Genomic DNA, 72089 nt, shown 5'->3' with positions numbered 1-72089 from the left:
GCAGCCATGGGCCATTTTTGATAACACTCTCTGCCTCTTCTTCCCACCCTGCTCGCTGAACAGCCAATACCCTCAATCTGACTGACATGAAATGGTTTTCAACTCAGTGGCAGCATGACGGGCAAAATAGGGGTACTCACCCTTATTTTGCCCATCATGCTGCCACTGAGAGGCTTTGGCGTAGTAGAAGTGCTTCTCCATGTTTCTGAAATTCTCTCATCAACAGGCCTGATTAACAATTTTACCACTCTCAATAAAATATTAAGTGATCTCGCCTATGGCAGCTCAAAGTCCAGTGTGTGGGAAACATTTTTTTCATGTGTCTGTATTAGAGGTCCTCATGAGTTGTTTATGCCCTCCCAGTGGTATACTGTAGTAAGAAGCAGCCTGCCTCATTTGCATTCTGATACTACCCTGTCAGTCCCACAGCTGTGGTCCAGGAGAAATGAGAAACACTACAGCACAGTAGAAAGGACTGAAGGAGCTCAGTTTGAATTACTGTTATTTTCACACAGATGGAAATACCACCATCTCTCAGAGTTAGTCACGTCACAACTGCAAGACAGAAAGCAGTGCCAAGACACACTGAACTTCCTCAAGGACTTCTCATGTAGGTTCACTCAGGCACAAGCATTCTCTGTCACAATAACCTAAATATTATGTATATCTCTCCAAAATTAGCTTTCTAGAAATTTGGCCAGCACTATTTTTACAGCTCCTGATGTCAATGAAGGACACAATTTTCACTTCCCATATGGCAATTTTAACAAAGGAGAAATGAGTTTTGAGTTAATTCGTGGAAGCTGGGATTGCTTTCTCTTCAACTAACTCATTTAAAATAAAAATGAGGCCAAAAGGAAAATAATCATGTAATTGGCATTGCATGTTGTATCATAAGTTTTGGGATTACAGTTTTGACTCACAGATACTGACTGGACTGAAAGTAAATTGACCATAACCCTCATAATTAGCTGGTCATCCTCCCAAGAAAGACTGATGAATAATGAATAGCTTTCTCACCTGTAAATGGTCTTGAACAATGTTGAATCTGAATTGCTCATTTCTGTAAAATTGTCCCTCTGAGGCCTAACTGTAAGTTCAGTATTCATGTAGTTTCTGACTGGACAAGACAGAGGATAGTAGATAACACATTAGCTGAGAATGTCAATTATTCAAATATGCAACAAAAGCAAATAGAAACAATAGTTGCATGTAAAGATTTACCCCACTGCTGTACTATTGCTCTGAGACAAATTGCTTGGAAAATCTTCCCTTCAGCTTTCAGAAGGTGCAAATAACAAATTGTAGCTGAATAGGAAAACTCATTTATATTCATAGCCATAAACCTCAATGTTGCTCTTATAGTTAATGTTTTATATTTCGATTTAGGCACAGCCTTGAAAATAATCCGCTCCCATGACCTGTGGTAAAAATGTGTCATAAATAATGTAAACATCATGCAGGTATCTCAACTTGACATTAATATTAGGTTGTCTTACCATAGAATAACAGTGGTAAGGTGATCTTGATAGCGAGCTGAATGGTACAATGAGAATATTGCAGATTTTTTTTTTTTTTCAACAGCCCAAGGTGCAAAGAATTTCATATAATAATGCTTCATGCTTTATCCATGCGTGTTATCTATGTAAAATATGTTAACCTACTGCATACAAATGAAACAGAATGCAAAAGAAGTGGATTATCTAAGGACAAAATATTTTTGGCAGGTGCATTGTGAGTGGATTTGGAACTATAAATGCAATGGCTCATCTGAATATGGAGGGCACTCTTGAAACAAAACAGGGTACACTGAGGCTCTAGAGGTGGCAATTATACTGTACCCTGCTGTGGCTCTCCATTAGTCTGGTGCTCAAGTGTTTGTGTTTGAATGCTGGGTGAGAGTACCAATGCTGTCATAACAGTCTGTCCAACCATCATCAGAGCTAAAATTAACTGATAAACAGAGTCAAACATGTAACATGCATTATCTTAGAGTGGGGGATTGTACTGAGAATACATTACAATCTTAATGAAAAAAGAACATGCAGTAATGGTTGTAAACACTGGAGTAGCTCAATCTTAATAAGACTAGCAAGACTGAGCAGCTATACTAAGGATGCCATTAGTTTTTGTGATTTTAAGTTAGACCAAGTTCAAATAATCAGTAATCAGTTAGGCACTATAAAAGCTAACATGTGCACATCCTGATTAGGCATTCACCCAATAACCCCTAGAGGATGTTTAGTGGGAGTCCTGCCAAGAATTTATTCATAATATGTTGCAAATTTACAAATTGATAGTGCAAATGTGTTGCCATGGCAATTGAAAGTGGTTGATAGACGTCACTGACTCACTTGAAAAGGTATTGTTCAGCATGTAATTCTCATGGTAACGTTTATATTGTAGCCCTATCAATAATCAAATGTGATTGACTCAAAGGAGTAGAATGGATTATTTACTGAAAATCTAGCCAAGCTGAAGAAATTGATCTGGTTCTATATTCTTTGTGATGTGTTCTATTCTGACATAAATCTCATTCCCAACCTTCAACTCTCAAAATTCACTGCCGCCCACCTGTTGGGAACACTAGGCAGGGCAGGGTAAAAGGGCAAAACCTTAACTCTTATTGATTTTTTTTCTAATCCCCACCCCTGTGGTAATTTTGCAACTCTCCTAAATGAAAAAGTGACAGTAGCGATATTATCTTCTGACTCAATAAACAACAGTATGAACAGAAATGTACTTCTTTTGGATTGATTAGTAACGAACCCTAATCTCAGTGTGGGGCTTGGCTCCGTCTAGTGTTGACTAATGCAAACAAAAAGCGAACCGTCTCAAAAATACAATAAGCAGTTACAAAGATGTCTTGGTGGCTTCAAACAATCAGAAGACATTCAATAAAACTGTGACCTGAAGATGATTCCTTAGTGCAAAAACTTAAATAGTGTAATGAATCCTACAACTAATGGAATACCACTGCCAGAGACAACACCACCTGACCCTTCTCTGTGGAGGATGTACGCCGCCAGCTGAGTCGGTGTCAGCCGGGCAAAGCTGCAGGGCCCGACGGCATCCAGGCACGGGTGCTAAGGGACTGTGCTATGGAGCTCTCTCCTGTCCTCCACTCCCTCTTCTGGGAATCACTTAGGACTGCCACAGTACCTTCATTATGGAAAACATCTACCATCATACCGGTCCCCAAGAAACCCCGCCCCTCAGAACTCAATCACTTTCGGCCCGTTGCACTCACCTCAATAATAATGAAATGCCTAGAAAAACTGGTTCTCCACTCCATCCTCCCAGCTGTCAGACCACATCTGGACCCCTACCAGTTCGCCTACCGGACCAAGAGAGGGACTGAGGATGCTGTGACATGCCTCCTTCACTCCCTCCTCCAGCACCTGGAAGCACCATGCAACTTCATCCAGATCCTATTCATCGACTTCAGTTCTGCTTTCAATACCATCCAGCGCCACCAGATGATCAGGAAACTCCACCACCTCAACGTCTCTCCACTCCTCATCCACTGGGTTCACAGCTTCCTCACCAACAGACCACAAGCCGTCAGAGTGGGTACAGTAAGATCTTCCACCATCATCACCAACACCGGAGCCCCACAGGGCTGTGTGCTGAGCCTCTTCCTGTACACACTCTACACCAACGACTGCACCAGCCCCTCACCCATCACCACATACTTCAAATACTCTGATGACACAGCCATACTTGCACTCCTCAATGACAATAACTCAGTTACAGCCTACCAGCACTCCATATCCCACTTCACACAATGGTGCACAGAGAACTATCTTCAGCTATATGTTACCAAGACAAAAGAAGTGGTTATCACAAACCCCAGTTCACACCATACAGTCCATAACCCCACATGCATCAATAATGAAACTGTTGAACTGGTTAACTCCTTCAAATATCTCGGACTCACTCTGGACAATAAACTCAGTTTTGATCAGCACACCACTGACATCCATAAACGCAGCCAGCAAAGACTTTCTGCCATACGAAAACTAAGAGCACTTTCTGTCGCACCTCACCTTCTGTCACTACTCTACAAAAGCATCATCCAGCCCATCTTACTCTACTGCTCACCCTGTTTCTTCACCATGCTAACTGCCACAAACAAGAACAAACTCACCCGCATCACGCATAATGCCTCAAAAATCACTGGACTCCCCACCCAAAACCTCTCAGACCTCAACAACAGAGCCCTAACAAACAGAGCACTCACCATAGCGCACAACCCCACACACCCCCTCAATCCACTCTCACTCCTCCCATCAGGTCGCAGGTACAGGTCTCTGACCTGGAAACGGGCCCGTTTTAAAAAGAGCTTTGTCCCCTCTGCTATCGAGGCACTGAACAAACTGCCACGCTGAATGTTATGTGTGTTATATGTTTATATGTATTTATGTATTTATGCATTTATGTGAGGCCTGCAAAGCTGTGAAAACAAATTTCCCTTTGAGGGACAATAAAGTATTGTATTGTATTGTATTGTATTGAAGACAAACAGCATTAATACGTCAGGCTGTTTTTGAATGTGTGATGACCTGAATGACAGCCTGATTGCTATTTGCCTTAAACACTTGTAGTTCCCTATTGTTATCAATGTTAACAACAGGGAACCACAATCACAACCACACATGGTTCCCTAAACAATACAGAACCACACCTCTATTTCATTTTTTTTTTTTTTTTTTTTGCAGCCATATGGAGAGCCACCGCAGAGCACAGTATGATCACCGCCTCCATGCACCCTCTTTGCACACCGTGTTGTAAATAAAATGCCCTCCATATTCAAATTGAACCTGTATTTCATAATCCAATACAAATGTAACTATCAAAGTACTGCTTCCCTTTGTAGATAGCATACTTCCTTTGCACTCTGTTACATATTTTTGTAATTGAGTAACATATTTTTACATAGAAAAAACACTACAACTGTTGAAGATGCAGTGCAGAATTAATATGCTGGGCATGGACTATAATCTCCATTTAAACATAACAAAAACATACCCCATAACACCTATCCTATCACAGTTTACATAAATAATCTGAACTCATGGTTGGATGGCATCACAGCCCCACAGCCTGTTTGGCAGAGCTGCTTGCTAGAGGAAGGGTATTGGCATTTACCTTATGCTGCAGATCCACAAAAGCTCATTTAAATGCTACGGGCGTGCCTCATCATGACAGCCGTTTGACTTGTTAAATTTTTCATTGAAAAAGCTGCGCAGAATTATGGCCCGCTGGTTAATCCATGTACCACTGTACCCCACCCTCAAATCAAAATGTATTTAATAACTCTGATATTAAATATTCATTTTGATTTTATTTGCAATATTAATATATTGTAATAATTCTGAAAGCATAATAAGAAAACTCTGAATGTTATAATACGGGGCACTCCAGAACCCTTTGTAAATACTAGGCTGAAAGGAAAAAATAAACAACCGCCAACAGCAAGTTATGTCCTACATACTGTATATATTTTGGAAATTTGATTCTGTCTTACAGAAAAGTCGTTCAGATCCAATATGTGATAACATATAATCACAATTATTGGATCTTTTGTTGCAAAGATAGAGAAGGTCTTCCTAAATTTGTTACCTGGAGAATTTAATTTAGATTTCATACATCTGCTTCCAGCATGACCCATATAGATTGAGAGATTCATGGTAATTTTCTAGTGAGATGCTTTGGCTAGACTTTATTGCTGCCCCTTGCATTTGAATGGATTTCACCTCTAGTGTATAAATCACTTTTGGCTATTTTTGTTCTGGTGGACTGCATAGTTACAGTAACTATTGAAATGTTAAGGCACAGTATTGAGACTTGGAGGAAGTGAAATCCACATAATTTTTTACTGTGCCTCCAGTGTGCCTAAAATGCTTATGGAATATGTTAAAGTGAGGTTGTTACCTACAGTTTCCTCCCTAAAGGTCAATAGAAAAATAACCAGAGAAAATCTTTCCCAAAACAGTATCATATTTATCTTGTAGCATCAAGGCAGTATTAAAGCGATGGTTTCAGGCTGATGTTCTTCCTACGAATCTCAATGCTTTACTGTCTCAGCACTTAACAATGTTATTCACAATACACCAGACAATATAATAGAAAAAAACTTGATGATTCCAGAAAGATCCATTGGGTTCATTCAAATGAAAGACAGTGCAGTTGAGGCAGTAAAGAGCATTTTAAAGAAACAAACCATGAGTCTACTGAGGTAGATGACTTATATTTTAGATTATTAACTTTAATAAGTTTTGTAACAAATGGTTGTGATCATTCTGGCAATTATTTTCACAATAAAAGTTATCATCTATAAAAAGAATAAAACAAATGTGGAGCAAATGCGATAGATGTTAGAAAATACAAATTTTCAGAGCAAAGACAACAACTCATTACTTGTGTTATTTATTTCCTACAGCTTTCTTTTTTGTTTTGTTTTGTTTTTTTCAACTTCATCAAGTGTGCCAATAATTGCGGAGGACAGTGCAAATTACTTCAGTCATAAAATCTAAATTAAATACTGAGTACATACAGTACAAGGACAGGACGCAACACAACTGTCAACACTATGTCCTATAATGCTAAATGTATAAAATATAATGGCAGCACAATTCAATATACTGCTAATGCCACAACAGACTGGTTTTTTACACAGTGCTGTCTGCCAATTATCCTGAAGCTTCATGTCCAGAATTCAGTTTTAGCCAGGCTGAGGCATTCAGCAATCATGATGAATTTTCAAGAACTAAGATACTAGGAAGAAGCACTACAGCCTGTGGATCCTATTCAGAACAGGCTTTTTACAGTGTGTTAACTCAACACATGAGCTGCATGTTGGGTTAAAGGTGAGAAAAACAGAGATGGAGAGCAGGAGACAGACAGGCGCTATTGATCTGTGTGGGTCTGCAACACAATACATGTATGCAGGTCTATATATGTGAAGCATCCGTGGAGCTCATACATCACATCACAGCACAAAATACAGAAAGTAAAATCTTAAGTGGGATTTGTTGTTGGGCAGGAAAAAAACAGGCGTTTTCTTCATAATAGTTTTATACAACTAAGCAAGCATCTTGTGGTATTAAGAGCAGAACAACTTTACAGACCTGGTTCCTCCAATCACCTAGCCCAACAGCAAAAGAAGCCTCTCCTATTCAGACTGCTCTATGAGAAGGGAATACATGTGACACTTCTTCCCCTACCTTTCCCTCTCTCGCTGTCTCTCTCTCTGCCTGTCCCTAAAATGTCCCTGTTGGGGATTCTATCTCCTGGTTCCTTTTGAAGCAGTGGCCTCTCTTTGCCTCCATTATCTTGTAATTTGTGGGGGATTACGCTCTGGAGCACACACAGTCCACCCTGTCGCTTAAGAACTGTGACAGCTTACAATAATTGCCATGCTAATTAGCAGGAACTAGTGCAGTGCGCTTCTTTCCCTCGCCAGACCTGATTTGATGAATATGCTTTGATTAATGTCTGCAGTGGTGTTTCTATAACTTCTGAACCGTTGTAATTAACTATGACACTGATAATGATGACTGACTGATACATGTTAACAAATAAAATGCACTGCGCAGGCTACATATTCTGAATGACAAAGGAAACACCAACATCAAATCCTGCTACAGAGAAGGATTCTTGAGGTTCTGGTGTGGCGTAGGGAGCATTTACTGGAATGAAATCAATGCAATCATCCCCAGAGTGTGAAGCAAATTATGATCAGTACGAACATAATGACTTTGGAAGAACATCTTCATCCCATGATGCATTTCTCTCTTGATGGAAGAAGTTTTTCCCAGGGTGGCGATGCTTCTATCAACAAAGCAAGAGTTGTTTGAAGAGGATGGCAATAATATCAAGAGTATACCAATAACCAGATATAAACACTGATTTAGAGTTAATAGGAAACTCTGAAGTGGCATCTGGATAGCATATAGATCCATATGAGCACTGGCCTTGCCATCTAAAGAGGTGAGAGGACAGTGACAATATTATCAAAAAAAAAAAAAAGAAATCATTAAAATCAAGGCCAAATATGTCTGTTTTCATTGAAGACTGCTCACTGCAAAAGAGTTTTACGTTTCTTAGCTTGAAATAGCTCTATTTCAACCTTCCCTGTGATGAATGTTCCTGGACCAATACAGCCCATCTCTCTTTTCTCACAGGCTACTAAGTGACTTGGAAGTCGTGGGTTTCTCTGTCACTGCTCCTCCATTACAGGATGACCTCTCATCATCCTCTTTGGGAGAACTACACATATCTCAGGGGACCTAATTGCTTGTAGTACGCCGGCCCTTCAAAGCCACACACAGGATGATGCTACGTGCCAGACAGAGATGACCTTATTCTCCCAAAAAAGGCTGCAGCCACACTATTCTACACAGAATAATCGAGACCAAAACATGTCTAGGATGACTGACCTTTAAAACAGGAATGAGGTACAATTAAGGGTAGGGAGTTAAAATGTTCTGTTGTGAAAGGTGTGTTTGTGTGTGTTTTTGGTGGTGGTACAACCCAGAAAAATACTAATTTCCAACCAAACAGTGTCACTGTCAGTCCTGGCAGAAGCTTGGAAAATTCAAACAGTTGCTGCTCTAGCCTGTGCAGAGACAGCACTCAGCAGCTTGCAGCGAACACTTCCATCTAGTGTACAAGAGAGGAATTGGGCTACAGTGAGTTAGGTCAGGGGTTCACAAACCTCTCCTGGTGGAATAGACCAGTAGGGAAATCCAACTGGATAGTTGGCTCCGCATTATATTTCCAGTAGAAAATTCAGCTGGTTTGTAACTGGTATGGAACTGGTTTATTCCAGCTGTTTTTTTTTTTTTATAAGAAGATTGGAACATGTCTACTGGTGTTATGTGGCTACTGGTCTTAAAGGGTCATACTGGGTTAATGCCAGCGGAAACCGCTGAGAGTGAAATGGTTGCTCTATTGTGATCTGGTACTAACTGAATCCAGTTGAAACCGCTAGCACTCTACTGTAGAGAAACTGGACTGGACCAGGGAAATTAGAATGTAGTAGAATCCATTAGCTAGTAACCCATGATTACAGTAGAAACCAGAAAAATAGATAGGTGGACCCCTATTTCTCCTAAATTCTCCTAAGGAACCCCATCTGAGAGGATTTTTGTAGTTATCCATGGTTTAGCATAAATGTCTAAATAAATGTCTAAAACTATAAGTGGGGTGAAAACATTGATCAAAATGTTCATCCTCTATATATTCTGTATAATTACTAGGCCTATTCCTCATTTTACTGGGGCTCCCTCCTCAGGGACTTCAGAGCGACCTCCCGATTTAAAATGCAGTAAATGGTGAAGAAAGTATTGCCATATCTTGCAACAATTTCACAGTCGACAATTTGTTAATCAAATTTATCCAAGTGATAATATGTCTCAGTGGCACATGAACAGGATCGGTCCAACCCAAGGAGGTCAACTGTGTTATTGAAGGGAGCAGCGGACTGGTCACATGATTATCCAGCGGCTGCTAGCGGCTGTCAGCTGATTGAAATGATCAAATTTCACGTGTGGCGTCTGACTGTTGTGTCGTAACAACTCAACCAACACAACTTGTGAGTTTAAGTATTAGTTCAAAATGCCTACTGTAGTCCTATTCATTTGTGTTGACGAGATTATTAGCCCATTCTAGTAAAATGCATTCGCCTTTGAGTGTGTCATTGGATAATTCACTTTGGTCTAAATGGTAATGTAGCCTAATTTTGTTCCATGTGGCCTCGCGACTGCAGCGTTTCATTGTTCTCTGCTTTCCAAAGCCCCCCACTGCACTAAAGCAAAACAATAAGGTTAAAAATATAGTACAATTGACTTGCACGTACAAGGTAAAACACGAGATACATGATTTTGAATCTGCTGAAGAATTGTTTGCTTCTGTAATGTTAATATGATATTTAAATTTTGGGGTAAAACGGACGATTACTTCTAAGGATTATTTTCCATCTGCAAATTTTACTTGTCGAGCTGTGCAGTTTTTAAGACTTTTTAACGTCCATTTGACCCTTCATTAAAGGAGTTAAATGGCCGCACAGTAAGATAAGTGGTGATGGATCCAGGCAAACTTGAGGAGCAGCTACTCCTCCATGCAAAAGAAGGCAACTCTTCCCATATTCAGAGGCTGCTGCAGCATAGGATTTACCAAAGCAACTCTCTCAACATCAACTGCAGATGTAAGTGAAATTAACGAAATAATAACCAGTGCTATTACCTGGCTAGCATGACGTCAGCTAAAACGGGAGTGTTTTAGTTTCCCTGCTGTCACTGTAGCTAGGAGCAAAGCCAGTACAGGATGGACGCCCCTCCACCTGGCCTGTTATTTTGGACACAAGGATGTTGTGGAGGAATTACTCAAGGTGAGATGACAGAATTATACAAATGCATTTACTCTGTATTTAACTGGTACATGTGTTATGTGTTCTGTATGTTGTTTGCAGCCACTGAAATTCATGTTTTGTGAATGTATTTACAGGCTGGTGCACATGTGAATTTGCAGAATAACATGGGTGACACGCCTCTGCACAAAGCGGCCTCCACTGGACGAAAGGTGAAAAACTCCTGTTGTAAAATTTGCTTCCCTGTCAGCTTCTGTATTGTAATGAGAGGTGCTGTCTGCATTGTCACTTCTGATAAGCCTACTTATCAACCAATCGGATCGTTTTGAATCAGTCACAGACTCCATTACCTCTCTCTTCCTTATTCCCATTGAAGCTTGTGAGAGATGCCAAAATGCATAAGTGATGGACAGCTTTTCTCCTTTCAGTGAACAATCACTTATTGACATTGGACTCTATAGGAGGTAGTTCTGTTGCTGCTGCGGTACGATGCCTGCGCCAACATAATCAATGGAACGGCCCAAATCCCCAAAGATGTCACGGAGGATGACGAAATCATTACCATGCTGGAGGGTATGAAATGATGTGGGGGGGCTAAAAAAAGAAATGACTGATGGCCTCTCATTACTGTAGGTGAGCTGCCCTGGTTCTCAAAACAGTGCTTGGTTTGTGCAGCTGCAGAGAGAAGAGAGGAGCGGCGGCAGGAGGAGAAGCTCCTGGAAGCAGCCAGAGAGGGAGACTTCTCCATCCTGTCTAAGCTGGTTAGCATCTGACCCTCTGTTGAACCTTGGGGCAAAATATAGACACAGCCTTTCATTAAGATGGGAATATTCTCCATTGAGCACATACTGTACAGCATAACCTCAGCTCCCACTTCCCCCTGTTTCCCTGCTTGCTGAACTCATTACTCAAGATGTCACCTATTAGTTCAGTCATCTGAGGACACGCTCTCAATCAAAACGGTGTCCTGTTAAGGAAGACAGTTCGGATGTTTGCAGATGTGTTTCCTGTAGATGTGAAACATCAGTAAATGTCAAGCTCTTCTGCCTTGCCAAGTTGTCGTCTATGGCTCGTTCCAACTCTGATTTTCAATTGTTCAGCTCAGCAAAAACGAGGCTCCAGATATCCACTGCAGGGATTTGGTGGGGAATACGCCCTTACACTGTGCAGCCTACAGGGGGCAGAAGCAGTGCGTGCTGAAGCTGCTCAAGTCTGGAGCCAGTCCCAGTATCAAAAACATGAACGGTACACCCAGTGAACTTGTTTTCCAGCTTTTATCACATGTCATCCATCCACCTTTTGATTATTATGTCTAATGCGTTGTTTACATTAGTGCAGATAATGTGTAGGATAATTGTTTGTTTTCAAAGCAGTTATATGAACTTGCACGTGGTACATACTGTGTTATGTCAATTTATTTTTCTGGTTAGCGGCTAGAGGTGCCTGATGATTTATTGTGTGGCTGGTTCTGTTGCAGACCAGACAGCGTTTGACCTCGCCCGTAGTGATGAGCTGAGACAAATTCTGGCAGCCTATCGTGACAAGGTGAGGGGGGAGAGAGGAAAAAGTGCAGTTTAGTACTGTTTATTCTTCCATTCCCTTTGGGTATATACATTTTTTTTCCCCTTGATAGAACAACTTAGTTACAGGAATCGGTAGCATGATCTAGATTGAAGGACAATGAGTTTCATATGTGAGTTTGTTTTCACCCCTACAGGTGGAAGAAGTTGAGTGCACTTTGTTTATCATTTTATCCTGCACTTTTTAAATTAAACGATATAGTTTTATCATCAAATGTTCAAATGGACTGATTTTATTTGGTGCTTACTGTGCTATATTGAATAAAACGTTGTTTTGGGTTTGAAACTGCACATTTCATTGTAATTTTTGAGGGGAAAAAATGCTAAATCAAGCATTGTGAAATCATGGAGGGACTGTGTGTAAAGTGTTGGACAAGTCTGACAACTATTGTCTTCTTCCCCAAAGGACGGGAGCAATGGGGTGCGGAAGTTTGAAGGCCCTCTTTGGAAGGTATATGTGATATATAATAATGTAATACACTGGTTACAATATATTCAACTGACAGGTTTTTTACAAAGAAGTGTTGTTGGCTCCATCTTTCTCTGACAGAGCTCACGCTTTCTTGGATGGCGGTCCCACTGGGTGGTAATTGAGGATGGAAATCTATCCTGGTACCCCAGACAGTGAGATATCTTTACTTAAAGCAAAAAAAGTGTAAATGCTTAGTATGAGCATACACACCTACATTACATACACACTGTATATACAGTGGTAGTCACTGTAGAAGTTCTCCTTCATGTATCCCCCTGCATTATTGCTGTGCATAGCTCTTTCTTTAAGTAGTAACTTGGTCTCTCAACCAACTAACTACCAGACCATTCCTTGTAACCTTCAACAGCTGAAATAAAAGCAAATCTCAGTTTCTCCAAATAATTCTTCTTGGAGATAGAGCCACAGTGCAGCCGTAGTTCAACAAGCATGAGATAAAAAGTGTAACTTAAACAATGGCTACATCCGCAGGTAGATTACTGCAGTGTCTTGTTTTATACAGTATGTGCCTGGGGTCTGGTGTGATGTCAAAATGTCTGTCTGTATGCCTGCTTTTCCATCTGTTTTTCCAGAGCTGATGCGCTGGCTGGTGTCAGAAAGCAGGGCTGTAAGACTCTAACACAAGCCTACTGTTTGGTAGGTCGCAGACGTTGGCCTCGGTGAAGGCAATTGACCTTTTTACTACCATACAAGGATGTTCGGTCTTCAAATGTTGGGAGTTGTGATCACATTCTATAACATGATGGTTTTTGACATGTAGTGCAGTAGCCATAATGGCTGTCTATAAGTGATTTTGTCCGTGTACTTCCAGGTCAAACCATGGGATAATTGCTTCTTCACGCTCAGGTGCTTTGATGACACTGTTCATTATTTTAAGGTCTCCTCAAAGACGGATTCAGTGGCAACAAGAAAAGTGAGATGAGATTCACCTTATACCCGCTCCCCCTGTATAATTTGACTGATTTGTGTGGGTGTATCTGGGTGGGTGGACACAGATGTTCATGTGAGTGGTATCTGTCCATTTAGAGATGGCTGGATGCTTTGGAGGAGCATTCAGCCTATAGCACCCGCCACTGTACCCAGGAGCAGATTACGGATCATGAAGAGGGTGATGGGAGTATGGCAGTGGGGAACCTGACACAAGCCCTCCAGGTAAAACTGAGCTCCAAAGCTTAAAAAAAAAAGTATAGTACAATGAAGCAATGGAGTCACATTCAGTTCTCAAATTTCAGTTGTGTATGATTTTTTTTCCTATTTTATTTTAAGTAATTTCTGTGGTTTAATGGTCTGTTGAGCTGCTTTCCACTATACAAGTGTCTGCCTTACACTCTACTCTTCCAGGCAGCTGATGCCTGTCAGCAGAAATTGGAGAGTGAAGTGTCTATTTTTCTATCTATGGTGAAGAATGAGGAGAATTATGGTGAGTCTTGGACTTTGTAATCCATTCTCTCTCTTTTCACTTGTTTTCATTCATGATGAAAGTCATCATCCCTGTCCTAGGTAATTCACAATGTCCCAGAATTTTTGTTTTACCTTTTTTGGGTTGTTTCTTTTTTACTATTGCAAATCTTGTTAGTTGGATTTTTGTGGTAGTGTATATCTGCACTGACAACAGATTTTTGTCTTTTTCTTAGCATTGGCTGCCCCTCTTCTACTGAAAGCTAAGGAGACCAGTGAGCTCTCCAGTGAAACCTGTGCTGGCCTCCATCTCTGCCTTGGACTGCTGTCAAAACAAGAGGAGGTAGAGTAACATCTTCACACCTGTATCAGCATGCATTATAATCATCATCATACTGTTGTTCTTTTTTTGGCGTTTTTTTTGCCTTTTATTAGATAAATGTAAGCAAAGAGAGACAGGAAAGATTGGGAGAAAGAGGGATCACAAAGGCGACAAAGGTCCTTGGCCGGATTCGAATCCAAGACCTTGCGATTACATGTTAGGTGCCTTAGACCACTAATCCACCAGGGCGCCCAATCTTCATACCATTCTGCACACATAATTGCTTACAGTAGGAGCCAAGGAGACTTTGTTAAGCTTTTGTCTGATAGACGGTCATAGAACCTTTCCATCCCTGCACTTAATAATCCTTTTGGAAGAAAGATTTCTTTTCAGGTTAGTTGCAGCGCACTGACATGCATGAGTGAGCATGTACTGTATAAATCTTCATCCCATTAATTCATACACGCTCACCCACGTGCTGTTTTCCTATTGGCTGATTAATTTATATTGAATGGTTATAAAATCCTCTAGTCCCTCCCCCTTACGATAGCTCCTTTTTACCATACAACGGCTGTGGGGAAGCAGATGGGATGGAGCTTGTGTGTGCGTGTGTGTGTGGTGCAGAGGTGTGTGTGTAGCCCTGTCCACCTGTCCTAGTGGCTGTGCTGCGCCCTTGGGGGAGGAGTAGAACAGTGTGGTCATCACTGGCATGTCTGTAGGAAGGACACAGGCAAGATCCGCTTTTATGCTTAGGTCTGCACTCAGCTTGCAGATCAGCGCAGACACACACACACACACACATACACACACACTCCTGCTCTAGGGAAAGGCTGTGCATTGAGCAAGGCAACTCAAGCGCGTGCATATTCACAGGCTCAGCTGGAGATGCATGCGTTCAGTCTCACACATTAAAAATACACGCTCACAGGCATACTTCCACGAGCCAGCAGAGCATCCAAGCACAGGAGAAAGGAGAGAAGGTGACAGCACCCTCATCCAGCATCTGCACAGGTACAAATCAAACAGCTGTTCTTGTCTTCTATTCTCTGCTCTCTTCTCATCGCTTTTCATTGTCATTTGAACAACTGGCTGTGTTTGCAATGGGCTGGTCCCTGAAGGCATTGCTTAAGGTTTTTGTACTTGAGACTAGAGTGGATTTGCTCCAGTATTGTTATTTTGTTGTTGTCTGTTTAGAGTTGGTCTAAAGCATTAGCATGAGCTATTCATCAATATGCTGAGGTCATTCCTATAGTTTTAACAATCTCGATTTTAAGTGTGAAATTGAGCATGCATGAAGTGGTACTGAACCCTTCGGTCCTTAATGTATAATTTTATATAGCTTTTAATGTAATGGATTTTGTCAAAGTAAGAGCATGGAGGTACTGAATACTGTACATAGATTATACTACATGTTTTGAGATGGTGATAATTGAAGTTAAGAAAACTTCTCATAAGCTGTAGACACGGAATGTGTGTTTAACTTTTCTACAACACAGCAGTTCCTTTGTGTGGAACCTGAAATTAAGAATTGAAACAACATATATTGGTCACTCATACATATTTTTGTCTCATTACAAATTTATTTTAAAGTAAAAGTCTGTAAATTGCGGAAATTCTGCCCAGTGATTGCTTGTAATGAAGCCAGAACCATCAGATTAAAAACTATAATTTGATTAAGGCAGGGATTAGGATGGTCTTCATCTGGAGATGCAACTAAAATCGTCAATGTAAAAACAATTTATGGCCTTGCTTACTACACAAAATACACTGAATTCAGAGTACATCTGATACAGTTTAACCCTGTTTTGGAAGTCAGCTGGACTTAATTGTGCCCAACAATGCCCAAATGCTGGGGGAATTCTTAGCCTGTTTACACAGTGATGCGTGCATTGCTTCAAACCACAATATCCAAGTATAGATTGGCAACAGCTGTTGTTCTGTCATGAGGAATAACCTAGCGCTGACATCACCTAAGATGCACAGAAAATGTCATAAAAATGCACATGGAATTGGTTGCCAGCGCACCAGGTCATATGATAAGAAGGAAATGTCTTAACAAGCATGATACATTCACCAGTTTGATCTGGAGCCACTACACGTTATTAACTGGATTATATTCTCTACAGTGCTGAGATTTGCTCCACAGACAGTATTAACCCTAATCCTACCTTCCTATTGTCCTGGCAGATAGTAGCACAGATGCTTCTGCTTTGTTTCTGCTGCTTCAACATTTGTTTCCTACATTGCATAACACAGTCGCGTGCTGTTGTAATTGTACTAGGACGTCGGGGCAGATGTGTAATATGGAAGCATGACTCATAGCAGGGAGGGTTTTGCATCAATTACAGTCCTGGCCTTCAGCAGAGTAGATGTGGTGTGGCCCACTTCATTAGCAGCTGAGCTGAAGTATGCTAGCAAGGATGCCACATCTATACTGTGCATGAGAGGAGAGTGTGATTGCTTGTTGATTGCATTGCCTTTGAAGTGGAGATGTCTGTCCTCCTATCTTTCCCTCTTCACAAAAACAGGATGGGGGTTTGAGATTACCATGGAGATTGAGCTGCAAATAGGCCATGTTGGGCAGAAACCTCCTTGGGGGGTGTGACAGTTGCGTAAACACTCTTTCAATACACATGACACAGATTTGTATAAGCCTAACCTTTCTTGGTGTTTCTCAGCAGGCAGGCTCCCACACCTGTCAAGAGAAGAAATGGAGGCTTAGATCATGCAACCACTTAGTGGTGACATACAGATAAGCAGATCTGTCAGTTTGCATTGCTCTGAAGGCAGGAGAGTGGCTGCATAGCATCTTGTTTTTTGTTTTTTTTCATTCATGTGTTTGTCTGCAGGACTGTAAGACCGCAGATCACCCTCCAAACCCTCAGGGATTGGAGAGCACACAGAAGGCCATGTGACCCTTCCTCCAACCTTCCCCACACAGGTCACTGAGTCACTGACTGAATGAACTGGGCAAAGGCTAAGTGCTCTCTTTGCTCCTTATGCTGACCCCCTTCTCTTATGGGGTCAACTCTGTGCAAGAGACCTGAGGAAGGGCCCATTCTACCTCATCTTTTGGGATTCTAGCCAAGGGTGTGTTCTTACTATGTGTCAAGAAGGACATGGCATCCAAGATCTGGACACCTCTCTGAGTGTTTGGTTACTGCTTCCTTTTCCTGCACCGGTTGTCCCTTGAAAAGAAAGTATTTTATCGACGCTTAATGCTTTGTTCATAGCCATTGTGCATTGATGTATAGTCAGCATCATAGCACAGTATAGAGATAGAATATTTGCCTCCAAGATTCATTTCCCCTTCAGCAGGGGAAGCAAATTGTACAACAAAGTAAAAGCTCAGCCCTTTGGGGTCTTGGCCAAGGAGAAGTATCTCTCCCAGGCTTCAGCAACAACTACAGCGCACACAGCCTCAGCAGGGCTTAAAATAGCGCTGTGTTTGTGCTCAGGCGAGAGGATGCAGTGAGAGCGAAAGAGCCGGCTGGGATAGTTACACAACAAAGTGTTCCGTTCCTGGATGGGCTCTCAAGCCAAGTGCCTAGGATAGGGAGTGTTGGCGCAGGCTCCTGCACCGTGAGCTCATTTACTTGACGCAGTACGTAAATAAGAGGCTCAGTTTGAGTGGGGCCTTGCAAGGACAATCATTTTGTGGACATGCATTTCAAGTTTATTAAATGGTTGAATATTGGCCAGTGGCTTAAAGTGTTTTTGCTGCTCTCCATGGGAAGCGCATTGCACAGGTTATATTTAGCCAAATTGGCAGCTAGTCACAGCACAAACAATTTTAGAGCACTAGGTTAATGCTGAAGCATAAACTGTGCTGTTGAGATGTTGTTTTCTTAGCATTAACTTGAATGTACAGTTGTGTTTCTGACAAGATTATTGAAGTGATTTTGTAAAAAAAAAATACTGTAAGGAGAAGATGGATGATACAATTGGTGGAGAAAAAAGAATGTTGTAGATTTGTTTTAGTCTCATGAATATGAATTGAACATTCAACAAAACATTGAACAGAATTTGAACATCCAGTCATATCTCTACAAAAGATGAACCCTGAAATAGCAGAATATATGACAAGTCTGGTGGGGGTGGGGGGTTGAACTTGGAGCGTGAAAGTGACAAGTTTGTCCTTGACTGCAGGTGCCAGACAGCTGTGGAGCCTTGTGTGAAAGAAGCTGCTTTTGAGCTACTCTTACAGGCACAAAGAAATTTCTTATATATGATTTGTTAGTAGCAACTGGATATAATCCCCTTAAGTGTGTGTATATAGTTTTAATTGTCTATTTTATAAACATACAAGGATAAAATATATATACAATTATCAAGGAAACGATGCAAAGGAAGGTGTTGTAGAGGTGTTTTACGGATCCATGGAGCAGAGATGGGATCTGCATATTGATTCACATGAGTCATCCTCACCTTTCTGACCCTACCTGTAATGAAGAGTTGGCCGAGTCCAGTCTGGGGCACAAAGGAAAGCATGTGTCTGTATTTGAATGATGCACATGTTGTTTCCCTCATCAAGGTTAAAGATTACATTTTGCATTAATAAACCAGGCTGGAACCCAAGACTTTGTTATTTCACAGATTGTTTTGTCTCAATTTGCTCACACTAGACGATTGGGAAAGGATGGGGTATCACAAACGTTACGATGCAACTGAGATGATCCTGCCCACTCCTGAAATGTCAGGACATCGGCCCTCTAATCTCGTGGGAACTTGCGCGATCCAACGTGAATCACAATTTATTAATATGCACGTTAATGCAACGTGAATTATGCACTGCAAAATAAACAAAACAAAGAAACTGAAACGATACTTTTGGTAAAGCTGTGGTCAGTCTGGGACCTGAAGACTTTTCAGAGAGAGCTGGAGTTGAGTAGCCTTGGCTTCATCAGAAAAAAGGTGATGTAGTTTAAGTAGGCTTATAACTTAGATTCATTGTAGGACAGGAGTTCCCAACTTATTATCCCTACATTATTGTCAATTATCTTTTTTTAATTTTTTTTTTATTATCAACTTTTTAATACAACTCTTCTGCCTCACCTCACTGTTCACTCGGCTGTCAATTGCTATTGGCAGTCTTCACACACCACAGGACCCATCGAGTCATAATCTCAAACATGTTTGATATGATCGGTTTGATCAGGGTGATTTAAAATTCAATCTGTAAACCCTTCACTAACCATCGGTCCTTTTTAGTGTATTTCCAGCTTTACTGGATTCTTCTGTTTTTAATATTTTGTATTTCCATATCTTTTTATGCCTGTGCAGGATTATCTGCACCATTCACTAGGTCAAATTGCTGTACCTGACAACTATCTTTTATACTTATTTGGCTTATTGATTTCAGTTACCTTTGTAGTAGTTTGAAAAAATGTCATGATTTTTATGGAGTGTGGTGGGGCATGTGGTCCTCTGGAAGTGATTTGTTACACTATCTGTGTTTCAGTGTGCAGACATCTACTGTATGGATCTGATTTGACTGACCATGCTCTCACCGTATGCATTATCTTCACAAAGCTACATAATGATGAGCGGTTTCACAAAACATCACTTAGGCCCTCACATGTATTTGTGAATTATGTTGCTATTTGAATGAAAGAGTTGGAACACTTTCGTGACTCTTGCAATAAAATCACATATTTCAATGTACGACAGGAATGCAAAATTAAGGCATTACAGTAAAGGCATCAGTAAACCTTTGTCAGAGATTTCCCCTTTTTGTTGTTGTTGATCACGTAACATCTCCATGGTGACCTGATCACTAAAGCATTGTCTCCATGATGTCGCTGATTATGGCCACAAAACTGAAAGGGAAATTGGACAGTGAATCGGACGGTGAATTATGACCAACCTTGTGCACGTTGAGAGACTACTGTGCCTTTTTGAAAGAAACTGTGTGTGTATGTCTGTACACATGCACCCACACACACAAAGAGAGACTGATAGTCAGTACTTCGGGCAGGATAATTGATGGAAGCTGAACTTTTTTCTCTTTACTTTAATTGAAGACATTGGCCTCGCTTTTGCTATCTCAGATTTACAGCGCGATTTACAGGCTCCTGTTTCTGTCAGACTCAGCTGCCTTCCTCAAGGTGATTCAAGGCATTTTTTCACTCTGTGGAGACTCTACTCCATTGCTTGTCATCTATGTGCTTTTGTTGCTCCCTGAATCCCATTTGCTCTCCATTTATTAATATTTAGGCAATTAAAATTTGCATTTAACGATGAGATGAATGTATCAATGTTGTTCTTGGAGAGCTTTTATATATCAAGGAAAATTATTCCACTGTCTTGCAGTCAGTGTCTTTTGTGGTAGCAATTGTGGTCTGTTGCCTGTCTTCTGGGGTTGGTAAGGGACCCACAACAGCAGTGTCAGACAATGGGGAACATTGATCCGGTCTGTCCCACAGCAGCCTGGCTCAGGTTGCCCTGAAGGGACACTCAATCCTGGGCTACGCAGCTCTTGGAGACTGGGGTATTTGGTTCCGACTGGAGGAAACCGGATCTGTGGGCAGGGTTAGAACAATGACCTGCCATCAGAACCGGCTTCCACAACAGGCGCTCACACACACTGCGATAGCTACAGAGGCAGATCAATACCTCCCATATAAATCTATCCATCAGTCAACCACTTATTAGTTTGCAGTCTGTACTGCCCACATTAATCAGAAATGCTGAATGACTGTGGTGGGAGCATATTCCCCTCATATACTGTACTTTGTCTCAAGAGGGGTGTGTGTGTCTGTGTGTGTCTCTGTCCAGGTGTGGAGCCTGAAGTTGGAACAGGAGGTTGAAAAGAACAAGGCTCTAACGGAGGCCCTGCAGACGTTGGCGACTGAGCACCACGAGCTCAAGCAGGCCCAGTGTAAAGGCAGGAGGTCCCCAACCCTCAGCACCCTCACTGAAGATGACTTCTATGATGCTGTGTCAGGTCAGCCCCTAGGCGGACAATTGGATGGCAGAGTCAAGTTTTCAGGAAGCAAACATCTCACTGGGGTGACATGAGACCAGTGCATCAGTTCAAATGCTTTGCTTTCTATTGTACTGGTTTGATGGTGTCTGTATTGTTGTCAAGGAAACTTGATTTTTATATAGTATAGACCTTGGCCAGGCCTTAAAATCGGCCAAATCAGTAGGTGTGATATGCACACCTGTTTTTCTTTTTGGTTTTTTTTCTCAAGCATTAGCTTCTGTGTATCCTCTTGCTTGTCATTTTCTACTTTTACTTAGCTAGCACTTCAGTGAACAATGCATTTACCTCCCTCAGTATCACTTGAACTGTGATCACACTTCCCCCTAGCACAGCTTTCCCTGTTGATTGTGACAACACCTTTTTATATATTTGCATCAGAGCAAAAACCTCCAGCAACACATCTCGTTCTGGCATCATGCTGCTGCTTTGAGAATTTTTTGCTCCCACTATATATACTATAGCCACATTACTTAAAGACGCTTATTATTTGCTGTGTGGGTGTTGTGTGTGTACCTGATGACACCCAAAGCTCAGTCTGTTGGTCTGTCTCTGGAGTACCCAGACACCATAGTCTGACATGGCTGATTACCCCCATCATCAGCTGCTACATTGCTGAGATAGACTTTTGATGTAGTGCAGCCACAATGTTGCACCGTCAAATTGTCCCCTTCAATTATACCCAAGGTTAATGAGCTAGTGATGCAGTAGCCTGAAAAATCACTTGTGTTTTGCTTATGATACTAAAGAGCAATTCAAGTCAGTAGAGCCAGTACAGTGGAATTTGACAGTAGTTACCATGTATTTGCATTAGCAATGTCTTTGTGCTGAAATGGATTCCACTCTTAATTTGCTTCTCTGTATACCCAAAAGTCTGGCCACAGCGGTTGGTATGTCCAGTAGATTTGTGCATTATGGAGCAGTCTGTGGTTCTCAGGGATCATTGCATTATTCATAGACAGAGTTATCTACTGGTCAGAGACACACTGCCAATGTGACTCTAACTTGCTCTCAGCATATATATATATATATATATATATATATATATATATGTATATGGAAGTGTGTAAAACCCACTCACAAGTTTTTGTCTCATATCGTCATGTGTATGAAGCAGTGTTGGGTCTGCTTGTGCTACCATCCTATACATGCATACAAGCGTCATGCCTTCAATTCTAATTTCTGTGAACACATTATTTAATATAACTGTGCTGAAATTAAGCACTCATAACTCGAGAGAGTCGCATGTATGGTCTTCCATCGTACAGTGTACACATACCACATAGACTGCCCACCTGTATTGTCCCTGACAGCGTGCTGACTAGGGGAGGACTAGTAGCCAGCCCAGAGCAAACAATGTTGGAGGAAATGAAGCCTCCGTGTGGCCTCTCATTGGAACACAATCCTCAGGTGGGGCTTGGCTGGCAGCAGGGAGGGGGGAGGTTGGAGAGGGATACGAGGAGGAGTGCTTATTCGCCGACAGTATACTATTGAAGCGTCAGAGCTGCAGGTTTCTGAGCCGGCCACTGTACTGTACGTGTGGGTGAGTGTTTGTGTCTGGCATGACCTGGCATCTGCCCCCTGTCATCCCACAGAGTCGGAGTCGGAGCTCTCTGTGAGCGGCTTCCTGTCTGTGGCCAGCCACTCCTGTGAAGAGGACGAGGGGAGAGACACCCCCCTTTTCAGTAGCCTCCGCCATCCCAGCACCCTCAGGGGGCCTACCGGAATGTCTGGGGAGGGTAACCATGGCAACCAACCAGCCCAATGCAATGGAGTCAAGCAGCACAGGTGGGACATGTTCCAGTTATGAAGTCATGCTTGTTTACCAGTTTAAATTTTTTCCCTTTTTTGCATCATTCATGTAAAGACAGGATTTTGATTGAGTGCTCTGCACACAGCCTATTCATTATTGTTTACTATGCACAGGGCCTTTCTTTAAGATATTTATCACAAATGACAGTGGGATTCTGCAGTATGTGACTTTTGACTGTCATAGCTAACGTATTGCTGACTTACTTGCATAAATATCATGCAGATGACAGTCCACTTAGTAGACGTGTCTGATGACAGGTTACAGACCTGTCAGCAAGAGCATGGGTGTATAAATGGCACAGTGGATGTAATGGGATACCACCTCTCCACTCCTGTGTGTTTATGTATTCGGGTGTTTTTGTTTGAGCATCCAATCCCCAGAGCATAGTCTCTCTTGTTTTTTGTGCCTGATCTAACTCTCCAAGCTACCAGTGGGCTTGTGTTTGGTGCTTTGTCGTTGAAGATTGGACAATCTCTTTCATTTCCGTGGATGCTGATTCTGGCTTGCCCTCTCTTCCTTAATCCAACAAGTGATCCATGAATAATTTAGCATGTGCTGGCTTAGAGAGTGAGTTGGAGGAAAGGAGACTGGCTGACTAGCTCTGTGTGTGCATGTGTAGGGGTGTGTGTGTGTGTGTGTGTGTGTGTATTAAAGATTTATGAGGTGTCTGTTTATATGGTATTACTCCTGTCATTCAGAGGGACTTCTGTCCCTGGTTGCCTGTAGATAGGTCTAACTGTAGTTGTTTGATGGAACAAGGAGACTGACATTGTCCTGGAGTTGGAACTCTGCACAGCACATGCTATGTACTATTCATACTATGTTAACAATTCTCTCACTCTTGCTGGACTACCTTTTCCATTAGATCTTGCCATGGGTTCTGTTATGAAATGGTTCAAGAGAAATAGTTAGAGAGAGTATTACACAGAATTGAACTGTATCTTTGAATCATGCCCCCAAGAACACAGTAGAGAGTAGATCTATTTTTTTCCATGCATGTAATAATGATTTTCTGACTGAATGGGCCCCAATCATACACAATGATGGCTGAAAGAAGTGAATGATGGTGCCAGAGTGAATGCTTCAGAGTATTCATTTGCATGTAGCATGTTCTGGTGTGTTTAGGAGCTGACACAGTACAGTCTGTCATGCATCACTGGTCTGCTCATCCCACAGCTGGAGGGCTCAGATTCTCTCTCTCGCTCTCGCTCTGTTTGTTTAGTGTTTTGGCTTTTATGTGTGAGTAGCTGCTCCAGTGCTCATTTCTGAACAAATGCATGGGGGAGGTGTTGTATGAGTCCAAGTCGAGACTGAGACCAGAGCAAGATGAGTCATAATTAAGACCAATTCAAAAAAGGTGTGCAAATAAAATCTCTCAAAATTATCAAAATTATATAGCAGTTTTTTTGGGCTGAATTTAATATACAGAGTGTAATGTAGGGAGTGCATCTTGTAACCAGCCTTGAATACTACCACACACATACAGTCTTCCATCCATTCATGGGTATTGCATGAGGCTTGACCAGAGTAGCTGATAGCTCATTAGCTCACAGGTGTCAGGTAACTTTGTTTCCAAATGGTGGGTCAAGCCGTGGTTATCTCCTCTGTAGCTTTTAGATAGTACTCCCACAACATTCATCAAGCAGAATGCTATTTTTCTATGTGGAGCTTCCCCTAATGTTCACAGGTAATGGGTTTGGTACTCTATGCTATATCCATGAAGCAAAGGAAAATTGAGAGGTGAAAACCATGTCACATCCTTCAGTGCTGTCAGATTGTTTGCCTGCTAGAAACTGCACACTTCACACACAATGAAAAATCTATGTTTTCCCCTTTATGTTTTATCTTTTAACTTCATCTAGATGGATATTATGACACTATAGTGGGCCCCAGCTTTCAGCGGTTACATTCATATTGTTTTGCATTTTTGAATGCACATGATAGCGAATTTATTTGTTATTGAATGCACATAATAGTGAATTTATTTGTTATTGAATGCACATGATAGTGAATTTATTTGTTAATGTATTCCTCTCTGATAGAGTTGACAGTGTTTGTCTCTCTCTAATGCCTAACTACTATCCCACAGAACATCTCTACCAGCTCCCATGTTCTCCAGGAATGACATCAGCATCTGGAGTATCCTGAAGAAATGCATTGGCATGGTGAGAACAGCCAGTCCACCTAAATACAACATCCCCTCTTTGTTAACTTTTGTCATCCTTGTATTTGCTGTGTTTGGAGAAAATAAATGCTGATTTGAGATTTTGTTCTCAAGCAGGTTTTGTTGAATAATGAGTAAACTTGGGTAAAAAGTTACCCGCAATCGTGATAAATTTGTTTTAGACTTCCTCATGAACCTGTGGTGGCATTAAGCATTCAGTCATTAGTGTCGGTCTCCTGGGATCCTAAGGGATCCCAATTCTCACTCCAGCCCCTGCCTGGGTTTAATTACATTTTATAATCTCTATTCATCTTCTAATCCCCAATTAAATGGGGCTAATGGTTCACATATACCAGATTCAATGGGCAGACAGATGCATTACAGGCAAGAGGTTTGTGTCTACTATAACTTGCACTGTATCACACATTGAATAGAAATAGTTGATCCGCATGATCACAGAACTGCAAGTTATAGTTTTGTTATGGATCTAAAGCTGTTCAGGAAATGATCCAGGATGTCAGCCATCATAAAACTAAAGCATTTTTGTATGCACTGGCTTTAGTAATATGTATACATCTGAGTGCCTATGCAGTGCTGGTTGTCCTTACGGTTTCTTTTATCTTCTCTATCTGTTCTCTCAGGAGTTGTCAAAGATTGCCATGCCTGTGATCTTTAATGAGCCCCTGAGCTTCCTGCAGCGGCTGACAGAATACATGGAGCACACCTACCTCATCCACCAGGCCAATGCCTCTACAGACTCTGTGGAAAGGATGAAGGTAGCACCGTCCCCATATTTATCTTTTAAAATACTAGCTGAAATCCATATAATTGTTATTCAAGAGTACCATAATTTGTGTAATTTTGGGCTATCATTATTTGACAGTACATGCTCATTTTTCAAATAGTGGTTGTCTCTTTAGAAGTGACATGGTATTATGGGACATAGTAGTTATTATATTTCTCATTACCACTATCAACTAAATATTGAATTAATGATCTATAATTTGCTTATAAGTCAATGTTCTGTAGTGTGTTGCAGCATTTGCCGTGTCGGCTGTAGGATCACAGTGGGAGAGGACTGGAAAGCCTTTCAACCCACTACTGGGAGAGACCTACGAGCTGATCAGGTGAGACACTCAGTGGGGGCTTATTAAAACTGTGTATGGACATACTGATGAAACACATTTGTGTATTTACACAAAATATTCTGCATTTGGCTTAGCTTTATTTTTGAGTGGATTGTTTGCAATACTAACCTTGTCTCTCTTCATCAGAGACGACTTGGGTTTCAGGTGGGTGTCGGAGCAAGTGAGCCATCACCCTCCAGTCAGTGCCTTCCATGCTGAGGGCCTCAAGGAGGATTTCCTCTTCCATGGCTCCATCTACCCCAAACTCAAGTTTTGGGGAAAGAGTGTGGAAGCAGAGCCCAAAGGGGTTATCACTCTGGAGCTGCCCAAGTGAGTGCAGATCCTGAGGCAGCTTTGTGGTTTGGTTCTGTTGTGATGTCGTCTCTGTTTACTTTTGTCTTTACATGTTCCTTCTTTGTCTTTGCAGATATAATGAAGCGTACACCTGGACAAACCCCACCTGTTGTGTCCACAATATCATTGTTGGCCAGCTTTGGATTGAACAGTACGGCAACGTGGAAGTGATCAATCACAAGTAACAAACTCCATCTGTGTTTGTGCTGTTTTTTTTTCTGTGTGGTACACTTGTCTGTGTGCATTTACATGCACAGGGGCTTGTGTATGAATATCTCTGTGTCTATCTGCACTCTGCATAGTGTGTTGTTCTACTTTCACATTCAGCTTATTGATCATGGGAACAGAACTGGGACAGTTGCCATTAGAATGGATGAGAAAGTGAGCAGGGGGGTTAACGTTTGAAAGCCTTGTCGCACAGCTGGGGAATAGTGAAAGAGAATTGGTAAACACAGAGTCTGTCATTCTGTGACAGGACCGGGGAGAGATGCAGCCTGACGTTCAAGCCCTGTGGCCTCTTTGGCAAGGAACTTCATAAAGTGGAGGGGTACATCCTAGATAAAAGGTATCTTTATCCTTTGATTACCAATGGTTTCATTACTCATCTGTGATACTCTGTATTGTCTGAAGGTAATAAGTGGATTTGTCATAAAGTACTTGCTATCTTGTCGGTGAGTGTAAAGAGCTAAATGTCACGTAATATAACAACACAGTAAATAAAGGCCAAGTTTACGCATCCCTAGAATAAGAGCAATAATCCTCAGTGATGGTATATAGATATCAGAGACGACTAAAGCCAAGTTTTAATAATGTGTTATATTGTCATGCTGTTTGCAGCAAAAAGAAGCTTTGTGCGATCTATGGCAAATGGACCGAATGCTTATACACAGTAGACCCCGCTACCTTTGATGCCCACAAAAAAGCTGACAAGAAGAACTCAGATGAAAAGAAAAGCAACAAACAGGTATTATATGTCATTGCTGTAAAATGTCCTGTGTCGTGTCTCCATCCCTTTGAAGTTGCACTTATGTACGCGTGTGTGCATGCGTCTATATCTCTGTGGCTCCAGAGCACTGTGGATGAGGAGCCAGAAGAGATGCCTCCACCTGACGCTGAGACGGTCCAGGTCATCCCAGGCAGTGAGCTCATCTGGAGGATAGCGCCTCGACCAGACAACTCAGCCAAGGTAGGAGGACAAAGAAGGATGCAAGATGGAAGGAGGAGAGATGGGTTTCAAACAAACGCAGGGATAACGGAGGGAAATTAGATGATTTGACACTGCAAGTATTGCTGATTGTACTTGTTTTGCTTCTCGCTCATCCTTGCCATCACCATCGATGAACAGTTTTAATTTTATGCTTATCTCATTCTCTCTGTGGCAGTTCTATGCCTTCACCACATTCACCATGCAGCTGAATGAGCTGGACAAGGGCATGGAGGGAGTAGTTCCCTCCACAGACTGTCGCCTCAGACCTGATATTCGCGCCTTGGAGAATGGAGATATAGGTAGAGTGAATGACACTGATCCTTTGAGTCCACATTATGCCACACTAGCTGAGTTCCCTGTGTGCTGGTATTATATTATGTCTATGCCTCACAGATTTGGCAAGTGCAGAAAAGAAGAGACTGGAGGAAAAACAAAGAATGGCTCGGAAAAATCGCACCAAATCAAGCGACGAATGGAAAACAAGGTTAGTCATTGAGTAGTATTGTACTGCCTTGTAGCTGTGTTGCAGCCACTGCTGATTGTAGTTCTGCTTTGCTAATTGCCTGCCCATTTGTCTTGTGTTATCCACTATGCCATCCCCTTTGTTGTCGTTGAGAAGGAACCCTGCACTTGGCCCAAGGTTTGGTTGCTTCCCAATACCCTGGTGTGCTTTGCTTTGTTGCTGTTGTACTGCTTTGGTCTATGTGCTGCATTACACCACCCTCCTCAGGACAAAATACACTACTGCAATTGTATGCAATATAATTTCATCAAGTGTTTGCCAGTACACTGACACTAAGAATATGGACAATTCCAGATTAATGCAGGTATTGGTATTTGATGTCTGAAATTTTTAGTGTGTTCCAGTTGTACACAGTGACATCTCTTCATGAACTACAATTATCCTCTTATGTATTTTATTTCATTGTGATTTTGTTTTTATTATCGCCAAACATTCTGTTCATATTAAATGAAGCTTCTCATTGTTACAACTCGGCAGGTGGTTTCATCAGGGATCCAACCCCCACAACAAAGCTCAGGACTGGCTCTACTTGAAAGGCTACTGGGACAGGAACTACGTTCAGCTGCCTGACATCTACTAATACACAGAAACACACACACAGATACCCTATATATAAATATCTACTTGAACATCTTTCAAACTTTCTCTGCTGTATTTGTTTGTACTAAAGCTTCAGATGCTATCAGCTCATCTGAAGCTTGAAAGAAATGCAACAATATAATGGTTTTCAACATAGAGGTACAGGCAGAGAATGGGCCTTAATATGGAAAAATGTACCTGCTTTAAACTGCATCTCCAAGTAGCTGAATGGCACTGAAGGCATCAATTCTGCAACTTTTATAGAGCTAATTGTGTCAACGCTTAAAGCACAAAAACAAAGCCCTCTTTTGCTTGTTCGCGGTGGTTCTTGACCACTATAAAGTACAGTATAGGTGTGTTTGGAAAAAGTAGGCTGTATTTTACAATTATCATATTAGGTAGATGGAGTGTTTAAACTTGAATGTGAATCTAGTTCATCCTGTGCTGTTACTGAATGTGGGAAGCAACAGCATCACCTATCTGGATAACAAAAAACTGTGTACGTCTTCCTGGTTCTACAGCTCATGTGATGGCAGAAACACCTGTCATTGACATTGTCATTGTCATTACATCTCAAATGTGGCTGGTGTTTTAAAACCCATGACCGTGGACAGGCACTTATGTTTTGTACATTGTACATTTATTCAACTGAGGTACTATACAATTTAGCATTCTAAACCCTACGCTGTGTATGGAGAATAACCGCATTGCACATAAAACCCTGACTCAATAGCTGCAGTAGCACTTTGTTCCTAGCTTGACTGAAGCAGTCACACCACTCTCCATATAAATATTTTTGTGGTAAAAGTTTTGCCATATTGAATAATTTGATGTATTCTGAGTATATACATGGATCTGATTGAAATCTAGCTGTCACAATAAATGCATGTGCATCACTTTAACTATGCAAGCATTAGCTGTATTTTTGAGAAAAAGAAACTTATATTCAGTGTAGTCAAACATTGAAAACATTCCTTTCTCACCCTTGCTGTGGATTAATTTTAAATTACTGGAATGATTATGTAAGATACAGTACACTGGATCAGACCTGCAGTAGTGCCCGCTGTAAATCCAGTTTTATCTGTTATCACTCTTGGTGCACGTAATTTTAGATTGACAAATTCTGTTGTTGCTAAATAAAAGCTTAATGTTAATTCAACACGCTTTGTCTTGACTCGTTTGCTTAAATGAAGACAACCACAATCCAATTTGAAATATCAGCTAAACTTTTAGCTGATATTTCAAATTGGATTGTGGTATTATTGCAGGATGAATGAAATAAAAAAAACACCATGTATTTTAAATACTTTTGAGTGTTAACCTTATTGCAAACCAGTCTCTTGCCCATCCTATGAGTGTTACTGTAGGTCGCTGGTAAAGTACAGTATAGGCGTTGAGAGGTGATGCCAAGGTTGACCATCACTTCTGGCTCTGGCACACGGACTCCTGGTCACCATCCATGAATTGAAGGTAGTTGTGAGTGCTTACATAGTTGAACTAGCATGCTGTCAGGGGTATATCCCCTAAATTCCCCAATCCTCGAAGGCCCCATTAAGTCAAATGTAATAAAAAGCCATTCAATAATCACACAATGAGACCCCAGGGTTAATCTTCCCAATTGTATTGGTTGTATGTCCTAACTATTTTTATTTTGCCAAATAATACAATTTTTCCTTCTGGGTTAATCTAGTTGTTATAAGCCAAAATGTAATAGGCCACACCCACTTTCATTAATGATGACCAAACTTCAGATTTTGACTAGGACATGGTCCTAGAGCATGTGTAGCGAATTTCATGCAATTTCACCTATTGGATTAGGAGATACAGTTTTCTGGCCTTTGTGGCACCCCCTATTGGTCAATATTTGAATGGCTTTCCACACATGTTCATTCATTATATGTGAACATGTTGTCCAAGTTTCTTGATGATTGGACCATCTATCACAAAGTTATAACAATTTAGCTTATAGGCCATGCCTCCAACTTTAAGAGTTAATATCTTCAAAACTACAGTAGATATCAACAATCTATGAACAAAATTTTAAGAGCGTAGGAGCATAGATGCTACTGACCGATTTTGGTGGTAATCGGTCAAACGGTGTAGGAGATGTTAAAAATGTGTTTTTCAAATAATTCAAAATATCTCCAAAATTTTCCAGGCGGACCTTGAGGGTCCTTATGGCAGATTTGTAGAGTACAGCTAGGTGGACATGTGTACCAAGTTTCATGTAAATCGGACAAACGGTGTGGGAGATACTGCTCATAAACATATCAAAATCAAATCAGTTCCTTCCTCTAGGGGTCATCAATGTCCATACCAAATTTGAAAAGATTCTTATAAACACTGTTCAAGTTATTGTGTTCACACGAAGGATCTGCGGCGGCGGGTGGGGTGAATCCATAATATCCCTGAAACTCATTTCAGGGATATAATAATGAGGGAATAAGTGTAAGTACCAGCTGCTCTTCTCTGGGAGTGTCGCTGGTGTTGGACAACTCTTTGCACCAGGGGTGAGAGCTGCTGACTTGATGGGGTACTCGCTGAGGACCTCTCTGACAGAAGAACATGTCCAGGGCCAAAGTGTCTGATGCATGCGGTGCCATCGTATGGAGGTAGGGACAGCAACTGACAGAGCCTTCCTCTGGTTTGCTAAATGGTAAAGTGTACAGATGCCATTGGATGATCTCTCAATGAAAGGCGCAGGTTCTTCAGTGTTTGTATCACTGTAAACTCCCACAGGAATCAACAGAACGCGGTTTGAATGTTTATTCTTCTTCACGGATATGGGTGAGACATTGACTGCGGTGTGGGGAAGGCTCCGCCATAGCTCCTGGGCTCAGCAGACCCCTTGAGGACCCTATGAAAGAATAGAAGAGAGGGAGGGTGGGACGGGCACGGAAGAACAAGGACAAACAGGGGTGCAGGGCAGGTTAAGGTCAGAAGAGGTGGAGATGAAGTGTGGCCTTGATCCTGAACCTCAGCTAGTTAGCTCCAATTAATAATCTTCTTCTTTTACCTCTCTCTCAGGAGCACGTTTCAGGATCCACTGCTCCCAAAGAGATGTCTTCACAGCTCCCATGAAAACAACAAAAAAAATAGAATTTTTAGGAATATTAATTATTTTTGTTACATTTATTAAAACTCATCTAATAAAGATTTTCTGATACTTTCCCCCCTCCAATGAGGCTCACAAAATTGGTCTGAGTAGAGATCGTAAAGGAGTTTTTGTATTCAATGTTGTAATTTCATTAACATCAGAATTTGACAACAAAGCAAAAAAAAAAAAAAGCCTTGTATTACCAAAGTATGAACTCACAGCTTGTTTGAAGTAGACGTTGTCCTGGAGCTGATTCTTAGAGGGATTATTAAAGGGATTACCACCTCCCTACAGATTACGCCTTTGATGGTGACTGTCCTTGTTGCTGAAATCAATTTGCTGAAATCTCAGGTCAGCCATCAATTTGTGTGGTTTTATGAGGCCTTCACAAGAAAATGTGACTCCACGCCATGAATCTATGCCCGCTGCGGTCATTTTATGCTAAAACTATAATATATGGAACAAGTATTTCTAGACAATATATAGCTCCTAGTCATTTGATGTAATTTAATTAAATTAATTAACCAAATATTAAGGGGGTGTATGTAGTCTTGGAGAATATCCTTTAGAGAATAAGTCTTTGTTAATTGCCAGCATAATTAATGTAATTTGAAACTCGTGGGAATATGGTTTGGTTAAGAGCATTTTTATTAGAGTAGCCTATAACATGGAGAGTTGGTAATTTATTTACCATACAGAGGCATAATATATATTTGATTTTGATAATGATAATGGCATCAACAAAGTATTTTGCAAATAAAATTCTCCCTGTTTCGTAAGATACAGTTATTAATATTAAGAACCCTTTATTTTAAACATTGGTAAAGTGTGTCCCACAGACAGAAACCAAGGTGGTTTGGAGCGAAACACCTCACCAACAACAACTAGCGTAATCCTAAAATAAATTTTAAAAGGATGCGCCAAATATCACAGCAGAATTATAAGTCTTTACAGAAATATCATAGCCACTAGTGATATCAAAAGAGATCAAACACTCATGGACACTAGTCTCTGCAGGAGCAACATTAATATTTTTCAGTATGGAATGGACCAGAGTTGCCCCTCTGGACAGGGCTGGCCTTGTTTCAATGCTTCTAGAGACTGTTTTTTGTTGTGAGGAGAGAACGCAACTCTGATACTGATACTATAAAACCTCCTTGGGTCAGACCAGAATTAGCAGGGCGAAATTTACTTGCACCCTGTGGCGAAGAATAGGCGGGACCTGAAGATATGTTATGAATTATGGAGCTATATTTCCCCCAAAAGAAACCCAACATTGCGAAACGATTCAATCATAAAAAAGTAATTTGAAAACTCAAAGCCAGTTCTGTAAATCTATAATTATTGTAACACAAGATTTGCAAATTAAATCCTTATGTTACGACTACGAATAACTATCCTATTTACACCTTCAATTCTCATTTTGCATATCCATTTACAAGTTTACAGATTATTTTTTTACATTCTGACTTTTGGCTGTTTGTATCCTCACTGGTAAAACACGATTCGTACGTAGATAGCTTTCTGGACCCGAAGTAAACCAGTCGATTCCACCTTAACATTTTCAAAATAAAAGTTATGGTTTAATCAAGGCACTTTCATTACTACACCAGAAGATGGCAGTAGGCTAATATTATTATTATTACTTACATTTTTCAATTAGCTTGTTATTTTGTTTTTCTTGGGAGGGATCAGGCCTAAGCTAGACCGATTGTGTAGCAATCATTAAATAAGAAATCTATATCTATTCCTGAGTGCGGCCCATGTGTATAGAGCTAGCTTATATCTTACCTTGGAAAATGCGACTACAATCTATTTTAATGTAATATATCTGGGATGTGGTAAAATTATAATCTTCTGGTCCTATCCGTATAGCAAATTATTACACAATTCATAGCTTATAACTTGGGCATCGTATCCAGGTGGCTGTAGCTGCTCTGCCAGCGCCTAACAGCAGCTCTACAGTGACGTAAGTGATCATCATTTCCAGACACATCAGTGAGCAGTTAATTAGTAGATTTTGTACCAATTTCAGAAAATGTGTTTTGATTTTGATATGTCATCAGCAGTCTTTACTTGCAATCTGGAAAATGCACTTGGCAGTAAAATAAGTTTGTAATAAAATTTAACAGGACCAAAGTCCCTTACAAAGGTATGCACAAATTAATGACCATGTGCCTATCCTCGCCATGTTCTTTTCTGGAGCGGACTTGAAACCAGCCTTAAGGCTATCCAGGAACAGCATCAACATGCTGGTCCAGATGCTGCCCCGGCAAAAAGCCCATGGATGGAGCCATGAAATTGAGGTGCTGGTCACGCTCTACTGGCTTGCCTGTGGAGCCTCCTACAGGGTAACTGCAGACATCTTTGCCATGCCACTAGCCACAGTTTGCAGGACCGTCCACAACGTCGTGGAGGAAATGATGACCATCCTCCACAGAGCTATTAATTTCCCCAAACCAGAGGAGATGGAGGAGGTGGGGGCCGGCTTTGTACGCCTTGCTGGCCATGAGGCATTCCGCTGTGCTGCCGGTGCCATCGATGGGTGCCACATCAGGATTCTTCCTCCTGCAGAGCCACAGAAGAAATGTTACATCAACAGAAAACTTTTCCCCTCAGTGCTACTGCAGGGCATCTGTGATGCCAAGGGCGCATTTCTGGATGTGTACATTGGCAATCCAGGATCTGTACATGATGCGCTGGTCCTACGGAGATTACCCATGTACCAACAGGCCCTGTATCCACCAGCTGGGTACTTTCTATTAGGAGATGGAGGATACCCGTGCCTGCAGCGTCCTGTTGCTATCATGACACCATACCGCCAGCCTGTAGCAAGTAAGAACACTCTCTCTGTCTCATTAAACACACACACACACAGCAAATTGTTACTTTGGTGACTTTGAAATACACCATACATTTTCTACGTGAATTTTGATTAACAGGCCAAGTTGAAGCCCGGTACAACAGGCACCATGTGAGAGGAAGGAACATTATTGAGCGCACCTTTGGGATCTTGAAAACACGCTCCACCACTATCTACTGGAAAGTGCTTGGTCTTCCCTGCATTTGTGGATTTTGTGAGACACACGGCGCGGTATGTATGTTATTTCGGGCCACTTTCGTATGTCATCCACCCAGTCAGTAATAGTAGATGGATGTGGTAGAGTTGTGCCATCTGATCGCCGCAATTTAGATGATGTATGCTCCCATATTTCATTCATTGTTTCCATATTGACAAGCAAGCAGACAAGCTAGCCGGCGTTTAACCGGAAGGCCGATTTACAATTGCGTTCGAACCGGAAGATAGCAAAGTGGGTGGAGCAACATAAGGTGAATAAATCGTTATAATCCCGACTGCAAAGTTTTCTGCCCCTTCAGGTGCTGATACCTAAGTTCCTCTGTGTGTGTGTCTTAGAGTTTAGAACTCCCTATAAAATGGATCTCGGCAACTATCACCTCTACAGCGTGTCATCAAATCTGCGAAGAAAAGCTGCAGCTGATGTTAGGAAGCACCTTTTGCAACTGGAGGCAGATCAGGACCATACTAGGGATGGGCATTTCAAGCAAAAATACTATTCAATATTCACTGGGAACTATTCGACCATTCTTCGAAGATCACCCTTCGGTTCGGGGCTAATCAAGCCATAGCTATTTACTACTAGCAAGCTATATAGGCGGGCGTTAGCATAGAGCTAGCTAGCTAAGCCAGCTACCTAGTCCGATTAGCCCCGATAGAGGCGCCGGTAAAAACAAGGGAAAATATACTTTTTAAGACAAGACGATAGTCTCATAAACTATTCGATTTTTTATAATTGAATGACTATTCGAAAATTTGAAAATCATCGAATCATCGAAAAAAATGTTAACCTGACGCTCTGCAAAGTCTCTTATTTCTGTGTGATAGTCGGAAAGCTTATTTTTTTCACAAAGGCCATCTGGGAAAAAGATTCCCTCAGCCATTATTTTAATTTATTGCACTGTCTTGTTTTTGTCAATACATAATTGTGGAAGAAAATTTAACATACATGTAACAGCTTAACTGGTCTCCATCGGGGAATGCACTGTTTCATGATGAATGGTTACCTCACTGTAACCTTTGGGCCATAACTTACTAGGCCAGAGGTCTCTTGTCACAAGTGGCTCCTGGATGTCCCAGACTATCTGTAGATTCTCTAAACTAAGACATAACATATGATGCTGTAACCCTTTTCTGTGACCTGTTCCCATGTCAGCACATTCTGTGCGTCCTTGGAAGATACATAAAGACCAGCTCAAATCTATTCTCCTTTGAAGAAGTGTATGTAGCCTATGTGCTGTGTGCATCTCTTCCTCTCATGAGACCCCTTTTAATAAATATATACTCAAGTAAGACGAACCTCTGACTCCAGAACTTTTTCCTCAACAAATTGGCGTTGTCGGCAGGATCCCAATACAGCAAAAACGGGTAAGTACAAATTTTTATTCGTCTTGCCCGGGAAATGCTTGACGGGATCCAAAATTAAGAACTGAGCACTGGAGTGAAGCACATATGTGGGGGCGCCCCTCAGGAAACTCTTCTCGCCCAGGGCTAGGCCGCCCGGGGAGATAGAATGAACAGGATACCTTGTCTGAAATATTACAGGTAACCCTTGTCGGATTTCAGTCCATGGGATGGACATAGTTTAATGACCAAAATCCTAGGTCTGCTTGGAGCAAACAGGATTGAAGGGAAAACACGATATAGGCAAGAGGATATGAAATACACATATGAGTTCACTCACAAAGTGCAATTGGAAATGAGAAAATAAGAGTCAAAAGAAAGAGGTTTCGCATTGAATATATACACCCTCCCTTTTTTTGCATGAAAATAATGCATGAATATTTGGGCATGAAAAGATAACATAACTTATCCTATGTGACAAAGTACTGTTGACCTTTTCTGTTTTTAAGCTTTAAAACCTTTCAGATTGGACAGAAGGAGAGGAGAGTGGGTTATTAGTAAGTGAAACAACCACAGCTGCAAATCGTAAGTCTCATTATTCGATTATTTTAATTGGAATAAGAACAATAACGTCTCTCACTGCCCTGAGCCGGAAAGGGCCCTGCAGGGAGTGAGAGTTACCTTGACATTCCTTAAGAGATAAAGACGAAAACTTCTGAGAAGGCATTTCATAGTGCATAGGAGTTTGTGTGTGAGAATATACTTGATACACTGTGCGGTGTTCATCTTGTTGAATGACTCCGAGAACTGGCGAGTGAGTTTTAATGATGTCTTGATGCATTAACATTCTCATTCTTTCTGACAAATGCAATGTTTTGATGCTGTATTTAATGCAATGCTGATGCTGTTTTAATGCAATGTTTTGATGCTGTTTTTAATGCAATGTTTTTAATGCTATATTTAATGCAATGTTTCAATGCTGGATTTGATGCAATGTCTTAATGTTGTGCTATGCTGCTGAGTTCCAAGCTGTAATTTATGCTGAGTTTTAGCGTAAGGTTTTCAAAACTAGATTAAAAATAAGGTTTTATAAGGGATTTTATACTGTGTTCTACTGCTTTGTTCTTGAGACCGATCGATGAATTTTTTTGATTGACGTAATAGTTGGTGTGTCGGTATAGCTTCAAAATGGGTAAGGGACAGTCAAAGTTAAAGCAGGAATTGAAGTTGGAGTTGCCAAAGGCAGAGCAAAAGATATTCTGAGGACCCACCGAAAAGAACAACTTCTTCTTTTCTCACCAGGGTCACCAGCAGATATTGTATGCGAAGAATTGGGCAGAATTACGTGATCCCATTCACACATGATTTAAACAAATGTACAAAAGGCGAGTGGCCGAGCAATGGGTCTTTTGCCCCAGAAAAGTTCGAATTTTTGGACGCTGTGACAGCTCGATCAAAACAGATGGGCTGGGACCATGATTATGTACAAGCATGTGTTGAAGGATGGAGAAAAGTGAAAAAAAAACAACAAAAAAAAAACATCCCGTCTCAAAGCCTAACACAACCACAACTCCAAAAGTTTCTGAGACAAAAGGAAAACAAACAGTAGAGATAAACAAGGAAAAGGAAAACAGTAAGGCCATTGGGCCAGAATTGCTTGAATTAATTGATAAAATTGTCTGCTCTCGGGGTAAGAAATGCAGAGGTTACTAGGATACACTACTTTACACCACGACATTACTAGAAGACAAATATCCAGAAAATCTGTTGAAACAGGCTTCTGTAATATTGCGTGTTTGGGCGCAGAGACAGAATAAAGCAACCCCTGAAAGCCTTTTGAGACACTTGAGGAATGGTGGAATAAATTGTGATCGGTACTCAGAGAAACCAACAGTAGAAGTGAACAGTATCAAACTCTTTCCCAAGCAACGCGTAGAAACACCAGTAGTGTCTGATTATTTTATAGAGATACTCGCATGCACAGAGGCTATAAGGCAGCAGAGATCAGCTCAGGAAGACAGGGTCAAAGTGAAGACGGGGAGGGCAGTCCAGGGGAGGCCATTGGTGGGGGCGGAGCTGTGGGTGGACCTGAGTTGAACACCAGTCCAAGACAGGCCTATAGCTACACTAGGAGAGGACCTAGTCGCACGCACCGCATCACTAGGAGAACACACAGGCCACTTTGTAAAACTGACACTGAAACTGACACAGAGGAAGACAGTGAAGCCGATCAGATTAGAAAACTTAGATCGGGTCATCAATACAGGTCAGAGACGGATCTTAGAACAGCAACTAGATCAAGAAAGAGTAAGACTGAAACAGAGAATTTCCCTCCCAAAGGCATTCCATATAGAGAGATCAGTACCACCTGTGTGAATCAAGCAGTAAGAATCAAATTACCAAATTCCCCAAAAGAAGATCATACTTTACCAGTACAAATATCAGGAAAACGAGTTAGTATGCTGGTAGATAGTGGAGCTACAATTTCCCAGTAAAACAGAAAGAGAATGTGTGTATTCCGGGGAGAGGACACATGGCAACTGTAGGCTAGGGGTATCTGGTGTACCTTTATTTGAACCCTTGTCGCAATCCACTGTGGCTAGAGTAAAAAAAAACAACAAAAAAAAACAACTTATCATGTTGAACAAGAATTTTTGATTTCATCCAATTCACCTGTAAATTTGTTGGGACGAGATGCTTTGTGTGAACTCAGTGCTGTCATTTATTGCACTCCTGATGGCTTATATCTGGACTTGCCAGAGGATAAAATGTTACAAGCTGTGCAGATGTTGAATAATAAATCTGAAATGTATTATTGGCCATTGCAATCAGAGGTTTTGCAGAGCCTTCTTGAGTTTAAAAAGGTTCTGGCAATACTCTCCTGAACTGGGAGCTCAGATAACAGGAATGAGGCAATTCTCTGAGTTCCAGTGTATTGCTCAGTATGGCCCGAGCTGTGTACCAGCTGACCATGCAGCCCAATTTGAAACAGCATTGCACAAACGGTAAAAATCTCGCATCCCACGGATTTCTATTTCGGACCTGAAGGTTGTGCAGGGAGTGTAGCTCTGTCTGCGGATCTACACACATTATGTTACATGCCTAACTCTGTTCCCTGTGTTCCGATTGCAGTTTGTCCCCATCACGAGCCCCAGGAGTTGGGACCAATGGTTAAACGTTTACAGACACTCACTGGCTCCCTCTGTGGGCAGGTGGAGTTTGGGACACTTTATTCATTGGGTCAACGATGTTACAAGCTTACCTTACCTCCCCAGTCACACTTAAATTCGGAAATTCTTCATGTGTCACCAGTATCATCACCTCGTTTTAAACCTCAATTAGCGCTTTTCAAAAGTCCCTGAAGAATTGTGGGCCAAACACAGTAATCATGTGGGTTTCGTAAAATCAGCACCACCTCATAAAGTCACGGTGCGTGCCGGTGTTCAAATGCCGTGTCAGAAACAATACAACTTACCTCACAAGGCTGTGCTAGGAATCAAACCTGTGATAAACTCTTTGCTGGCACAAGGGGTCCTTGTGGAGACTGTAAGTTCATGTAACACCCCAATTCTCCCAATTCCAAAGCCTGGCAGACCAGACGTTTGGAGATTTGTGCAAGATTTGAAAAAGGTAAATGACGTGGTCATTCCCATGACACCCATAGTGGCAGACACTAACACCATTTTGACTTCCTTGCCGGTGGATTCCAAATTTGATGCTGTGGTGGACCTATGCTCTGCTTTCTTTTCTATTCCATTGCATCCAGAAAGCCAATATTTGTTTGCATTCACGTTTCAAAACAAACAATACACCTGGACAAGACTCCCCCAGGGTTACACTGAGAGTCCTGCTGTGTATGCAGCCGCGGTCAGGCGTGACTTGGAACATCTCCATCTTCCTGGAGGAAGTGCATTGTTGCAGTATGCAGACGATCTGCTGATAGCCTCTCCCACCAAAGAGGCTTGTGAAACTGACTCTATCATCCTTTTGACTGTCTTGCAGAGAAAGGTCATCGGGCTTCGCTAGCAAAGTTGCAGTTTTGTTTGCCCACTGTCTCATACCTGGGACATGTGTTGAGCCAGGGACAGAGGTTGCTGTCTCCTGATAGGGTGAAGGCTCTATGTTCACTCCCGCCCCCTACCACAAAGACAAATATGTTGTCTGTTCTGGGAATGACAAATTACTGCAGAAATTGGATTCATGATTACAGTCATTTCGATTCCACTCTTCGCGCGTCCACACACAAAGACCAACCAGACAAGATCCAGTGGTCCCCTGAGATGAATGATGCCTTTAAAGTTCTGAAACAAGCACTCATCGCTGCTCCAGCTCTGGGATTGCCAGACTACAAACTCTCTTTCCATCTTCATGTTCATGAATGGGATGGGTTTGCTACGGGGATTCTCACTCAGAAACATGGCACAAACTACAGACCGGTAGCATACTACTCAGTTAAACTCTGTCCTGTGGCTGCTGGGTTGCTGTCTTGTCTTAGGTCTATTGCAGCAGTAGCTTTAATGATTGAAAAGTCCTCAGTGATTGTCTTGGCTCACAATTGCATTGTATTTGCTCCACACGCAGTAGTCCACCTTCTAACCACATCTGCCACTCAACATATGTCTGTCACGCGCCGCTCGGGTTATGAAACCGCAATACTGGCCAGCTCCAACATCATAGTTAAGCGGGCTCCACCGCTGAACCCAGCCACATTTGTTCCTATGGTTGACGTTTCTGATGATATGCTGACACATGATTGTGCTCACGTTGTTGATACATGCACTTCACCGCGTCCTGATTTGTTACAGACCCCGACAATTGTGATTTGATTCTCTATACTGACGGTTCTGCATCCAGACCCTCAGACAGCAACCACATTGCTGGATATGCCATTGTTGATGATTTCAACATTCTCGAAGCTCAGGGGTTACCTGCAGGTACATCTGCACAGGCAGCCGAGGTTTTTGCTTTAATTCGGGCGTGTATATTGGCTAAAGGTAAAACTGCAACGATATACACTGACTCCAGGTATGTTTTTGGAGCAGCACATGACTTTGGCATGTTATGGAAAATGCGAGGGTTTGTAACTTCTTCAGGGAAACCAATACAACACGGAACGTTAATTCATAATCGGCTTGACGCAATTTTGTTGCCGACCCAATTGGCAATTGTAAAATGTGAGGCTCACACAGGTGCTTCTGACCCAGTTTCAAAGGGTAATGCGGTGGCGGACGCTGCCGCTAAACAAGCCGCCCTTTCGACCACCTCCGTGGTAAAACAACTTTCTCGGACTACTCCTCCCCTGATGCCCATCCCTTCTTTTAATGATGTAGCTGGTGCCCAATCCAGTGCTGATGACAAAGTTATGGATTAGGAAAGGTTGTAGTTTAAACAGGGAGTCTATCTTGTGGCTCCGCCCTGATGGTAGGGTTGTGTGTCCCCGTTCTCTCCTCCATGTGTTGGCCATGGTTGCCGATGGACCCACACATGTAGGAAAAGGGGGGATGAATCATATCCTTCAGTCTCAATGGTTTGCACCAGGAATAACAGCAGCAACTCAGTCTGTAGTAACACGATGTATGATCTGTCTACAGAATAACAGGGGCAAGCCCGCCATTAACACCCCACAGAGCTACCCAGATATGGACGGAAGAGGTTATGAGGGACTACATACTCTCTCTGACTAACCTTTTGAGAAAACATCACTTGCAGGTTTCCTCTAGGTTACCGGAACCCGTGGAAGAAACAACACATCCTTTCCAGCCAGGAGACTTTGTCCTTGTAAAATCACTAACAAATGTCACCCTCTCCCCTAAGTGGAAAGGACCGTACCAGGTGCTGTTGACCACCAGAACAGCAGTAAAGGTGGAAGGCAAAGCTGAGTGGATTCACGCCACACGTTGCCGCAGAGCACCATGCACCGGTTCGGGGCCAGCAGAGGGGACTGCAGCACAATCATCTGTTGCATCCTCTTTGGACTCTTCAGCGCAGGGGTGATACTCATCCTCTTCGAGGAGGAACTTAGGAAAAAAAAAGTTCTCCAAACCAACATCCAACGATAAACTCAACGGCGTTTCCGGAGGACACTCAGGACTCCAATTACAGGCTGGACAAACAGGAAAGGTCCTGTCGTTCAGCTCCAAAGAACACAATCTCATCTCAAACAAATGCTAATGGGGTTCCGTATACTAATCTGTACATGAAATTGATGCATGATTTTGCTTATACCCTCAAAAGGTCTAACTGTTATGTTTGTGCTCATATTCCACATACTTCAGGAGAGGGGATGCCTTTTTTTCCCAGCCCACTGTCAGGACCAGACATGGTAGGATGGGTGTTGGCGATGCAAAAAGAGTCCTTATTCCGGAGGTCAGGTTGACTGTGCAGAATTCAAACAATATCAGACACTTAACTGAAGTGACCGCTACTGACTATTGTGGCCATAGTGTACGACAGGTAAATTTCACTGAATTAGCCCTCCGGAGATATAATTACCATTCATTGCAAACGCCGGTGTTGACCTTAAACCCTTCTTATGTGCCAACTGGCCATTATTGTATTTCTCGGTATAGACAAGGAGAAACATCCCAATTTTTCCTAGGTAACAGTACATGTGATCATTACATTCCATCTAGCTGTGGGACATATGAGAGTATCCCTAAGTGGTGTCCTCAAATGCGGATACCATACCTTCAGAAAATAGCTATAAATTCGACCCTAAAATCTGATCCTTCCATGCCTGCAATGTTCAACACTTCATTCCTGTGGTGGCCAAGTAGTGATGGAGCGAATACTCTTAACATCTACAGTGTTCATATGTGGTAATAAAGTGTATGCCTTTCTCCCAGCCAATTGGACAGGTTCCTGTTATGTAGCATATCTAATACCTCATATGTATGTTAACGAAACTCTGACCCACAGGCACTTGTATTATCCCCACCGTGTGAGGCGAGAGGATAGGATCAGTGAGGGCAGGAGATTCATGACAGGGCTACTACCATGGTACGGTGCTCTAAGTAATGCTCATGAAATAGACAGACTGGCAGCAGATTTGGAGAACCTCACGGCACAGGCAGAGGCGGTTTTGAATCTCTAAATGAGGAACAAAAAGCTAACAGACTAGTGTCATTACAAAATAGAATGGCCCTTGATTATGTTCTGACTTCCACTGGTGGAGTATGTGACTTAATTGGTCAAGAGTGTTGTACTTACATCCCGGATTCCTCTGATAATGTTACTCACGTGGTCCATCACCTAAATTCTCTGTTGAAAAATATGAAGGTGCATGATTCTCCCACCGCATCAGGCTGGGATGTTATTGATTGGCTTAAACTGACTCTCGGTCCCAAATTGTGGTTGATATTTCAGCCTCTGATCATAGGGTTTGTGGTCCTGGTCAGTCTGGTGGTGGTTATCAAATGTAGTATCTCTCTCCTGTTGTCTCTAATGCAGAAACCAGCTCGTCAATTTGTTGTTCAAAATGTTCAGTGCACCTCTACTGACAGTAGTGAGGACGCCTCTTTGGCTACAGGTTCGTCCTCGGAAATGGACTGGGCTCCATTTTATCATGATGATTCTGATTCAGATGCTGAATTGATAATCTGGAATGATGTCCATACTAGTGAAGTGTGACTGTGATAATAGTGACTACAACGGGTCAGCTCTCTGAAGGAAGACTCGAAACCACTCTGCATCGTATGTGCTAGCACCTCTCCAGAGTGGTGGCCCTCTACTGAGTATAAAGCTCATGGGTTGAAGACGATGATCTTGACACTGTTGTATGAACCCTTTACCCATTTCCTTTGAATATTGTCACTAGGTAAATTGAGAAGGTTTCAAGCTCAGCGATACAACGGAGGTTGCTTACCAAGATGCATTGTACCAGTGATTGGAACGTCCTTTTTCCCATTTTGCTTTTATGTATGTGTTTCCTCTCTCATTTAACATTGATCCTTTATGTTTTCCTTCAGTTATGTTTTTCTATCCATATTGATTGAAGCTTGCTTGTAACTCTTCAGTGAAGTATACATAGGATAGGATGTATCTTGCGTTATTTTATTTTAATCTTAGTTGTCGCTCTGTGCAGAATGACACTACTGAAATGTGATTTTCTTTAACTCCAGCATCTACCTCAAACACCATAAGATTTGTTGGATTTGATTTGTTTCTTGATTTGAATGTTACGAAAAATGGTGTTGTTAATGATATTATGATATGTGTGATTTGAATTACTATGTTATCATTTTATAATGAGTGATTTAACTTTTATTCAACGTGTATGATTTTGATGATCAGCAAAGTGTAACACTTGGGTTTTTTCCTCTGTATAAATGATTGAGGTTTTCCATAAGTGTTTGCCAATTGAAAATAGAGTAGCCTACCACATGAGGTCTTTTATCCAACTCATGTCCAGTGTGAGGGGGGACGTTTGGCCTTATGCTGGCTATGTGACTTAGGACCTCTGTCCAAGGTATTATAAATTCTTGGTAATTTGTGATCAGTTCGTTTGGGACTGGCGGACAGAACTCCTAGGGCATGTGGGAGTGTAGTTAAAAATTTTAGTTAAATTTTGTGTTGTTGATTTCATAATCAACAAGGGGGGAACTGTGGAAGAAAATTTAACATACATGTAACAGCTTAACTGGTCTCCATCGGGGAATGCACTGTTTCATGATGAATGGTTACCTCACTGTAACCTTTGGGCCATAACTTACTAGGCCAGAGGTCTCTTGTCACAAGTGGCTCCTGGATGTCCCAGACTATCTGTAGATTCTCTAAACTAAGACATAACATATGATGCTGTAACCCTTTTCTGTGACCTGTTCCCATGTCAGCACATTCTGTGCGTCCTTGGAAGATACATAAAGACCAGCTCAAATCTATTCTCCTTTGAAGAAGTGTATGTAGCCTATGTGCTGTGTGCATCTCTTCCTCTCATGAGACCCCTTTTAATAAATATATACTCAAGTAAGACGAACCTCTGACTCCAGAACTTTTTCCTCAACAATAATGCTCTTGTACCTCCTCCTTTAATCGACCTAACTTGTTTGAATTGCTTCTCTGCCATGTCAAAGTCCATCCATCTTAATTCCAGTCGCCTTTGTTGTTTTTTGGCCATTTCTGTTGCCCAGCAATGACCTTCCCCGAATGGAAGTGGATGGCATGGTTTCCCTGGTGGATGTCTTCTCGGAGGACAAAACCCTGCCTCTTAACCTGTCAATAATAGCCTTCTTTCTTGACTCCGAAGTTGGATTTCGGCAGAAGGCTACAACCGAAATTCTGTTACCATAAAGGAGGAGGTACTTCTCTAGATCCTTATCAGACATGAGGGGAATCACCGAGGCGTCAATCTGCAACAGAAAATATGGGATTGTTAGAATAGTGTAAAAGGATTCTCTTCCCAGAATTTCCATGTTGCTCTGTATAGCAAACTGGTCTAACACAGATCAGAGTTATGAAGGATGGCTACAGTATAACAATCACACCAGTCAAAGGAATATACCACAAAAAAAACATGAATTGTGTCATTCTTGGCAATTTGTATGTATATAATGAGAGAAGCATCTCTGACTAAGATAAGATAAGATAAGATTGTTCTTCCGCAGGGAAATTACAGCACGACAGTTGCAAGGGGTAGAGGTAACAGGTGGAACTCAAAGAGCAAAAATAAATTACAATGCAATAAACAAACAAATAATGTCAATTAACAGACATTGAATTAAAGAACCAAATCAAGACACTAAGCTAGGGCTTACAGAAACTGAGAACTAACTGCACTAACCTAGAGTTAACTTAAATTGCACAGTAATGGATGTACAGTGAAATAGCATAATAGCAAATAGCATACTATATAAAGTGTAGGTATGCAGCAGGTATGACCCGTATATTTATAGGCAGTATTGAACTATAAAAAACTATAAAAACTATACCCTACTGTACTATGTGCAAACAGTAGGTGCATAGAGATGAAGATAGGTGCATAATAAGCTAAATAAAAACTATACTGTACTGTACAATGTTGCAATAGCAGTAATTGTCCAACATGTTGCAAATGTTGCAAATAGCAGTAATGATCCAATAGCACTAATAATTGTATTGTACAATAGTGTAATGACCATAGTAATGTCTGGTATTGCACTTTAGAGTCCAAATAGCAGTAGTTGTCCAACATGTTGCAAAAAGATCGTTCTCAGCTGAATGTCATCAATACAACATGGGGCTTTATATCATATTCAAATCACCAACTGAACACAGATTGCCGATTGACTTAATAAATCGTCGATTTACGATTATATCGTCCATCGGCCCAACCTTATCATCCACAGAATCTGAAAAAAGAAGCTGTCCATAGCTAAATGCTTTCGGTACTTTCAAAGAGTAAAATAGTTCACAAGTGTAATATAATAGCTAGATAACTACACATTGTTAACTTGTAATATGTAATACACAAGTAGGCTATTCGTGCACCTTACCGCTTTCTGAATTGTAGCTCCGGCCCGGCCAGGCACTAGCCTGGTAAGACCATCCTGATCACGTGACCTCACATTCTGTTTTGCTCCACGGATCAGTCTGGACTTCCAACTGCCCACATCGATTTCAGTGGGCGGGAGTACTTGCCTTGACAGACAAACTCCTTCAGCCAATCAGCGAATCCAAATTCAAATCCAGTCGGAAGAACGGCGAAAATGTCTTTTCCACCGAGAAACTCCGCTAGTGCATACTCTTGTTCTTGCTTAATTGTTGTTATTGAGTCTATTTCTGCAATAACTACACTTATGGCTGTGTTTACTCTACTAACGTTAACGTTACCGCTCGTTGCTTCGGTAGACGCCATTACTGTTTTGCCAGCGGCGGCCTGTATTTCACGTCATCAACTACGACGCAGTCCCTGATTGGCCCGGTTACATTGTAATTTCAGGAAATCGATGTGGGTGGCTAGAAGTCCAGACTGATTCGTGGAGCGAAACAGAATGTGAGGTCACATGATCAGGATGGTCTTACCAGGCTAGCCAGGCACGAACTGAGCACTGAAATGCCGTTGGGCAGGGGGACAGCGTAGCCAGCGCAAAAGCGCGCATGCGCATGTGCTTTATTTTTTATTTATTTATTTTTAACGTTTTTTTTATTAGTCTTCAAATACACAACATCTGCAATGACAGTTCTTTCTATATCACCAGAGTAAGCTGAGTAAAGTACATATATGTCATAAGACAATATTCAAAAGGAAATAGAATGAACAAAAAAACAAAACAAAACAATGAGGAATGAAATAGTAAATTAAAGGGGGGGAAAAAAACTAGAACTAAGTAGCAGGTAGAATATTTTATGTTTTTTAGGGCAACATACACACTAGGAACACCAACAATCACTGCCACATTCCACCATGCATTTCATTTGACAAGATCTTTATATGCTGATGTGAGTTGGGAAATCCCAAAACAGCTGTAATAATACTCCCTTCCATCTTCCATTCAAAGATAAAGTGGAACTAGAAACCAAAGCTAATGACAGAGAATTTGAGAGCCAGATGTTTGCCTGAATGTGATTGGCTCTTGCGCCACCATGACCTATGCACATGTGCTTTAGTAAAGCGCGCGTGCGACTTACTAAAGCGCGCGCGCGCTTTATAAAAAAATTACGTCCATGTCACCTCCCGGGCTCCGTACAGAATAATGTAATGATGCTGAACAAAGTATTTGTTTATGCAGGATCAACAGTAGCTGTCAAACTGGAGAGCCTAGCTACCCGAACAGCATTGGTGAAGGATGTACGGCAGTACTGCATCAGACCTACTCACTGGAGGCATTTCACTCCCTCATCCTCCGCTTTGCGGGCAGAACGTCAGTGGTGAACGGGCAGACGTCAGTGGCGGGTGCTGTGAAACAGTGGGAAACGTGCCAATGCTGGATGTAACGTTACCTGAGAGAAAACGGTAAGACTTAAATTCCTAGCTTTCAAAGTTCAATATATTTAACTGGCCACTCTTAATAACATATACAATGTTTAGTGTCTGTATAATTAGATTGATTCCGGTCTTTTCGTGAGAAAATGCGAATAACGTTAGTTGAGAATTGTAACGGTAGCAAGCCTTCAACCAGCTAAACTAGCTTACAGGGCTCGAAAAACTATTGTATGGCGACCCCAGCCCCAAATCCTACTCCCGACGAGCCGGGGTCGTAAAACATTTATTCGATTTGTCATTTGGGATGGTTGTGGGACGGTAAGCAAGTGTAACTGTGAAGCCTTTTATTGTTGGTGAGTCTGTGGTCTGCCGTTGTTGAGCACGTTACATAACATACAGGGGTTAAAGTGGGCCGGAACGATCGGGAACGGCGTTCCGGCACCTTAGATTAATAAGTAAATACATCTGATTGGCAGTTTCATACATAATAATGTCAAGCGAGTTCACAGGGCTGCCAACTCTCACGCATTGACCGTGAGACTCACGCAATTGACATTTTTCACACGCTCTCACGCCACAAGTCCATTTTCTGACGCAGTGAAAAACAAATTCATAACTGATAACGTCGTGGCGCGAAAAAAGACACTGACAGCACACGGACAGACAAGACAGAGCAGCACCGTGCAGCAGCGAGTTTTTCAGACCATCTGAATAGCGAGATATATACACAAATCTATTATATTGTAATTTATTCCCATGCATGCTGCTCAAGGAGGTTCTATATTAACTGGAGGATGAACGGGAAAATGGCCGCCCATTCATTTGAACATAAACTGCTCACCCAGCGCATACGCCAAAAAAGTTTTTTTCTTTCTGGTTTACTTCCCACGGTCCATGCCCAGTCGCGCTCTCGTCATCAAGTGAGCAGCTCGGGAGCGAGCAGCTCGGGAGGGAGCAGCTGCAGCTGGAGTGTGGAACGGACAGTTTGGTGGGGAGGGGCGAGCAGAGAGAGAAGGAATCTCCTGAAATTAAAATCTAAAACTTTTTAGATGTCAACTTTTGATTACTCACCAGTCAATATTATATTAAATATTATAATATTAATACATATTTATATTAATACAATTAATATTAATATTATAATTAATTATATTTATATATTAATTAAATGTATTATATAATTATATTACTATTTATATTAATACATATTAGTAAGTATTCAGCCAGTAGTTGCTAGAAGTCATTTGCTTGCAACTCTAATGTCCACGTCACTATTCCATTGTGAGAAGTTGTCTTAAGTTTGTATTAAAGATAAAGATGTCATCACTTTTGTTATTACTAGGCAGGTTTCCCCAAGCATAGCTGCTCATTCAATCTTATAATGTTTACATTTCTCCCAAGCTTGACTGAAGCCGCACAGCATAGACCAACTTCATGAGTATGCATGTTGTGTTGCCTGATGTTCACACAGTCCTACCTGCAGCTGTCTGCTGGATACAGCCTGAAGAACCAATGGACTAATATTAGTACACAAGATGAAAATCATGAGTTGGCCCTGTAGCATTTACAGCACTTTGCTGTGGTAGTTTGACAAGATGTCATCATACAGTCAGAGTTTATCATTAGTCTGTCAAAGCTAAGTCAACCTGGTTCACTTCCCTACACAGCAGCCACACACTTCTGTTTAGAAACACAGTGCAACTCTGACTGGCAGCTAGACTCAGTCACTACCATGCAAGCAGGTTAACCACACAGCACCATACAATACTGTCATGAGACTGAATTAGAAATCGCGTACAGGGCAAGTTATTTAAAATCGTTTATTTAAAAAAAATAAAAGAACATAAAGTTAATTCACAACGAAATACAAAAGTGATGAATAGTATGACTAGTTGGGTTCGCCAGACAGACCTGTGGAATACATGTGAAGTAGGCTAAAAACAAGGCTAATATAGTTAGCTTGCTGTCTACATCTCCATGTCACGAACAAGCACAGAAAACACACCTAATCCCAAACCTCCGTTTTCGGTGATCAGTTATCAGTTATTTTTTTATTCCTAAATCGATATAATTCAAATTCAATTACTTCGTTTTAGTCTATGCTTATTAGACGAGGTGGAAAGAAGTTACCGCTTTTATCCAGCAGATGGCGAAATGTAGCCTATTTGTGTTGAGGTAGGCGGGTCTAGACTTTGATGGTCAGCAGCCCAGAACCGGGGAGCAGTGCGTATTTAAGACACAGACATCCGTGGCCCATGAAGAGAGTTAACCATAAAGCACACACCCCCTCCCCTCAACTTGCCTGAGTCACTTCGTTCTGTCTTGCCGATAGACGGAGAAACAATCCGGCGTGACGGCACAGTCGGACAGGCTGGGCTCCAGCCACGTCTCGGTGAACGCCAGAACACAGCAGCTCCTAATGTCCCGTTGGTGTTTAATCCGTGCGTGCAGCTCGTCGAGTTTGTTGTCCAAGGACTGAACGTTAGCTGGCAGAATGCTGGGCAGAGGGAGTTTGTTGTTTCTCTGTCGGGTTCTGCACAGAGCCCCGGCGCGCTTCCCTCTCTTTGTTTTCCTCCGTCGGACACAGGTAAACAAAAGACCCAGGGGAGTACGTGGTCCGCGATGTCAAAAGTCGGCGTTAAGTCCGAACTGGCTGACAATTGTAACTCCAAAAGTGTTTGCCGATCATACTGAATGAGTGAAAGTACCGTATGTGCAAAAAGAACCAGTAATGCAAAGTAAGTGCATTCCATTTGGCCAAAATGCATCCTCTCCTCCGTCCTCACGGCCTCGTCTCCTCGCTGACTCGGCATCCAAAAATGAGCCGCCATCATGAAGGACGTTCCAATAGAGCTCAACAGTGACCGACCACTTTTCAGTTCGGTTCCAGGAAGTGAATTTCCCATTCATTCCTCCATTGACGTTTCAGAAAATCCTTATATGAAGAGTTTTAAGCCTGGAACCAAGCCAACCAACTACGAGATGAATCGTGACCATAAAACATTTGATTCAGAGCAAAAAATAAATAAATTGGAAAACGAAAAAAAAAAAAACTTTGCCTTTTTTTCTGTTTTCCAATATTTTTTGCTCCGAATCAAATGTTTGATTGAAGAAGAAAGACTGACTGACGTGATGTGCATTGCTTTTGGAAATATGACTCATGATATACAGTCTCTAGAAGTGTGTGATTCAACTTTTTCCCATGGTCTAGTGTTAAAAAAGCAAACGAAAATCGCAATAAATTATAATATCGAATGGCAATACTTGTAGAATCGCAATACTTAAGAATCGCAATACATATCGAATCGGCACCCAAGTATCGTGATAGTATCGAATCGGGAGATAAGCATATCGTCCCAGCTCTATTAGATACCGGTGGGCTACTCATGTAAAATACTTCATATTTTAATAAAAGCGAAGCCGGACTGTACGAACACAGCTGACAGACGGAGCAGCAGAGGAAGCAGGAGGCTCGTTCCCGATGCAGAGCTCAGAGGCGCCTGCTTGGCTCGTACCCTGAGGTGACGTCACACACAAAAAAACAGCCTTTTATACAGCTCTGAGTGATTTTTAAAAAAATCGGCTTTCATGATTCAAAAATACATATTTGAAAGAGTGTTTTAAGGTCTTGTGTGGTGTTGTAGGTATCTTCTTAACAGTTTTAGAGGACTGTCTTTTACAATGGCCGTCTGTTATGAAGGGTTTTCAGAAACTCTATGCTGATTCAGGATTGCTTACAGCCACCATGGGCATCCAGTCAGAGATGAATAAACATTAGATGTCCTTTCAAATCTTTATTTGACTCCATTTACATTGGGTTAGACTGGCATATAGTCTTGAGTGTGGTCTACAATGAGAAAAAGGAGCATACATTAATATCAATGAACTGCAATAATTTATAAACTACAAATAAATGTCCTATACCAAGCAGAGTTCCATTACAATACAATGTTCAGAGATGCAGTTATATAAACGTCCACTAGAGGGCGTTTAATGATCACTAATGGCGTCCAGTAAGGCTAAACAGATGAATTACATTCAGTTCCATCTAATACAATCTAAAGTAATCTGACATGTAACTTACTTGCCATTTCCACTTTAATGATTAACCTACAATAATAGATATAATATTCCATAGCACAACTATAACAGGGTTGACTTATGCACATGTTTTCTACTAGTATGAAAAGCACGGCCGTTATGCTATTTTTATTGACTACAATTATCACCCAATAAATATACCATGGACTATAACTAATATTTAAACATGAAATAAAGATAGGAAATAACTTCTTACTTTGTTCAAGTCATGCACACACTGCATAAAACTGGTAATTAACCCAATGGTGCATGTGAGGTAAGTTGCTTCCTCCCGAACTTGCTGCTATACTGAATAGTCCTTAAACAAAACCTATTCTAATTGGCTAACATAATATTATGATGGACCAATCACAGAATGTATTATTCTTAAACGAAATGACAAACACAAAGTTTCAGCTGGTCTTAAAGGGACAGACATTAATTCACCAGACCATTTTCAACACCGTCTATGGGAAAAACGCTTTTTGGGCTGCAGGTGAATTTTAGGCTGCAGTACCACCGTTGGCCACCATTGAAATTGGCAGCAAGGCTGAGACCTGATGCTGCTCAGAGAAATCTCAGTCAGCGGCTCTTCTGCGTCTCTCCCTCTCCTCTCACACCGTGCGCACGCAGGCAGGAGTGAGAGTGAGTTACTATGGTTACGGGGACGCTCTGTGTCTCTGTCGCTCTGAAACTTTCTCGCTATTCCCAATAATAGGTTTTTAGGTTAGTATGCCTATGCAAAATCATGAATGTAAGCACCTCAATGCTGAAATCTAGTAATATAATTTTACATTTTTGGTTAACATTATACAGGGTTGCTGTTTCTTGACTTAATCCAAGAGGTTATAGGTGGTGTAGAAATGCAGGAAATTTGTTTTAAATTAGCCTACTATTTTTTTCTGACCCCACCAATTATGTATCTTACCCCCACCCCCCCCCCACCCCCCACCCCCGGAAACAGGGTTCCCCCACCTGCCAAATCCCACTTTAACCCCTGAGTACAGCTGTTGCATAAACTTAAAAACATGTCTTAAAACATATGTTTTAAGAAAGTAAACTGTAGGCCTACATATTTTCTAAATATAGGCCTATTCCAATATGTTCTAAATGTTTAAAAACAATTTTTTCCCCCGTTTTCCCGTTATTATATTTCTCTGGAAACGGGAAATGGTTTGGGATTAAACCCTAGACCGCACCAGTTATCAGTTTGACACGATCCGGGCTTCAACATCCCATCCTGAACTCCATCATATCCCCGGTGACATAATCCTCCTGCCTAAAATGAGCCCCGCACACGACCGTGTTTTTCGTTACCGATGCAGCAGTGAAGTCCCGTCTCCTCACCTGTACAAATTGCACCCAAGCATGAAAGCTAGCGCCATTCCTTTTCCTGTTGGGAAAAGTGTGAACTCTATGTCCTGACAGGCTAGAGTTTGTGCAGCCTACACAAACACAATAGTTCACCATTATGAACAGCGGTAAAACTGAAACTGGCTAAAACAACCGACCGGCCGAGCAACCGACTTACTGACTGACTGACTGACTGACTGAAAGACGACTGATCTGACTCACTACCAACCTACTGCGCAGTTCGCTGTGGCAGGGTCAGGGAAACCCACTCCCTTATGTTAACGTCACTGGCCGAGATATGAAAAAAATGACCTATTTTGGGCACGTGGCTTAGAATGCCACCTTTTTCTCCCCGTATTTCTGCCCTTGGGGCCTGTAAAAAGGTAGATTTTTTTTTTTTTGTCCTAATCATGAGCCCAAAAATGTAAATTCATTAAGAAATTTAACCTGCACGATGCTCTTTAATAAGCCGGCTGTAAACACTTTGCAATCTTAGGAAATAGTTCTGTAGCACCGAAAATAGTCCCCGGCGTAATGAATTTGAATTTGATTTGGTAATAACTACCACAGTCTGACTTTTCGTGGTAACAGTTAGCGATTTTTAAAATTGAAACTATGTCTTTGTGAGCTGTATTGACGGCTGGGTTGACACCTAAAAACGGTATGTGGGAAGTCAGAAAGTAACGGGAGTAGAGCAAACGCACTGTTGATTTTGTTATTTTCACAGGATTTGTTGACGGTAAGCAATGCATTAAAAAACACCGTCCTTATCCTTTAACTAGTCTCTACTCCACTACTGTACTCAGGCTTCCTAGTTAACAACCAACCCCCGTGACATAAGCGCTGACAAAAATAAAGATGGCAGCGCGCGAGGCTACAAATATAGCAGAAAAGCATTTTCAAAAATGGATTTCCTCAACAATGGCTTACTTTTATGTTATTTTTATTGTAGTACATCTTAGTAATACACAAAGCTCTATACAGGTGTCTATTTCGTTGTTTCATCTCCACTTTAAGGTAAAAGCGATATTAAACTTTAAAAAAAAAAAAGGAAAAGAAAAAAAAAAAACAACAAATCTGGTATTATGTCCAAGACCATCTCACCAGCATTTAGCCTAGCCAGGGTTTCCTCTGTGAAAGCGTGGTAAAGACACGTAGAGTGTGACATGACGTCAAACTCTCGTTGGTGCACTGTTGCTAGGTTACCGGTACGCTAACCACAAAAATTGCAGACAGCAGCTACAGTTTGGGAAGTTCATTTTTAAAATGACGAGGATAAAACCAAAACGAAATTCATAGCTACTACGATTTTTCCCATGCAATTCTAAAAGGAGGGGAAGACAGAGTTACAACTGGGCTTTTACATTTTTTCCCCCACCCAATTGCAAATTAAGGTAAAAGCGATATTAAAGTTTAAAAAAAGAAAACAAAAACAAACAGATGGAGGATGGTTAATTTATGAGAAAACATAACGAAAACATGGGCTTAATTGGTTCACCTCCCCTATCTCCAAGGCCAACTCAAAGCTGGTATTATATCAAACACCAACTCCACCAGCATTTGTGAGGGAATCTAGCCTAACCAGGATTTCCACTGAGGATAGTGACACAAAATTGATATTGATATTGATATTGACATTACAGGAGGAGCTCCATCTGAGGCAGAGGTTGAAGACACCATCCTTACACTGTTTTCAGACTTGATGTCTCATGTTGAGGAAAACGTCGGGCTGCCAAAAGAGACACCGGAAAGACAACCACGGTGTCGGCACAGACACCTCCTGAATGAGAGTTCACCATCCAGTCTGTGCAGCACCCCCTCTGCATCTCCCAGTGAAGCAAAGCTGGTGTTATCTCTCAGACCATCTCCACCAGCAGTTGGAAGTGACACAAAAGTGGTATCACCTCCCGGTGAAAGGGCGTTAAACACACGTAGAGTGTCTTTTGTAAGGATCCCCAGTAGAGAGGAGATTGTGGCTAGAAGAACAGTCAGACAAGCAACTCCAAGACCATCTCCACCTGAGAGCTCATCCCATCCAGTCTGTCCAGCACACCTTGTGGATCTCCCAGTGAAACAAAGCTGGTATTATATCAAACACCAACTCCACCAGCATTTGTAAGGGAACCCAGCCTAACCGGGGTTTCCACTGAGGACAGTGACACAAAATTGTGTGTGTCTTCTGTAAGGATACCTAGTAGGCAGGAGATTGTGGCCGATACACCAGATCGACACATATCTCCAAGCCCATCTCCACCAGCATGTTTAGGTGAGTCCAGCCTGAGCAGTAATGCTTCTGATGCTGTCTCAGCTAAAACATCAGGAGTTGACATTACAGGAGGAGCGCCATCTGGGATAGCGATTCAAAGGATTGTAAAGACACATAGAGTGTCTTCTGTAAGGATCCCCAGTCAAGAGGAGATTGTGACTAGAAGAACAGATAGACACGCATCTCCAAGACCATCTCCATCTGACAGTTCATCACCATCCAATCTGTCCAGGACGCCCTGTAGAAGGATAATAATGAAAAGAGAAGCTCTGTCTACAACAGAGACAGAAACAATGGAGCTATTTCGTTTAGTCTACCATGGTATTAAGGAAGAAAATGGGCAGACATCTTTGACACCAGAGAGACAACGAACTCCCAGTGTCTCTGTACAGAGTAATGCTAATGCCTCACAAGCTGTCTCAGCTAAATCATCAGGAGTTAACATTACAGTTAGAGCTCCATGTGAGGCAGAGACTGAAGAAGCTGCGTACATACTGCATTCAACCTTGATGTCTCCAGGAGAGAGGTCCTCAACAAGTACCACTGCAAGACTGCGGCTCCCACCCCTAGTGCAGAGAGCATCTCCAACACCAGCAAGAACCACCCGTCATAGAATGGAGAAGCTGGTACTTCCACCTATATTTCCTCATTGCAATAACTAATTAACCAGGAAACCACTGATGAGATGGCCGTGGTTTTCCATAAATTCAGTTCAATTCGATTGAATTCAATTCAATAAAAATATATAATAAATTTAATGAGGTGTTTTGATGTTTCATTCATTCTGCAATAGAACATGACCCATTTTGGAATCTCAGCTAATGCAGTGTAACTTTTTCTTAAAATTTAAGCCAATAACAAGATCAAGACAAAGCATGTTGAATTAAGGTTATATTATTATATTCTATTAACAAAATAATTTTTTTTTATTTTGAAATATACACAAAGAATGATAACTGATAAAACTGGATTTAGAGCAGGCCCTACTGCAGGCCTTGTCCAGTGTACTGTATTTTACATAATCATTCCAGTAATTAAAAACAACAACAATCTATAGCAGCTACTCATAGCATGCGAAAAGAATGTTTTCAGTGCTTGACTGTACTACAGGTAATGCTTGCATAAAGCGATGTACATGCATGTAGTGTGACAGCTAGATTTCAATTACATCTATATGTACACTCCCCAGAATATACTTCACCTTTCGACAGCGCTGTCCAACACAGCGGTGCTGAATGCACTGGACTGCCTTTTAAAATGTGAGATTTATACAACTGTTTTCACAACGCATCTTTACTGGTATTCTAGTCTTATACATTGCCAAAAATTGGCTTTCATCAGTGTAGGAACATCGCTGACATCCACAATGTCATGCGCAGCCAGGTCTTCAGCCTACACAGGGCTGAAAAATGCCGTGCTGATGTACAGTATAACAGCATTCCCTCTCGTGTGATATTGCTTCAGTGTGAGTGTATACGCCTAACACTGCATATGCACACATTAATTAGTATGTGCAATTTACTGACAGCATATATTTTTATTAATTAAATAGCCTATTTCGTATTTTATGAGTATAGCCTACGCTACAGCATATGTTGTGTTTATACTTTACTTTATTTAATTGGTTCAACAGTTTTAATTGCTAGTTTACTATGGAGTTCCTCTTCGCTCAAGATAATGCGAACCGTAGTGGCCTGGCTATGTGTAGGCTATAGGCTACGTTTACCAATAATGCGATTAAGGCAATAATGCGAGTAAGGCACCAACACCATGCTCTGATTATGATAATGCGCTTATGCTCATAGTCGAAGTAGCCTAAGCGTAATCGCAGAAAGATATGTGGAGTAGCCTACTCCGATCTTAATCAGATTAATAGGACATGTATACACAATAGTCGCATTTCTTAAACTGGAACCAAGTTGCGCATGTGTCCAGCTCACCATGTGAAGGTAAACGTTAACTGTACATGTACACATGAGATTTTAATACAACACAAGCAAGGATCTACTCAGGAGAGAACAACGAGAGTAAATGCCATAAAGCTAAGTTCTAGTTCGACAGGACATAGGTGCCAAGAGGCAGTGCATAGAGGCAGTGCATAGAGTGCATAATAAGATTTTTTTTTTATGTAATTACAGTCCATCAGGTGAAAAGGTGTTCGCGAAAGAGCTGGGTCTTTAGCCTTTTCTTAAAGATTGAGAGGGACTCTGCGGATCGAATGGAGTTTGGTAACTCATTCCACCACCGAGGAACCACAGAAGAGAAGAGTCTGGATATTTTTTATTCTTTTTATTGTTGTTGCTCTTTGTGTTCTTTTTATACTTACTGTGAACAACTCAAATGTGTCACACTGCAACCCAAATTTCCCCATGGGGAAAATAAAGTTGCTATTCTATTCTATTGACTTTCACTTGTATTTTGCGCCAAGAATTTGCAGTAGAGAATCAACTGGGGACATACTCACCCTCTTCATAGAAAACAGCTCTATCTGATTATTCTTGCGTTTGAAAAGTCTCTGGACGTCCTTGAAGACAGCTGCAGCTCCCTCCAGGTCACCTGTGGCTCCTTGGCACACTGCAAAGCACCACAAAATATAATAAGGCTTTAGAGCCAATACAGGACTCACAAGAGCTACGCTTAAAGCCTAATTCATATGTACTGTACTGCTACTACCTCCAGTTAAATAGGCGTAGTAGCACTGGGACCAGCGAGACTCAGTCTTCAGTCGCTCAAAAGTCCTGTAGGCATCTCTGAAGCTCAGCTCAATCATGCTGCACCAACCTAAAAGATCAGCCATCAGACATTATTATGGTGCAGACAAGTGCAAGTCAGATGGTTTGGAATCTGAGAGGAAACAGTACCTATTTCATATAAACACGTGCTGAATCTCCCTCTGGTCTGTGGCCAGGTCTAAGGCATCATTGAAGGACGTCAAGGCACTGTTGATCTGGCACTAGAAAAGGGAACTCTGTGGTGTGAATTACAGACTGACACAATATTGTACTTTCCCCAAGTCTGGACAATAGGCCACATAGCAGCAGATACTAAGATATAGGTGGCTCAGTGGTTAGCTTGCCTCACAGCAAGAATGTCCTGGGTTCGAACCCCGGTCCGTCCCAGGTCCCTTCTGTGTGGAGTTTGCATGTTCTCCCCGTGTTTGGGTTTCCGCCGGGTGCTCCGGTTTCCTCCCACCATCAAAGTCAAAAGACATGTATGTTAGGGTTAATACTCCTGTCAGTGCCCCTGACCAAGGCACTGGCAAAAGAACTGGAGTTGGTCCCCGGGCGCTGTACTGCGGCTGCCCACTGCTCCTACTGTGTGTATAGGATGGGTCAAATGCAGAGGACAAATTTCCCCACGGGGATAATAAAGTGTACAAAATACAAAAATACAAAATATTCTTAACATGTACATACCTCTAGGCGCTGTACTCTGCCTTTAAAAAACATGAAGAGGGAGGAGTTGGGATAGACAGCCTCCCTCTGTTGAAGAATGGATTTGGCCTCCATCAGCCCTGCCTGTGTGTCTGTGCCATCCAGAGCAAAAAAGGGCTGCACTACCGTGTGATACCACAGGAGGGCCAGCCTGCATAGGAAGCACAGACACTGGAATGAGTGGGAATGTACAAAATGAGATATCCACCATTTACAGTTTTTTACAATTGCTTAAGCACGATTTTGAAAACAGGGCTCATTTTGTCAAAACACTACACACAATTCACACAGCCACACACACAAGGTGCGGAACACCTCAGATCTTTTGCAAAATGAAACATTCAAAACTCTACAATAATTTATAAAAACCCAATTTTGTCACCGTATGGCACACACATGGTTCATACGATCTGATTCTGTTGACACTGTGTAGTGTTTTGCAAAAAGTGTGAGGCTGAGAATGTGCTTATAGTTGTGCAGATCTGGGCTGAGGTTTTGCTCTCTGAGTGTCAGTTTCAATAATTGTGCTTTATGTGTCATTTTAGTGTGTAAGCAATTGTAAAAAAGTGTAAAAAGGTAACAGCAGCTCTTACAAAATCACAATAATTTATGGTGCTTTTTAAGTCTTTGGCTGACAAATGATAACATTTTTACCCACCATATTTTCACTTTATTTTAAATATAGTAGTATAGTTGAAATATTTCAGTTTTTTATTTATTTCAAAATGTATATATAGCATTATCATTATTGAACTGACAAACCCTAAACTTAGTTGATATGACCAAGTTTCTTCTGTTGACTTTAAAGAGAGGAGCCAAGGAGCCAACACGTGTGTATTTAGGAATTAAGACTTATTTATTGCCATGGCAATGGTTGGGGAATTTATTTAGCCAGGAGCCAGCATCTCTATTATTAAAGTTGTTCACTTTTAGACCTGACAGGGCTTTAATGCATTTCATTGCTTTTGGATTCTGCTGTGGATGTGTGGGTGGCATTAATATTCACCCAATTCCATATGGCTGAAAAAATGTTTACTCATTGTGTAATATCCTGGTAATTTAGGATCACTGATTTCCATTTCCAATCACACACAAACCAACAACACAAGCTAGCATATCATCTCACAAGGAAGACGTACCTTCCTTCACTCTTGTAACAGGGTTCCCACATTCACTTGGGCATCAAATTCAAGGACTTTCCAATAGGCCCTTTTCATATCGTCATGGCTTACTGACAAACCAATCAAAAAAAAAGCAACAGAATTGTAATGGCTACTAGCACTAGATACATAATGTAAGAAATTAAAATTTTGGGCAGGTTGAGGAGCGATTTAGTGAAGGACAGAGCTGGCAACAGGAAGTTGTAATGCACCGATTTCTCAATAGAGAAGCACTGAGAAACAGAATGTGAAAAGGGCCTATTACTTTCAAGGTATTGTTTGGTGAAATTCAAGGACTTGACATTGTCTTGTTTTGGAGTAAGACACGGCATTGGTCAGAATTAGAAATTTTAGAGGCCTTGTTTTTTTTTTATTCTGCTACATCAACAGAAATACCCATTCAACATTCTACATTGTCAGAAAAAAAGGTACAACTCTGTACCTTTGCACCTTGCACCTCTTCGACCAAAAGATACAACTCTGTACCTTTTTCTGAGTATAGGGTTTTCCTGAAATGTTGACCCTAGGAAGTAGAGATCCAGAGAGCTGAGGCATATTGATGAATTTAGGTGCTATATTTTCATTTTAAAAAATCAAGTACTTTCTAATTTATTTTATTTTTCTCAAATCCACAAACCTTCAAGGATTTCCAAGGCCTGTGGGAACCCTGTAGCATTTATGTTGCCATTACTTTGTGACACCCTTTACAACTGAACGAGTTAGATCATATTTCAATAACAACCAAAATCACAGTTCAAACCCAAATAGTAACGAGATGAACAAACGAGATGAAAGCAAGTTATGACACCCTACTGCTCTCTGCAGGGACATGTGGCACACCTACTCACGTAGCTAAGGGGGCCTTCATGTCCTTACTTTCACTGGCATACGTGAGGGCTGACAGGCCTTGGAGACGGTCGCCGGGGAAGCCCAGCAGGTTGACGATCTTCAACAGGTGCGGCGGCACCATGGAGATACAGAGGTGGAAGAGGCCATAACCAAAGCTGACCGAACCCTTCAGCCTATCCAGAGCCTCAGGGCTGATCCCGTCCAGGCGCTGGGAGGGGCTTGGCCCAGGTGGAGCTGCGTGGTTGTGGTTGGACTGGTCAGAGGAGGACGACAGAGATGGAGATGGCAACCCTTGTTGTTCAGAGGCCCTCCGTTTGCTGCCCTCCTGCAGCTGAGTGATATCACTGTAGCACTTGTTGTACATCTTCCAGGCTTTACGGAGGATCCAGCCTCCTTTGATGTATGCTGTTAGGGGATCGGATTGGAGATTAAGTCACTAAATGGTATTATCTTTTGTAATGGCATGCTGGCTAAAACAAAGAACAAAAACACATCTATTAATATTATAACTCAGATTAGCGTACTGCACAACTCATTCATTTCACTTCACATCAAGTGAAAAGTCTTCAATGGTTCACAAAGACTGCAGAGTCTTACCTGACAGCTCTTGTTTGATGAAAGACAGCACTGCAAGGTAAACCTGGCAGTCTGCAATGATGATCTGCCTCTGTAGGCGATCCACTGCAGCCACCCCTGACCTCTGGGAGTCCATCTGCCCACACAAAGGCCACACAGATTGGTATGACAGGCAGACAGGAAGGCAAGCTAACAAATGGCAGACCTGGGAATTTCTGTACAGTATAAACTGCTACATTTCATGCAGACTGTCAAGTGTGTTTAATTTCTGTTCATCCCTTAACTAGCATAAATTTGTGTTGTGTGATAGAGGGAGGAGAAGGGTAAAGTCAACAGGCATGTTTGCCTACACATAATGCCAGTATATTTGCAGTGTGTTTTCAAGTGGTTAATGTTACTCACACTCCTCTTGATCTTGTTTTTGATTGTTTCAATGACTCCAGTGTTCTCACTCTCACACAGTCTCTCTGTGGCCTTGAGGTCCTCAAAGGCCATCTGCATTTTCTCCTCTTCAAACGTCATCATGGCATTCTACAAAAGGTAGCCAGATAAACAAACCTGTTCAACACAAACAAGTGTAGCAAAACAACTGCTAGCAAGCCACACATCTTAGATTTAGAACAAAAATCCCAATCCATGACTGACAAAAGTCACCAAGGCAGGAAAACACAACCAAATTGGACAAGTAGTCTAATACTGGTTCACAGATTTTGTTTTGCTTTTGTGAAGCATTTAACAATTTGATCAAGAAGGCCAATGACAATTGCCCATCTAATATAAAGTTTGGTCACTAAAAACGTAATCCATCATCAAGCAATAAATTATTATCAAATTCAATACACATCCTTATATTCTGGAAATGGGAAACTCTCCACCTATTTTTAGCACTGTAGGACTCATTGAATTCACAAATTCATCATTCAATTCAAGTCAGCTATTGCATAAATCATCCTTCTCTACTATCTCCTTTGTGGCACGAGCAGGTTAATGAATCAGTGTAACTAATTACACACCAAGCCCAAGTTCTCCAGACTTTGCTGTACCACCCTGTTATATTACCATAGCTATTGAAAGTAAGAGGGGTTAATTTTGGAAGGTGCTTTTTAAGATGGCCAAAATATTAAAGTGTCACCATGGGCCATCTGGTGGATAAAGTTGAAGATGAAAATATAGATCTAAATTTTCAAATTATCTAACAGAAACCGACCTAAATATGAGTCTTTAGATTAAATTCTAGGCGCACACAACAGATGAAAAACAATCATAGCCTATATCCAAGGGGGTAGCGAAATTGCCCTTAAACAGGTTACTATTTAGCTAAAAAACAATATTGCAGTAGGCTACAGTTACACTTTGTACTGATGGTCTTTGGACCCAACATGCTTCACTTGGCCACTCACCAATGTAAATAATCCTGGCTCATAGGGTTAACATAATTAGGTTAGCGCTACAGATGTAAAGTTTTTCCCCTATCAAGTTATCATGCTGGCTGGTTTGACACTTGGGTTTGGCTAAACTTATAGCCATGTTGCATTTTAGGGTAACGCTAGCTAACTGCCATGGACGGCAGCTCTAATTTCAAACTTTCCTATAGTAGTGAGTTTTGCTTTTGCATTTGAAAAAACACCACAGAAAAGTAAAGAGTGATGTGCATTTTTCCTTTTTGCTTTTAGTTTGTCAATGTAGAAAAGGAGTTAAGTGTTGCGGAGGCGTGGACAGGACCAATCTGACTTCCAGGCAGGACGGACCTCCATTTCAGAGTAAAAGCCTTACTTTTACCGGTCTTAACTTTCTAACTTGTCTGACCGTAGGTTTGAATAAGCTACGTTATAATGTTTTTTAAGCTTCACAGCTTGATTTCTATCGTGAGTAGCCGTAGCTAATGTTAGCCTAGACAGGTAACAAGCTAGTGGTCGTTACATTACGCCCAGACGTCAAGGAGCAAGCCAAGCACAACAAACTAGAATAGGTTAGGATGAAGACAACGATGGATGAACCAACGCTGAATAAAATACATTGAAGCTCCATGATCAGTGATGTCTTCATTTGTAGGACATTGAAGATTAATTCCATTGTATTGATGGCAAGGTCTGTAAAAATAATATTTGATCTTATTTTCACTTTTCTGGAGGATGACATTAACTGAGTGGAAACCACAACCCAGCAAGTCAAGGTCAACAGGAGAAACCAGAACACCAAGCCGTTTAAACGGTAATGTATAGGACTAGGTAGATTTTGTTTTACTCTTGTTTATCTGTTACAGAATGTTATAATCTTTATTTGCAGAGATCTGCCAGTTAAAACACTGAGCCAGTGACTTGGCTTTGTGTGGTTGGACTGTCATTTTGTTATTTGTAACAAATCTTTGTTATTTATAAGAAATCTGATCCCTGACATCCAAATATATAGGTAAAATGTTCATAGTCCTAAATTATACATATAGGGTACATTTACTGAAGACTGTGTCCATGGTACTGTGCAAGTTATTTTTTAAACTTGATTATATTCTTGAAACAATTTACAGTTTACTAGCACACAAGCTGACCTTGACATTTCTTTTATTTAGGCCCACATGGCTCTACTGTTGACTTTAATTAGCATAAATAATATGGCCCTATTTAATAATTCCACAACTTTATAGAAAGAATTGCTTACATTGCTTTGCCTGTATACTGGGTGCTGTATGGCCACTAGGGCACAGCAACAATCCAGTCTACTGGAAACAGGAATAAATAAATAAATACAAATTCAAGTAAAGATTTCTACGGAGCCCCTCTGGTGACATCTCATGTTAATAAAATAATGCATGGCCACGACTTATAAAGGCGTGGGAACGAGATCCTTATGTTTGGTACTGAGAAGTAGCCGCTGCGCTACAAGTCCGCATACAGCGCTGTGCGCCCTTTCAGCACCATGGAGGCCTGGAGAATGAGACACAGAAACTGGGGGCAAGAGCGGGGCACTGTGTAATCCAATAATAATACTAGTAAACTATATTTCTGATAGAAAATATGTGCAAAGACCATTTTACTAATCGAAAGTCTGTGTGTGTGTGTGTGTGTGTTTAAAATTAAAGAAATGATGTATTAATTAGCCTACTATGGCCTTAGATAAAAAAAAAACAGCGCACATTATAGCTTAGTCCTGAAGAACACTCATATTAACACTAGTAACATCTGTTACTGACAAACACTCTGAAATGGAGGTCCATCCTGTCCGGAAGTCACAGCTGTCCTGTTCACTCCTCCGTGACACTTAACTCCTTTTCTGCATTGACAAACTAAAAGGAAAAATGCACATCGCTCTTACCTTTTCCGTGGTGTCAACTCAAATGCAAAAAGCAAAAAGCAGTAAAATCGCTTTTTTATTTATTGCACTTAAATGAGTAAAACGATTGATACGAAGGTACACGCATTTATTTGGGATTTTAGCTCTATGCAAAGTATTCTACATTAACAATGTGAAAGATATATAAAAAAGATGTATGTGAAAATATAAAATTCAAATAACAGAAATCTAGTTTGCAATAGTTGCCCCCTTTGCTTGATATATTAAATTGCCACATCTGCAAAAATACACCTTATTTCAAATGCTATTCAGGTGTTGACTCAATTTAGAGATATTGTACAATATGGTCCTTTCAGATATGTTTTGATTCTGTCTTTACTGATAATGATGACATCCTTTAATGTTTTTAGGAAATTGGATTTAGGGTGTAGGGTGGAGTTTCCATCAAGAATATGGAATATGTGAATTACTTGTGGATTGCATGTGGATCTGAACCTTGAGGTGTCACAGAAAGTATAAATCCTCCTCGAATTATATGCATGAAAGATCCAATTTCAGTAAATGTTTCATGTCCAATTTCTGTATTGTCACAAATAGTAACAGAAGGGGAGGATTTATATTTTCTTTGAAACATCAAGGACTGGACTTGAATGCCATCCATAAGTGAAGCACCCATGTGCTTGAATATTTTGATGAAGAGTCTGCCCTACACTCTAAAATCACATTAAAGGCCCTGACACACCAAACCGACGTCAAAGAACCAGTGGCGACGAAGGCCGACTGTTGCGTCGCCTCACGTCGCCTGCGTCTGGTCCAAAAAGTTGCACTTGAACACACCGCAAAGACTACAGCCGACGGCCAACTAGCACGTACGTTCTGCGCCTGCGTGAGGGGAAATAACCATATGTCTGATAAGAAGTTGCAAATGGCACTGGCGTTGTCAGCCCTTGGTCTTTTGGTTGTGGAAGAAGAAAGGAAGAGGCGGAGGCGAAAAATAAGGAGAAACCGCACTAAATGGGTGAAATCATGAATACTCCAGCGACAGGCTCAAGGGGCTTTCCCGAACCTGCGTCGAGAGCTGGAGATAAATGAAACCTCCGATTTTAAAAATTTTGCTCGGCTCTTTCCTGTTCAGTTCCACGTGTTGAAGGAATTTATCAGTCCAATCATCCAGAGGCAAAACAACGAACTATCAATCAGAGTGATCTCTCTCACCGACGGGCTCCGACGCCGATTTAACACGCTCAATCGGCCGAAAAGCCGCCGACAGGGTCCGACTAGTGCCGACGGTGCGGGACACACCGCAAAAACTAGGGACACCGACGCTTACCGACGGCCCGACATTGGTGTGTCAGGGCCTTAGGACCCATTAAGAGGTTGTGTACAGACCTAGTCTTGGCAGCTTTAGCAAGAAAGACAGAATCAAAACTAATTAAAATGCAACATATTGATCAATACCCTTAAATAAAGAATATGATATGATATCATATGATGTCTTACAAACATCATATGAAATGTTGAACACATTTTTAGAGGTGCAACATTGTAGGCTATGTGAAGGGAATGAGTAATTAAGCAAACCAGAATTGTATGTTATTTGAATTCATAATACAGATAACTTCCTTTTCACACCGAGAATACTTATACAGTACAATATTTTACATATCATTGCTATGGGATGAAAACCTTATAACTCCAATTGAGGTGATTTTTGTGTTTTAACGTCAATTGAAGGGTCACATGCTCCTCTCTGGGTTGAGAGAATTCTACAATTCTTGGTCTTATGAAACCCTTTCAAAACCCATTGGATAAACTCTAAAATGTGTGGTGGTCAACAAGGCTGTTTTTCTTAGTTCCTATATTTTGACATTTTGGAGATACAAGGTTTGGTTTTCAACCAACAACAGTGACATAAAAAGACAGAAAAAAATCCTAAATAAATTCATTCTGAAAAAACAAAAACAAAAATATATATATTTATTTTATCAGCTACCTGTACAGTCTATTCTTCAATTCTTCTCTCTGCTCGATTTAGTCGCTGTCTCCTCCCCCCTCTGTCACAGGCCCCCTTCAGGAATCTTGTGACTTCTTTCTGAAGGCCTTCTTCAGCCGTGTCCCTGGTAGCAGGATTCTTCCTAACAGCTCCTGAAATCACAATAAACAAACTTCACCTGAATACAAATTCCATACCAGAGAGAGAGAGACAGAGAGAGAGAATAACTTCACAACGGCAACATATAAATGTAGTGATTCAAAAAGTTAAAGATCAGCTAAATCTGAAGAGAAGAGATTCTACAAGAAATGTTATGTATTTTATTTAACCTTCATTTAACCTGATAAGTCTCATTGAGATTAAAACTCTCTTTTGCAAGAAAGGCCAACATCTTAAAAATATAGCCGCATGCGGCAATGAACGGGGTCCAAGCACAATATGCTAATTTGTCCAAAGATGAGAAACATAAGACATCATGATTAGTTGACCATACTATTAATGATATTATTGTGAGCTTGCAGAGAATAGTGGCATCATGTGACCAAGTGACTCCAGACTTCGCAGGTCTCATATCCTTGGCAATAAGGCTGACTTGGACACAGTGACTTTCTTTTTATGGGAATATAGGCACAATGACATAGAACTCATTTGGATGTAAAATCTGAAACATTATGTGCTCACAAAGTCACTCTCTGTCATTTGAACACCTCAAGGTACACTGACAACCCTTGCCTCCAACGGCAGTTGACATACACACTGAGCCAGTGACACCACTGTTGCGTTTCTCACAGTATGACTTTACAAGTGCTTGGCTTTAAAGCTGATACATTTTAGAGATCTTTGGTGTTCTTAATGTCCAAGAATATCTTTTGCTACTGTTACATGGAATCTGTCTTAAGAAATGATAAGAAAAAAATACACCTAGTATCCTCATCCCACTGCCCTGATACCCACCCAAGAATACCCCAAGAATAACCCACCCTACAAAATACAGACAAGTAAATGCTTAAGTGCTTCCTGTTTGCAGATGACCTGGTGGTGCTGTCGGACTCTGCAGAATGCCTGCAGCAGCAGCTGGGTCATCTGCAACAGGTCTGTCAGACCCTGACAGTGAAAATGAAGAAGACAAAAACCACAACAGTCCAGAAAAGCTCCAGATGTTAGGGAAATCAATTTAGATTTACACTAAGCTCCAATAAAATCAAATATGTACATTCATATACATAATAGGGATTAAAAATCAGCTCTACAGGGAATTGCAAAATGGCTGTGAACAAACAGAGGGAATATGCAAGAAGGGCTTTCTATGCAACTGAAAAAAATCTATACAAACTGACATCCCAATTTGTAACTGGCTGAAAATATTCAAATCCATAATTCAACCACCCTATTCTAATGAATGGCTAATGTACCGGGTTTGTAGTGGCTTCTTTTTGTAGTCTGCTAAGGCCATGCTTATATGACTTACAGGTCTGAGAGTTCACTGAAGTCTTACTGGAGCCCTTAACTTGAGAGATGGATATCCTCACAAGTCATGAAGTCCTCTCTGATGCGCCTGTCAAACTCAACTATAAGATGTTGTATAGATGCAATAATGTTGTGGTCAGTGGCATCACAGCCATGATGATCAATGGCACGGTGGTCAGGTGAATTGAAGACTCTAAATTGCCCGTAGGTATTTGTGTGTAGTATGTATATGATGTATTTTTAGTATGCATATATGATGCAGTATGGTATATGACATGTATATGATGGTACGTTAAGCCCTTTTGAGACTTGCTTGTGAAAAAGGGCTAAATAAACATGACTAGACTAGACTAGCTCATGCCTACGGCTTGTGGCTGTGAGCAAATCACAGTTGTGATGTTACATGTTCAGTTGCTTAAATACATACCTCCAGACTGATGAGCAGCAGCAGAGGTGTTGATTTGGCTGGAAGGGCAGTAGGTCAGGCTTTAAATTCCAGGTTGTTCAGCTGCAGACACCATGGGAGGATGCAGTGAGGGGAGGATTCTTGATTCTACAGCCAATACATAGGATGAAAGAATAAAAAACATAATTTGAAGTTTGAAAAACAAAGTGAATGGCCGTATAGGAGGCTTATGCATGTAGCCTCACTTGGTGTGCACTCCATTAATGACATGATGGCAAATGATGAGTTGAATAAGTATGTTAAGTACGGCAGGGCAAAATAACTGGAAGACAGAGCAGCTGGTTCCACAGTGGATACAAGCGTATAAAAATGTCTGGCACCTTTCATTTTTAGATTGAATATATAAAATGAATTCTGATTCAAATAAATATACTCACCTTTTGACACCTTTTTGAAATCTGGATGGAGAGAGTAGTTCATGAATAGATGTCTGGAGTCTCACAGTTTATGGCAGCTTTCTTCACCCTTTCGGTGGTTTTATATGGTGGCCAATAACAGGTCTTACTGGTGCACCACGTCTGAGGAACCACAGCTAAAAAGTTGTCGCACAACTAAAAGTTAACCTGAAAACACAAAAACAGAAGCACAGATCAATTCACTGTTCAATTAAGTAAAAATCTGAGCAACTTAGACTGTTCACATATCATAATTGACACCAAGGTACCTCACTGAATTCTCCAGTAGTTTGAGAGAACAAGTCCAGAAAAATAACACACTTGACAACCAGTATAGATATTTGACTTGCTTATGTACATCCCTCTCTCAGGTGGGTATAATAGGTGGGTAGAGGAGTGCATCTGCACTTACACTGTAATTTACTTCAACTAGCTGTTCAGTTAATGACCAAAACTATCAAATAGCTCTACAGCTTCTGAAACTGCTATTAATGAAGGTAGCTAGTGGACTGGTGTAGACTACCTAAATCAATATTGAGCTTGTCAGCCAAAAGTTTGCAATGCATTCACTTCTCTATATTTATACAGATGGCAGCCTATTCTGATACATTTTCTCCAACAGAGAATGGGCTACCCTAGTCCCAACCACATTTATACAGGTAACGTTAAGCTAGTAACACAAACGGATGGATGTCTCTGACCTGACAGGCTGAGCTACAAAATTCTCCAGATTACTGTCTAGCAGTCATGTTTGCTGAATCGAGGTGTTGCGCACCTTCTAACTAACGCTAATTAACCAAGGTTCAAATGTTAACTAACGTCCGTATTAGCTGCTACCATAACTATGCCTTTGAACGCATGACCAAAAATTCACAGTTGACAAATATAATCAGCCCTGTACTGTTTCCATTTAAATTTATCATGCTCCGTTTGTCCTTTTTGAAGTTGAATGTCACTTTTACCTTATATTGTAATCCGTTTTCTTAACAGTCGCTCCCTGTAAATGGACGCCAGTGCACGTAGTCTAGTTAGCGATGAATTCAACCGATGTAGGCTTAGATCTTAGTTAACCCTTCCCGTACCTGTACCTTCACTTGTGGACTAACATATTCGAGACGCTGACTTTTCAGCCAATATCGCCACACACTTGATCGTTTTTGTAACACTCTTCACATCGTGCTAGATATTCATTACTGTCAACTAATCCTCAACTAGCTCACATGAAGATGTGACCCAAGGTGTAAATTCATAACTGACGGTCTTTGTATGTATAATATCCACATGAAATTTGATATTTAGCTCCTCAAATATGTATGAATTTGCATGACTTGCCTTTTGGTAGGAAACGTGTCCAATTTAAAACATTAAAACAAGCGAAAACACTTACCAACTGTGATCCTGCTGCAACATTTTTAACGGTTGTTTAATATGCTGTTGGATTTAAAACATGATGCGCGTGCGATCCGGCAGCATCAGCCAATCAGAGGCCACAGATACCCTTCTCTCTCTTTCCATCGGCTTGCAGACGACTCCCCGCCGGACGTCCGACAGAGGTTAACCATTCAGCAACGTGCCGTGCAAAAAAAGCTAGTGGCAGTGTTGCCAACTTGGCGACTTTGTCACTAGATTTAGCGACTTTTCAGAACCCCCTGGCGACTTTATTTCTGAAAAGTGACTAGCGACAAATCTGGCGACTTTTTCTGACCATGGGGAACAATGTTAAAGTGTTGAATCCCAAAGCATTTGCCAATGCACGGCTGATGCCGGTTTGCTCTACTTGCTTGTCATCCAGAGAGGTCTAATGATCACAGCGCTTCCCCCACACAGCGTAGCCCCCCTCCCTCCGCTGCGAGCGGAGACTGTAGGTTATATATTGATATGACAATTAGCATATTACGTCATCCGGCGACTTCTAGCGACTTTTTGAGCAGCCAATAGCTACTTACCTTGGAAACAAGTTGGCAACACTGGGGACCAACAACAGTGTGCTATCTTGTCTGGGTGCGCGCGCGCTTCAGCTGGAACGTTTGTGAACCATTGTGACGTCATACAAGAATCATGACGCGGTTTTCGGCAATATAAAGGCCTATGAAACCACTTAACACTTTATTTGATCTCTAAGGGTGTCTCTGTGTAGACACCCCTTTGATTGAGCTGTGAAAAGAATAGCAGCTAAGTGATAGAGAGAAACTAGTGACTCAAATATCCTTGTGATTGCCAGCATCCAAATACTAGCTTGGTTTTCAGACCCCTGCTGTAAAGAACAGCTTACCAGCTAGAGCAGTTTAGACCAGTGTGACCAGCCCTCAGACTGGTCATAGCTGGTCAATCTCATCAATATGGCTGGCAGCAGCCAAAAAGTGCAGATACCATACGGCCTGAAGAGTTTACTGGAGTGTTTCACCAGAGCCACAGTCCTAGAGCAGCCA

The 72089-nt window shown here is 41.4% G+C and overlaps 1 protein-coding gene and 1 pseudogene across 3 annotated transcripts; one reads left to right on the top strand and one right to left on the bottom strand.

Moving 5' to 3' along the window:
- The first annotated feature begins 10089 nt into the window (after positions 1 to 10089).
- LOC139925574 (oxysterol-binding protein-related protein 1-like) lies at positions 10090 to 28984 on the top strand. Of its 2 annotated transcripts, XM_071917008.2 has the most exons (27): positions 10090 to 10213; positions 10311 to 10396; positions 10513 to 10587; positions 10837 to 10948; positions 11051 to 11136; positions 11476 to 11620; positions 11853 to 11920; positions 12362 to 12406; positions 12506 to 12579; positions 13018 to 13081; positions 13257 to 13358; positions 13472 to 13597; positions 13787 to 13865; positions 14080 to 14186; positions 20943 to 21111; positions 22746 to 22938; positions 25053 to 25128; positions 25769 to 25903; positions 26157 to 26254; positions 26402 to 26584; positions 26682 to 26789; positions 27084 to 27173; positions 27446 to 27572; positions 27678 to 27794; positions 27991 to 28114; positions 28209 to 28299; positions 28816 to 28984. In XM_071917008.2, the coding sequence occupies exons 1-27, from the start codon at positions 10090 to 10092 to the stop codon at positions 28916 to 28918; spliced, it is 2907 nt and encodes a 968-aa protein (XP_071773109.1). In that variant the 3' UTR covers positions 28919 to 28984. The 2 variants fall into 2 exon arrangements, with proteins under 2 accessions (XP_071773109.1, XP_071773110.1); XM_071917009.2 differs by lacking the exons at positions 10090 to 10213; positions 10311 to 10396; positions 10513 to 10587; ... (10 more) ...; positions 14080 to 14186; positions 20943 to 21111 and having other exon boundaries at positions 22810 to 22938; positions 27446 to 27581.
- A 13335-nt stretch (positions 28985 to 42319) lies between these two features.
- On the bottom strand, positions 42320 to 63805 carry LOC139923105 (tetratricopeptide repeat protein 39C-like; annotated as a pseudogene). Its single transcript, XR_013507123.1, has 10 exons — positions 63800 to 63805; positions 62454 to 62582; positions 62073 to 62187; positions 61475 to 61880; positions 59449 to 59617; positions 58894 to 58985; positions 58706 to 58813; positions 58497 to 58606; positions 45718 to 45781; positions 42320 to 42438 (listed from the first exon to the last, which is right to left on the bottom strand). The product of XR_013507123.1 is annotated as a tetratricopeptide repeat protein 39C-like (transcript).
- Between the last annotated feature and the right edge of the window lie 8284 nt (positions 63806 to 72089).

Source organism: Centroberyx gerrardi, chromosome 13, assembly GCF_048128805.1.
Source record: "Centroberyx gerrardi isolate f3 chromosome 13, fCenGer3.hap1.cur.20231027, whole genome shotgun sequence".
NCBI lineage: Eukaryota > Metazoa > Chordata > Actinopteri > Beryciformes > Berycidae > Centroberyx > Centroberyx gerrardi.
The sequence above is the reverse complement of the archived record's forward strand: the minus strand, read 5'-3'. Positions and strand labels throughout refer to the sequence as shown.

Coding starts and splice junctions, on each gene's coding strand:
- LOC139925574 (XM_071917008.2), top strand. CDS start 10,090: ATGGATCCAGGCAAACTTGAGGAGCAGCTACTCCTCCATGCAAAAGAA. Junction 27,174..27,445: donor GGGTACATCCTAGATAAAAG/GTATCTTTATCC, acceptor TGCTGTTTGCAG/CAAAAAGAAGCTTTGTGCGA. Junction 27,573..27,677: donor AAAAGAAAAGCAACAAACAG/GTATTATATGTC, acceptor CTGTGGCTCCAG/AGCACTGTGGATGAGGAGCC.